This window comes from Seriola dumerili, unplaced genomic scaffold (assembly GCF_002260705.1).
Source record: "Seriola dumerili isolate Sdu_G_001 unplaced genomic scaffold, Sdu_1.0 BDQW01000190.1, whole genome shotgun sequence".
Classification (NCBI taxonomy): domain Eukaryota; kingdom Metazoa; phylum Chordata; class Actinopteri; order Carangiformes; family Carangidae; genus Seriola; species Seriola dumerili.
The window spans coordinates 612,170-671,872 of record NW_019174445.1 but is presented as its reverse complement, the minus strand read 5'-3'; the positions used below and the strand labels follow the sequence as shown (position 1 = coordinate 671,872).

The 59,703-nt window shown below is 42.0% G+C and overlaps 4 protein-coding genes across 7 annotated transcripts; 2 read left to right on the top strand and 2 right to left on the bottom strand.

Moving 5' to 3' along the window:
* The first annotated feature begins 3,375 nt into the window (after positions 1-3,375).
* On the top strand, positions 3,376-8,148 carry pqlc2 (PQ loop repeat containing 2). Of its 3 annotated transcripts, XM_022753178.1 has the most exons (9): positions 3,376-3,468; positions 4,131-4,327; positions 4,424-4,553; positions 4,905-4,992; positions 5,481-5,632; positions 5,738-5,830; positions 6,408-6,593; positions 7,531-7,649; positions 7,808-8,148. In XM_022753178.1, the coding sequence occupies exons 1-8, from the start codon at positions 3,451-3,453 to the stop codon at positions 7,615-7,617; spliced, it is 951 nt and encodes a 316-aa protein (XP_022608899.1). In that variant the 5' UTR covers positions 3,376-3,450; the 3' UTR covers positions 7,618-7,649; positions 7,808-8,148. The 3 variants fall into 3 exon arrangements, with proteins under 3 accessions (XP_022608899.1, XP_022608900.1, XP_022608898.1); XM_022753179.1 differs by having other exon boundaries at positions 4,134-4,327; positions 7,531-8,148; XM_022753177.1 differs by having other exon boundaries at positions 7,531-8,148.
* Positions 8,149-9,584: 1,436 nt separating this feature from the next.
* LOC111227597 (bile acid receptor-like) lies at positions 9,585-22,362 on the top strand. 2 transcript variants are annotated; one of them, XM_022753161.1, is made up of 11 exons: positions 9,585-9,676; positions 13,574-13,713; positions 17,657-18,055; positions 18,149-18,289; positions 18,425-18,549; positions 19,631-19,729; positions 19,825-19,921; positions 20,510-20,626; positions 20,754-20,843; positions 20,956-21,069; positions 21,396-22,362. In XM_022753161.1, exons 2-11 carry the CDS (start codon positions 13,617-13,619, stop codon positions 21,596-21,598), a joined length of 1,482 nt encoding a protein of 493 aa, XP_022608882.1. In that variant the 5' UTR covers positions 9,585-9,676; positions 13,574-13,616; the 3' UTR covers positions 21,599-22,362. The 2 variants fall into 2 exon arrangements, with proteins under 2 accessions (XP_022608882.1, XP_022608883.1); XM_022753162.1 differs by having other exon boundaries at positions 9,626-9,676; positions 13,578-13,713.
* Positions 22,363-22,454: 92 nt separating this feature from the next.
* brpf3 (bromodomain and PHD finger containing 3) lies at positions 22,455-32,082 on the bottom strand. Its single transcript, XM_022753180.1, has 12 exons — positions 30,524-32,082; positions 30,242-30,398; positions 29,945-30,076; positions 29,339-29,467; positions 28,449-28,761; positions 27,634-27,924; positions 26,337-26,939; positions 25,398-25,479; positions 25,222-25,310; positions 24,834-24,928; positions 24,462-24,616; positions 22,455-23,383 (listed from the first exon to the last, which is right to left on the bottom strand). The coding sequence occupies exons 1-12, from the start codon at positions 32,080-32,082 to the stop codon at positions 23,200-23,202; spliced, it is 3,789 nt and encodes a 1,262-aa protein (XP_022608901.1). The 3' UTR covers positions 22,455-23,199.
* A 2,844-nt stretch (positions 32,083-34,926) lies between these two features.
* LOC111227590 (mitogen-activated protein kinase 13-like) lies at positions 34,927-45,839 on the bottom strand. The gene is made up of 12 exons (XM_022753146.1): positions 45,642-45,839; positions 43,372-43,501; positions 43,124-43,182; positions 41,876-41,981; positions 41,420-41,449; positions 39,997-40,044; positions 39,540-39,654; positions 38,810-38,881; positions 38,238-38,317; positions 36,944-37,022; positions 36,311-36,484; positions 34,927-35,951 (listed from the first exon to the last, which is right to left on the bottom strand). The coding sequence occupies exons 1-12, from the start codon at positions 45,752-45,754 to the stop codon at positions 35,866-35,868; spliced, it is 1,092 nt and encodes a 363-aa protein (XP_022608867.1). The 5' UTR covers positions 45,755-45,839; the 3' UTR covers positions 34,927-35,865.
* Positions 45,840-59,703: the final 13,864 nt, after the last annotated feature.

Below are 59,703 nucleotides of genomic sequence, written 5' to 3'. Positions count from 1 at the left end.
GAATCTAAAATATGAAACATGTTTGTGTTTTTTTACTTTTTTTGTTTACTTTATAAATACATACTTTTCATTATAATTAGTTTTAATGCCTTTTTCTCAGCAGGTATTTAATTTGTCCCAGTAGGAAAAAGCACAGGTGGAGAGCCAACATGCTTATTACCAGGACACATCATTAACTTTATTATTTACAGCTGCACTTTTCCTACTGTGACACATCAACTGTCTTTCAGGAAAAAGGTCAGTTGGGGCCCTGTGGTGCCATGAGCACCTATGAAATGAGTCAGTAGTCTCTGCTGTGGTAATCTTTAACATCTATAATCTTCCACACAACAACCACCATACTCTGGCTGTAAAACACAGTAAATAGAAGACAGTGAATAGCACAGTGAAATGTCAAGTTACCTCTTGTAGATCCACATGAACAACTGGAAGATTTAAGCTGCTACAATAATGTCTGATAAGGAGAAGTAGCACGTGACGACAGTGGAAACTTAACCTGAAAATAAAAACCACACGAGCTGACATCAGCGTAGTGAAGTGCTGAGTTGTCAGTCTGACAGACTGTCAGCTGACACATTTTTCATCAGTTCAGAAATTTTGAAAATACCAAGCGGAGTCCTCTCTTCAGTTTTTCATTCAAAGTCTGACGTTGGATTCAATCATCTTTTCCAGGTAGGATGTTTTCTCTTGACATAATGTCTGCAGCTATAGTATATAATGTATATAATATAGTGGAAAAACATGTCACTAGCAACAAAATAAAATGATTTTTAAATTATTTTCGAGACTAAATTTAGGGGGAGACCGGCGATGGTTGTAATATAGGTCACTTCTCATATGCAAATGTAATATATGTAGCCTACATATATTGAATTTCCATACATGACATATATGTACATACACAAAATAAAAGCACATATGTAAAAATTTTATATGAAACCTATTAAAAATTGGGACAATTTAATATATTGACATATTCAAAGTCTCTCTATATATGTTGATATTATATACAGTAGGGTACAAAAGTCAGACCACTTTCCTAGAATGGGATGATAGTATTATTATTAAGTTACAATTAACAAGGAATTAATTAGAAAAAACATAGATAAACATACAGAAATGTTATATGTATGTTGTATATAAATTGAATATTGTTAACATTTATAGTTGCAATATGTTATACTATATAAAAATTAATATAGGCAAGATATTTTAACATATTAATAATATGCTGTATGTTATAAACTTATATCTTCATATATCCAGAGGATGTATAATACAGGTGACATGTGTGGCAACATTACTGTTGATATAGGGGCATATATGTCATATTTTACATTTCTGTACGGGTTGTAACACTTCCAATTTCTCCAATTAGGAACAAGTTACGAATCACCTGGTTTCACTCTACACCTGCTCAATTTAGTCCTTATTGCACGTGAGGAAGTAGCTCAGTGTGTCAGACACAGACTGTTTTAGAAAGAACAAAATAATTTTGAGGTAGGTTTATTTTTTTTTTACTTAATTAATTTTTGTAATAGTACTTTCTGCTTTGCAGTTAAACTCTTCAAACCTGTGTCGTGTTTATTGTTTATCTGCGTAGATATTTTTCATGCTAGTTGTCAGTGCTAATGTTTTAGCTGTTAGCTAAGTGAAGGTAGTTCATGGCTACAAGAGACTGGGTGAGTTGTAACAACAATACACTCACGCGCGCGCGCGCACACGCACACAAAAATGTTCAATTGCTGAAGCTGGTGAACATTTGTACGTTTCGTTCAGTTTTATTATTATGTTAAAAAATGTTTTATCACCACTATGACTGACATTAGCTAACACACTTGGCTCTCTCTCTCTCACACACACACACACACACACACACACCAATTATGTTAAAAAGTAATTTAAGTGTTTTATTATTATTATTATTATCATTATTATTATTATATTATTATTTAAGTGTTAATATTATTATTTTTTAAAGCTTTCATTATCAAGTTTTTTATGATAATCTTTATATCATAATGTCACATCACCCCAGTGTGTGATATAACTAACCTGGACTATGGAGTGAATTCTGATATTACACTCCTTGTGTTTGAGACCAAACCACACATTTTCTGTTTGTGTTGCAGAGATAACACCGACACCATTTAATAGTAGACACATCTAACTAGTTTGTATTAAATTCTGAACACACTCGCTTAAAAGAGCTCCAAGATACAGACAGAAGTGTCAAAAATGTTGCAAACATCCCAGGTCTCTCTGTCTTTAAACACCTAGGATAAGTAGATATGATGAAAAGTCACTCACCTCTGTCCTCTCCAGACTGTCAACAACCTCCCAAAAGTTCACTGAGTGAGAACATTTACATACAAGCCAGTTTCACAGAGTATTAACCTGGATATTAAATTGTTTTTCACAGATGCATACTAAAATGCAGAACTTGTGGAAGAATGCAGGAGGCCTCGGTACTAATGACAGCTCAGGACTAATGACTGAATTACCATGTGCAGCTAAATAATACACTTTAACAAGGCTTGCTGATATGTGATGAGAGTATGTGAAATGTGTGAGCGCTGGAACATCAGATTGGCATCGCTAAATTGTCCTGGTTCAAGAGAAAAGTAACATTAACATGAAAGCATACCATTAGCTTGTTCCACAGCTTTAATAAATCTTTTACAATTGAACAGTGGCCACCAGAGAGTATTTACACTGTTATACTGTAGATCCTGAAGCAGAATGAGGAATTCATTCTCAACTGTAAAAATCATAACAAGAGGGAAAGGAATATGTTTTGTTTCAAAATATAATGTATATTATGTACTGTCATGGCCTCCTTAATCTCTTGTGGGGCTCAAAAATTTGTTCTTCGGCCCCTATTGACCCCCACTATACATGGCAGTTTAATTATTTCCCCAAGCACCCACATTCCCCACAGCTTAAATGATTAGCTGATTAATCAATCAGTTGATTGACAGAAAATTGACCAGCAACAAGTTTGATAACTGATTAATCCCTTAAGTTGTTTTTTAAGCAAAAAGCAATCTTTTTTTGACAGTAAACTCTACATGTTTGGGTTTTGTCAGAAAAAAATTTACAATTAATAATGAAGAAACAGTACCTCCATGATGGAATAATGACGTATTCTATGTCAATTATTATTCGTATGCAAAGCTTTTTTATTATTATTATTATTGCTTTTTTTGCTTCTTAAATGCACATTGTGTTAAAATGTACAGGCAGCTTGTAAGTTAAACTTTTATTTTGAAGGTGAGGGGTTTTGTTTTGGAGCTCTCGGCGGCCGCTAGTCACGTGCTGATTTGAGTGACGTATCACCGTGCCGACCAATCAGCTCACGGGGACGGATTTGTCTTGTTTATTGCGAGCTTCCGTGTTATTTCTCCAGAGTGTCCGAGGGGTTTTTGTTCTGCTGAGGACTTTACCGGCATGTCAGCGGCTGCACAGGCAAGAAAAATATGTAAAAGATGTTTTATCCATTTCCAGTTTGGCAGTTTGTAAAAGTTTGTAAACCGACATAAATACAATCGACAGACGAGCTACAGCTGTCTTTCATTAGGTAGTTGTTGTCGTGGCTAGCTAGCTAAGTGTCCAGCGGGTAATTTGGAACATATGTTCTCTGGTTTCTTCTTCTGGTTGAGTGTATTTTATGTGAAAAATGTTTTTTTTTCTGTACCCTATGTAGAAATGCAGCGACACACGCACAAGCCGTTTTATTTAATCGCCTCTGTCTTGATCTAATCAGAGGAGCAGCAGCAGAATGTGGCTCCAAACAGGCTTTTTTGATGTTGTTTTAAGAGTCCAACAACCTTTGACCCCTTACGACCGTGTTAACTGGACAACTGCTTTATGTTGAGATTTGTGGTTCATGTATGATAAATATATATATATATATTTTCTTTTATAAAGCTGATTTTTTTTAGTGTGAGATGAAGCTCTGAATCTACCTCTTTGCTATATGGTTGAGGTATTTTTCACAGGATGTTTTCTTGGAAGCACCATGTCAACATTGTTTATAGGCTGACAATGTGGCATAAGGATGTTAGCATTATTATTATACTTTTTTTTTTTCTAATAAACTGTGTATTTACATTGGTTTTTCTCTCCAGCAGATAATGTTGACAGACGGAGTCCTCACTCGGGGAGCCTTTGGAGGGACCGTTGAAGGAAACTTCACCTCTTTGTGCCCTAATGGATCCAAATGGGTTTGGGAGGGGCTTGGGGAGTGTGCCCAGGATGCGAGGGATATGGCCAGCATCTACCTGGGCCTCCTGTCCATCCTCTGCTTCATGGTGTCCTCACTTCCGTAAGTGTTTGAGGAAATGCTTTTTTTTTTTTTTTTTTTTTTTAATTGATAAGCAGTGTGTAATTCTGCTTGTTGTTCCTGTCTGTGTTATTGCAGACAGTACTACAGCTCGTGCAGAACAGGGAATATGGACAGTGCTCTCTCTATTTGGTTCCTGCTACTGTGGTTGGGAGGTGACAGCTGCAATCTGGTGGGATCCTTCTTGGCAGATCAGCTTCCACTTCAGGTGAATTGTAGTGATATTTTTGCCAACACAGTGTAGGGCTGCAACAAATAATATTTTTTAGTTCCAAATCATCTATAAATCATTGTTTTTCATCATTTCAAGAACCATTGAGAAATGCTCATTAATTAAAGCCAGAAATTATGTCTTTAGATAGTTTTTTATTTCATTTAAAGAAACAAAAGTGTGTATCTTCTAATATCATGACAAAAAAACAATATTTTATTGTTATAATATCATATTTTTAGGGCTGTTATCATGTAATTATTGTTTTTGTCTTCATCAATGACTAAGATGATTTAATGTTAACTGACTAATTCATTGCTTGACTTCATCTTTATCCCTGTCATGCAGACATACACGGCTGTTTATTACGTTATAGCTGACTTATTGATGCTGGGCATGTACTTATACTACAAGATGAAGAACAAAATGGCTGAAAGTGAGTGTTTTGGTTTGTTAATTTTTGTTTAACTATTCAGTTTTCCAAATGCCAATATAAGAACCAAGTTCTTGCCTTGTGCCGTGTGAGTTTCACTGCCTTATTTGCATCCTAGCTCCTCATTTACATACACATAGGCCTTTGTTAACTTCTGGAATAGACACGACTAACCCCAAACATGTGTTTAATGCTCAACAGTAAAACTACAACCATAGTCTTTAATGATTCAGCTGCTTATTTCTGAAAAGAGTTTTATCTGAAATATCTGCTTAATGAACAGGCATTACATCAATAATCAATACACTTGATCAAAACTGATGAACAGTGATCCAGACAGAGGAAGAGGTAGCCTGTAATGATGTCATCTCATGTCTCATGTTGTTGTGGCGTTTGTGCCCCCGCCTACCTTTGACACAGTAAGCCTCGTCTGGAGGAATGTGCTGAGTTGTCTTTCCCAGTATTGAGTTTTGATGGTGCTGTGTCTCCAGGCAGAAGGGTCTTACACGTGGTGGGTGTAGCCTGCGTCCTGGGCTTCACCGCAAACCTCGCCCACATCCCCGGGTTAGGCACCCAACAGGAAATTCCCTCTGGGTTCAGAGGTCGCTCCTTGCTCTCAACCTCTGACAGTAGCTCTGTCAAGGTGAGTCCTATCCGTTTCTTTAATTAGTTACTTGAGGGAAGTGAACTAGTTGTGTCCGGCTTTTTTTTTTTTTCCAAGTAATGTTGTGCCTCTCTGTTGCTTCAGGCTTTTACCCCTAAAGAGATAATTGGTTTCTCCATCGGCTCAGTGTCGTCGGTGCTCTACCTCTGCTCCAGACTTCCACAGATGTACACTAATGTGAGTATGATAAAAATATACGTGTAAATTCTTCAGCACTATCAGCTGCAAACTCTAGGTGGTAGACATTGACTGATGCTAATGCTAATAACAATAAATAATAGGGATAATTAGAAGAAGTATTGTCATGATAATATTACCTCTGCATCACTGTATATTACAGAGTTTAAAATTATACTATATTATATCGTATTATTATATTATATTATATTATACTACATCCTATACAAGAAGTTATAAACAATAAAATTCAGATAGTCAGATGTCCATAGGTAATCAATGGGTAACAAATAAAAAATGTGCATATTTACAATGGTTAAAGATAAATCAGATGAGGAGGTGACACGTGAAATAATGATAGTTATAATAAAAGCTGTTAATAAATTACAAGTTGTTTTTTGATGTCTGTTCAAATCTGCACAAAAATGAAAAATGTTCATTAAAGCGAAAGAGGCAAAATTCGATGTACCTGCAAACTGAGCAGGTGAAAACACAAGTGAAAATAATCCCTGAAGAATCCCTGAATAAGCAATAAGCTTTCTCACTTCCCCTCCCAACCTCTCATTTCTCCCCACAGTTCAAGAGGAAGTCGACAGAGGGAGTCTCTTACTTCCTGTTTGCGCTGGTCATCCTGGGAAACACCACATACGGCCTGAGTGTCCTACTGAAGAACCCTGACGAGGGCCAAGGCGAGAAAAGCTACCTGATCCATCACCTGCCCTGGCTCATCGGCAGCCTCGGCACCCTCACTTTAGACCTCATCGTATCCTTTAAACAAATTATTAAAAAAAAGAACAATCATGTCTCCTGCTGCTGCCCACTCTCTGGGCTCTCCTTAATCCCATGTATATGCTGCATCATAGGCCACACTGAGCTGTAGCAGAGGGCAGTTCATCAGGTGAGTTCAGGTCTTGTGACTGTGTTTGTGTGCGTGGAAACATGATGCACAGTATCAAAGGTCCAGACACTCGCAGGGAATCTGGCTTGTTGTCAGCAAAGAAGCAAGACTGCACACGCTGCACTAGTGGCCCCTGGAGGCCGTGCGTCTATTTGTACCCTTCAGAAGAGGTGGACTCAAGTGTCATGTTGCTTCCCTCTTTGTTTTGAATGAAGATATAGACGCTGCAGAGGAATGTGACTTACTTTTTCTATGGGCTAATCCTCAAAAGTACCAGGAAAAACCTTTAACTGAATATATGGCATGATCGGTTTGGTCCTCTAGCTGGTTAAATTAAGGGGGCACTGGGGTAAAAATGTGCTTTTGGGTCCCTATTGACCTTTCACCTATTGCTACATAGCTAAAATTAGCATTAGCAGCTATTTTCTTACCAGTCTAGAAGAAACTCTGTGAGTTCAGTATCAAACTTCATTCCTTTACTCACCAACATCTGTCTCCAGAGGTGGAAACAAACACCAATGTTAACTCTTCTCTCTGTCACATCTTTTCCTCTGCTGATGTTAGCATGCTAACCGGTTACCCCCGGCCCGATAACGACTCACTGTGGCCTCCAATCTGTCCTGAAGACGTAGACGTATAATACTCGTTTCAGAACTCTGTGATCAAATGAGTCTTTCAGACGTGAGAAAAGAAAGTATGTTGTGTTGTTCATAGTTGTGTGTTTTTCTAGCTGAACTCTGGTTTTGCATTAAACTGACTCTTTCCCAGGATTTCTCTTGATTTCCTTGACGCTGTGGCTCAGATCTCCATCCAGTTCGTAATTTACCGCAAAGCTCCGGTGGAGGTGGGCAGCGGCTACGATGAGACATCGCCTCTGATTGCGAGCTAAACCAACACACTAAGGCTGTACTGGTCATACTGGTGGGACATGAACAGACACTCACTTCCTGTGAACCCACAAAAATCACATTTCCAAAACAAAATCAACATGAAAAAAACTGTACATTTTAGTTTAATTTTATAGTTTTATTTATTATGCTCTTTTTTTTTATGTTTACAATGTGTTTTTATCCATACAGCACAGTGACAGATGTTGTTCTTCACCTGGGTTCATCTGCAGTGATGTGACTCTCTCTGCTCTTATTATTAGTTTTTAAAGGGACAATTGAAGGTTTCCGGTGTCGGCCCTGAACTCCTGAATTTAGGTCACAGCATCAGTTTGAACTGATAGATGTCAGAAACCTGCTGCTCAGAGGTTTCTCTAAAATTATCTTGGTATTTTTAAGTTGACAAACATTTTGACAGTTGAAATGAAATTAATGAAATGAATGAATTAATTTTACAGTGGTTCATCTTTTACTTTGTGTCTCATTGGAAAAAAAAAAGTTTTCTAACTTTGTTTAAAAAAAAAAAAAAAAAGTGTAAATTGTACTTAGTCGATTTTTAATTGATGTTTATACCAAGTGCCATAATCAAAATGTTTTTGAGCGTTTATGTTTTTTGTGAATTTTAGATGCCTTTTTAATTGTAATCATATGGTTTTATTTTATTTTGTTCAAATACAAACCGGTTTTGTTTGCACTGGTGATAAATGTTGCATGACTTGACACAGATACTTTGTTTAATTTACACATTTTCATTTTCGCCATTTTTGCACATTTTAAGGCAAAAGTTGGTTTTTTACTTGAAATGTTAAATGTGGGTCAGTGTACTGTAAACATTAAACAAAATGAATAACACCTTTTTATCTGCGCCTGTCACTCCGGGTGAAGTCTTGATTGAGTCGTTCAGGATTGGCCCAGTTTCCTTCATAACGCTGTTCCAGTTTGTCTTTCACTCTTTGCTCTGATTTATGAATTTTACAAAACCCGCTCTCCCTCCCCTGACGCTTAACTCTCTGCACCTCCCATTTTCCTGCAGCACAGCAGAGGTCAAGCCCTGCCCTTGGCCTTGATGTTGACCTTTGACCCTTTGCCCCCCCTCACTGACCTCGACCCCCAGCCACTGTGTTTGACCTGCTCCTGGGAGGCCCTGACAGCCATGTTGTTTTTCTTCATTAGCAGATTCACACTGGCCTCTCACTTGCTCTCTCAGGACACCCACGCACACACACACATTTTCTCTCCCTATTAAACATAATGCAACCACATACACTCAAATTAGTAAGGGCCCACCCACCGAGGAAGCGAGGTCAGTGCTGAAAATATCAAGGGTGCAGTAAGTGTGTGTGTGTGTGTGAGTGTGTGTGTGTGTGCGTGCACAGGGAGGTGGAGGGTGTTGGAGTGTGTGGTTGTGAAACAGTGGCAGGGAGATTGTTAAGCGGGTTGGGGAGTCAGCAGGAAGAGCCTGTGATAGGGAGCATGCATCCATCACCAGGGATGAACAAGAGCCTGTTTATAAACACTCCATACTGGGAATTTCTTAATGAGATGATTTCAGTTTCTACCAGCGGGGGAGGGAAGGGGAGGGGAGGGGGTCCTTTGTGACTCAAACGTTGCCAGTTCAAATCCCTAGTGCAACCAAAGGGCCCCATACTGGGAATTTTAATGGTAGATATGTGTTATTTGCAATTTCCCATCATTGACGCACATGGTGACACACATAACCTCCAAGCGGGGTTGTTCCCCCAGCTGTTTTTCATGGTCACCAGCTCATTCAAAAAAAAATAATAAAATGTGTATTGATTATTTCTCCTCCTCACTGACAGGTTCCTCTGACAGATCTTTGATCCGGGGTCCCGGGCGTCCAGCTAAAACACACATGTTGAGCAACTGTCTCATTTGAAAGGTTCTGTTTACTTTGTGTGTGTGTGTGTGTGTGTGTGTGAGAGAGAGAGAGAGAGAGAGAGAGAATGGAGGCTGGGCTGCGGTCAACATTACAAAAAGTGAGAGTTGGATGAAGCGAGAGGACGTCGGGACGCTCGAACACAGCGAGAAGACTCATCAGCGGTGAGTTCACAGCTTCTGTCTCTAACTAACATACGATGCGTTTAGTGGCCTGAGCATCAGCAGGTTCAGGTCCTGCAGCCGGACACAGGAAGTTTTGAACTGGGAGAAATCAATCCAACATAGAGGCTTGTTTTTTTTTGTTTTGTTTTTTTTTTTATTAAAAAAGCATGTTTAACATTACAACTTGTAAATGTTCTGCTGCAGTATTGCCATTCTTTAGATAAACACCTAAAGACGTTAGATGATCGAGGGAAAGGTTTAAAAAGGTTTTTAAAAAAAGCTGCTTTATACATAATAAAAAATGAAAATAAGTAAAAACCTGTGATCCAATATGGATAGTGAGAGTGAAGACACTTGGCGACATGGTTAGCCAGGTGAGAAGAATCCTGTAAAAACATCAGCAGGGGATCGGCCGCTTACAGCCTCTGACTTTCTGTCCAATTCACACCAGTTGATTAATGTTACAGGTGCTATTATGAATGCCACTTATTACAAGCTGCAGTCCAGTAGGGATACTGTGTTTTTATTTATCAGTGTATTTGGTTAAATCCATCATTTAAAACCTCTATAATCAACAAAAAAAAAGTCCAATCCGACAATAGCCTCCACAGAACAGAGGGAATTGTCTCCAACAAATGCTTTAAGTGGACATGACTAACGTTGGACAGTTTACATTCCTTCTTGTGATAGTCAAACACGCCCCCCCCCCCCCCCCCACCCCCCCCCCCCCCCCCACCCCACCCCCCACCAAGCTCACATATGCTCAGACATAAGTTATGGACTTTACTCACAAAATCCTGAGGCCACTTTAATGTGAGCGTCAGTTTCCTGTGAGGATCAGTAAACAGTCCGGGGCCGTTATCGAGCTGCAGCTACCGAGCCAGCGGCCCCCGTGATAAAGAGAGCAGGCGACGTCCTGAAGGGATTTATGACGTGCTGGATTTATCTCCAGGCTTGTGCTGTGAGTGATTCGGGACTAATGAGTTTCAGGGTTCGAACATGTCATTAGTTTGTTTTCTTTGGTCTGAACCACAGAGGAGACGTTGACTTCGTTTTTTTTTTTTTTGGTTTGTTTAAGTTTGTGTAAAGTGGAGATGCCTCTGTTTTTCCTAGTGTTCACCTCATCACACTGCGAGTAGGTGCAAAGAAATAAAAATAATTAAGGGAACGTTCCAGAGTCCATTTGAAGTAACCCTGCTTAAAAGTCTTTTCCCTCCTTCCTCTCCTCCTCCTTTTGTGATGCTCATCTCCCCTGGGGCGAGCCCTCATAACCGGGCCCCCCCTCCCCCCTCCCATGTGTCCAGCAGTGTGACACCTCCAGAAGATCCATGGCGACATTTGCACGCTCTCAGATATCGTCCCCATCGTTTAGCGTCACTCTGCCTGCTCTCTGCTCTCCTTCCATTCCTCAGAGGCCGGAGGCGGTCGGAGAGGAGCGGCTGACGGCTCGTTTTGTCACATATGTGAGGACGGGGTCACGAGACACGCTGCTCTTTAACTGAGGAATAACAGTAGACAACAGTGGGTGCACGCCATCCCCAAAACCATCACTGATCTATCATGGCGGCGTTTGTTTGTGATGCATTTTTACGCAGATGACGCTGCGCTGTTTAGTCAACATAAGAGATTCTTAAAGCTGTTCTACAATATTCATCAAATTTCTAAACTGATTTTGACTTGAACTCAGTTCATTTAGGAACTTTAGTGAGTGTATATAAAATCAGTGGCAGTTCAGTCAGTCCACCATTTTGATCTAGAGTGAAATATCTCAACAACTATCAGACGGATCGGCACAAGTCCAGTGACTTTTGTGACTTTAGTGCCACCAGAAATTTGACATTTGTGGGTTTTAAATAAATTGTTTCAACTACAACAACACATGTTCATGTTCCCCACAGGATGAACTGTGATCATTCTTCTTGTAGTGCCATCATCAGACCAAATACTTCTTGTCTGGTTACAGGGATGTGCTAACATTTAGCTCAAAGCACCACAGTGCAGCTAGCATGGGTGCAGGTTCTTAGTCTTGTTGTTTCATCACGTTTCAACAAGAACAAATTTTTCTTTTCCATTCTAGTCAATTCAATAATTTTCTAGACAGTTTGTGTAAGAGTAAGTCGGCTTTAAATTCTGACCAGGATACACCCTCCATCCTTAGACCATCAAAAGGTAAAACTCTACAACAACAACAACAACAACAACAACAACAACAACAACAACAACAACAACAAAAAGCCTTAAAATAATACTTTTTTTCACCATGTAAAAATTCATCTGTGTTTATGACACTTGGATTTCATGCTCCTTAATAATTAATTCAGTTTTCAATTTGTAGTTTGAAGTTTTCATATGTAATATTTTTTATTGAGTTTTGTTTTCTTTAGTTTGATTTTACCCACTCTGTATTTAAAGTTAAGAAATCTCTTAAAATTTGAGTATTTGAACATGTGGCGTTCTCAACCTTACAAATTTCAGTTGTTTCTATATTAGAACAAAAGTTACAGCAGGTTTTTGACGTGTAGGACACATTTATTTGTCTATTTGTTTTCTTTAAGTTTGTACTTTTCCCTGAACTACAGCTCATCTTGAGGCAGTGTCGTCCTCGTGAACTGTGGCCACACTTGTACCAATTTACCCTTTGGACGCAATCTTCAAAAGAAAGACACCGTGTAGCGTTTGTCATCGTGATCGATCGTGTGATCGCTCCACTGAAGGCTACGGCTTCGGTGACCATGACTGGCTCTTCCCTCGCCCCTCCGCCACCCGCCGCTCAGCCCTGGTTCCCATAATGAGCCAGTGAAAGCGATGATATGTGGGTGGGAGGGCGCAGTTAATCCTCAGTGAGCATGCTGCGTGTCAAACAGCTCAGCTCGGAGATGTACAGGCCAGCGCTGAGGTCACTCCTCTGTCTCCTCCGGGCGGTTCAGGGCCTCCACTCCTTTCGCTCTTTGCCCGGCCTGGTTAACTGTCTGTGGGGGAGGCCGAGGTCCCCGGGCCCCTTAAATCTAACCACTGTCCAATATTAACTGCAGCACAAACAGAACAGCGGTAAACAAAAGACAGAGTAAACACACTCCCGAAGCTTCGAGGACAAACATGGATGTGCACACACACACACACACACACACACACACACACACACACAAACACACACACACACACACACATGCACACGCACGCACACACACACACACACACACACATTAAGTGCAGCATTCAGTCCATGAAATGCTCGTGAAAAAAACAAACTTTTTTTTAACATTTCATTTAATGAGATTTTTTTGGTGCAACATCATCAGATTAAATTGAGAAAATGTTTCATCGCCCAGACCAGCTGTTGCACTCTGGGATACATCCATCCAGTCCAAATCTCAACACACGCACGCACGCACGCACGCACACACACACACACACACACACACACACACACACACACCATGAGTGTGGAGTGTGTCCCTCACTCTGCCCATGAGGGATAAAGTCTCCGTCTTTCCCTCCATCCATCCACCCTCTGTCTTCTGATCTGTGAAGTCCCCGCCAGGTCCAGCTGTTTGGACCAGAGTCCCATCCCTGTCCTTCCTGGGTGTCCCTGCTTTCCCTTTCCCCCCCCCCCCCCCCCCCCCCCCCCCCCCCCCCTCGGGGGACGGTTAAGACCTCCTCCAGCACATCATCCACCACAGACCAAGAGAGCCTCAGCTGCGCTCTTCCTCTCTGCTGCTTTTTTAAAAATAGGCTGGGATATCAGCCTGGACAGCTAAGAGACCTGGACGCATCTTGGGGATTGAGGAATGTCTCCGCACTTCCCAGATCCTTCATATCTGTGTGAATCCTCTGAGTAATTGTCTTTGTGTGTGTGTGTGTGTGTGTGTGTTTATTTCTTTGCGTGTGTGTGTGAAGATAGATCCTGTATTACTAGCTGAGGAGAGGATCTTCTGTCCAGATGAGAGAGTGGACCGAGTTGGAGATGAGCTTTTCAGCAGGGGGGTTTCTCTCCGCCTCGGATGGTTACTGCTCCACCGAGCAGCTCCAGTACTACGGTGAGTCCACACCGACTCTTCTCTCTCCTAAACATTTGAATTCTGACAGTAATAGATAAAACAGTGAGGATGGACTGATGAGAGAGCTGAAGATGCTCTTGGTCACTGGACTGTCGGTGTGCGAGACCAAAACAATTAAACCACTGGTTAAATTTAAGTGCATGAGAGACTGGATATTCAGACGTGAGTGTTCACGTCTTGTGTGATTTGAATATTATTTGCAAAGCACTTTTCAGCGTTAACGGTCAGTGGTGCACGAATTCAAATGATGCAGGTAGATATTTCTTACCTGGTATAAAAAGGAGACCAGGAGCAAAGAGAGCTGGTGTCATTTGGTTTTCTGCTGTTGTAAACAAACCTCGTTTTCTCACTTACGTCATTTAGCTTTGGTTGAATCTGTCCACTTTTTGAAGATATTCACGTATAAGATTCCCAATACAATGAATGAAGTTAATTTAATCTAAAAAAATTAGAATGACATCTATAAAATTCAGAAGCAGTAATGTCTGTCTAGAGTCAGTTTTCCTGTTCATTCTGAATAATCCACAGTTTCTTCAGTAGAAATTAAAACTGTTGACAGTTTTTACCTGAGCAAATAAAAACAGAACCATCAGCACACTGGTTTGAAACCGCCAGGGTTTCTTTTTAAATAAAAAGAGAAAGTCACTGCTGTGACCTCAGTCCGAACTGAATCACTCATATCCATGTTTGACCGTTGTTAGTGTAAACTTCCTGACATGCTGCACTTTCTTCTTCTTCTCCTTTTCAACATGTGTCAGCTGATTTCACTCCTGACAGAAGAGCTGCAGCTTCATGTGCTCTGGTGCGACCAATAGCGTATGGTGGCTAATGTTAGCTTACTTTAGCAAACTTTAGGTAGATATTGCTGTGAAACACACATGACTGAGTCGAGTTTGTGACTCTTTTGTACTGCTCTACGTCTACTGTAACGTTTGTAAATTATTCCATGATTGTTGCTTCAAGCGAGGGGCTCAATTACACATTAAATTGTTACACATCATCTCATTGGCTCTCACAGTTGATGGATAAATGCCGCGCATTTATTCATGAGGATGAGATGGAGGAAGTAGTTGTTGAGGAGCTCCAGCCGCTCGCTGCGTTCACAGCACACAGGGAGGCTGAGCGTGCATCGGAGGATCTATTTATACTGATGTGTATCATCAACAAATTCCCCCTGTTGTCTCCCCTCTAGCCCTAAGGAGAAGAGGGGGGGTGGTGGTGGATGGATGGGCCGCTATGGGGGGTAGTTTGCTGGTGTTGTTTTGCTCCCTAGCGTGCGTGGGATGGAAGGGAGGCTGAGGAGTGTTTAGACAGCGTTCAAATGGTTTACAAACAGCACGAACCACAGCTCTGTCACACGCCGAGAAAGCAAGGACCCCCCACCCCCCCCACCCCAGAACCATCGCCGTCACAGTCTGGTAAAGACAGGAAACATCTGGAGAGAGAATGAAAGAGGAGAGAAGACAAAAGGAGGGATACTAAGTGCCCTTTAAACTGATGGTTCTGTTGACTCACACGCTCGCTTCATCAGAGCAGAGTGTCGATCCACTGAAAATCTAAACTCTCAAAAGTTCTTACACCGTGGGACCAAATCGATCAGTTCTATTTACTGTATCAGTCGTCGGTGTTCAACCAGTAAAGACTGAAGATCGATGGCTGATAAATCGCGACAGTGGCATCGCCTCAGACCTCGTGACTCTATGCAGGACACCTCAGCTCCACGCAGGATTAGAGTTCAGTTTACGCTTTAATTTTCCCACGTTTCTGTCATCATAATAATAAAAAAGAAAAAAAAGAAATGTTGTCAGGATAAAGCGGTGAGAGTTTCCAGGGCTTTCCACATTCTTCTGGCTGCGTCTTGATAAAATGAGAGGGCACCTTAGAAGATGTTGAAGGTGACGAGCAGGAGACGTGGGAAGTGTTTTTTTTTGTTGTTGTTTGTTTGTTTGTTTGATTTGTTTTTTTTTTTTTAGAAATCTGAGACGTGTTGAACGGGAGAGGTTTTAGGATCTGACTGGACCCAGAGCCTTTGGACCTGTGGGGCCCCCGGGCCGTTGCACAGTAGCCCCATTAAGTAATCCATCACTGGTCATCAGGGTTATCTCTGCTCGGGCTTTGTGACTTTTTAACAGAAAGCCTGGATTACACACTACGGGTGAGGGGTGAGGGGTGGGGGGGCATTTATCAGATGGGGGAGGGCCTAACCAAAAACTGAGTCGCATTATGGGAAGACTGGGTTCCAGTGGTTTTTGAATGGGACTAAAAGTCTGTGTGGACATGCATCGCCAGATCACTGACGTTCACCTTTAACAATGTGACAGAGCTACGGGACTCACACATTTTGCACGTAATACTATATAATTATCAGCCCTCATGTTTTACCATTAATACTTCCATCTGCGGCGGTCCCCAGACCCCCGACAGTTGGGTGGGCTCTCCTTTCACGCAGGACATAACAGATCCCACAGCAGTCCCAGTTGTGCCGGTCCAGCTGGTTCTTTACGGAGCGGCCAGTGGTCACATGTTTTCTCAGCAGAGATTTGGACTTGCAAAACACAAGCTGCTCACCCTCACTCAGAGATGTTTTCAAGTGCCGTCGCAACACTGAGCGAACATTACGGACTGACTGAAGCGTCCAGAAAAGAGGATCAAAAAAAAAAAAAATCTTAAATGGCACTGGGAGTTGTCAGCTGCATCCTGTTTCAGCAGTTTGAACAAGTTCACAAGGTCTCACTCCAGTCTTTTATTGTATCCCCCAAGAGCTATAAAAGCAGTGAAGTCACACGAGTCACGTAAGACCCACATTCCTGTGACGCTCTTTGACTTGCAACAGCGTAACTGTGTCCCTTGAAACGTTCATTTACGTGTCTGTCACGTAAAAGCAATCGATCTCCGGCAGCTTTTTAACTCGTGATGCTGATAACTTCACTTTCTTGGGAAGGATAAGCATCCTGTCACATTAAAAGGGTGATTCAGGTTTATTACAGCGTCATATAATCATCAAGTCACTCATACTATCCCTGAATGTGTTGCACGTTCTTTTGAACCAGGATGTCAGGCTCTCGGCCCGAAGTCCATTTGTTTTTATTGATGATGTTAAATCTTAAAAAAAATAGTTTCATTTTTAAAAAAGGCACAGTAAGTTACTGAAACAGTTTGGCACTGTAGTTTTTGGCGAACGTCACTCAAACAGAAGTAAAGAGTGCGTTTACTGAGGAGTGTTTTCAGTGGATTAATACGGTTTTGCTCCAGTGACGGTGTTTATGTGGGATTGACTCAATGAGATATACAGAATGTGCTAATGTTGTTACGATCAATTCATTATTGATTTAGGTTTGTTGACAATAAGAAAAACAGAGAATATTATCAGCCTTATGATTCAGAGTGGTGATGGAAACAAAGGCAGTTTGTTGGAATAGAGGCGAGCAGCGCCACTTGTTCTGCTGTCCAGGAAGTTCAGGTTCCCTTTTCATATATATACTGTATATTTTTTTTATAAACACCAGATCTAAATGTCTGAACATGTTTAGTTTGGTTTTGTGAAGGAACTCAGAATCAGATCACAAACCTGAACACAATGTAGAACTAGAATTTACCACCTCATGGTCGTATCCCTCCGCCAACCAGCCAGGCTGCAGGAAATATGGTCACAGTGTCTCCTCCCTGAGCTACAGTGTTGAATCAATACGTTATGATGTCACAGTGAAGTCGACCTTTGACCTTTGACCATTTGGATATAAAATATCATCACTTCATTTTATCCTTATAGATATTTGAGTGATATTCACTAATTATTGTCATAATTAGTGAATGAATCTGTGAGTTATGGCCAAAAATGTGTTTTGTGAGGTCACAGCGACCTTTGACCTTTGACCTTTGTCCACCAAAATCTAATCAATTCGTTCATTTTTTTCCATTTCAGACATGCTGGCCGACCCCCTGGGGTACCCCCTGCAGGACCCCGATCTCCAGCTGCTCCCTTACAGCCAACAACAGTACAGCCCCAGCAACATGCCCTTCACCCTCTACAGCCCTCCGCCCTCCTCCACCTCCTCACCGTCCTCCTCCTCTTCCTCCTCGCAGCTCTGCCACCCCCAGTACCTGTACAGCTCTCACTGCCTGGAGGCCCCCTGCGATCCCAGCCCCGAGCCCCACTGTGGAGGTCTGGTTCAGGGGCTCGGGGCGGTGGGACTGCCTCTGGGGCGGAGGTCGCGGGTGGGGTCGGGAGGGAAGGGCAGAGGTCAGGACGAGCTGTGCGTGGTGTGTGGAGATAAAGCGTCAGGGTATCACTACAATGCTCTCACCTGCGAGGGATGTAAAGGTATCTGCTGTGTCTCCTTTATTTATTCTTCTTTATTTATTTATTTACCTTTCCTTTCAACCTCACCCGGTTCTTCTCTACCCGTCGCCGTAGGTTTTTTCAGGCGTAGCGTGACTAAAAACGCCGTGTATCACTGTAAGAGCGGAGGGGGCTGTGAGATGGACATGTACATGAGGAGGAAGTGCCAGGACTGCCGGCTGAGGAAGTGCCGCGCCGTGGGAATGCTGGCTGAGTGTAAGAGATATCGAATTAATCTACAGGAAATCAAACGTTTAACTTAATGTAATAAAAACCAGCAGATGAGTGAGAGTCACCAGCACCTCCTGAGACAATATGCATTTGACTGAACATGTATATTTCCCCTCGCAGGTCTTCTGACGGAGGTGCAGTGCCAATCCAAGCGACTGAGGAAAGGCGGGAAAGGCAGAGGACAGGAGGAGGAGGAGAACACAGACAGCAGGAGGGTCAGCTCCACCAGCAGACTACCTGGACAGGTGAGGAGGTGCAGCAGTATTCACATACACAAATGTAATATATATCAAGAATGATGAAATACCCATAGTAACATTTATATTTTAAAATATCTATATGATGAATTTTTATATGGTATAACATGTTGTGACCATATATGTTAATTATATATGTTAAATTCCATTACACAAGTTTATTAAAAAACATAAATTTCTATATGTTTAATGTATGTTTTTTCTATTAATTTTTTAAAAACATCGTCTGTTTCCTGGGGAAGTGGTTCTTCAGACCGCACTAGCCCCACTGTATATGATAAGTAAGTATATAGTGAATATATATATAATATATGATATAATATGTGATCAGCTCATTGAGGATGATGTATATATAGTTGACAGGGCTTTGGGCATGGATATATATTTATGTACACATTTGTATGGGTGGGATATATATTTCAATATATGAAATTATTCCAATTTCTAATAGGTTTCATATATGATTTTTACATATGTGCTTTTATAATACATGTACATATATTTCATTTATGGAAATTCAATATATTGATAGATAGATAGATAGATAGATAGATAGATAGATACTTGATTTATCCCCTAGGGGAAATTCATGTATATACAGTATATAATATCTGTACATATGTGATTATTATTATTTGTCCAATACAAAACTATTTGTGTTAAGTGCTAATTAGCATGTAAAAATGCTAAAAACAGATGGTGAACACTGTAAACATTACTGACTGACTGTATAATATCTTTCACACAGATGGTTAATATTTCATATGACTCTGGATTAACAGGGATGTAAATCTGGAACTAGTCTGAGTGGATACAACCACGAGGTGGTAATTCTAGTTTCTTTTGGATGGGGTCATTTTCTGGCTGGTTAATTGGATGGTTGTATAAGTTACTTGTTGGTTGCTGGTTTGATGATAAAACAAAGACAGGTGTAACACTCCCTCCTCCACAGGTGGTCAGATTCCAACAAGTCGACATTTATCTCAGTCTTTATACCTTGTAGTTTTACCATAGGGGATATTATAATCCTGGTTTAATGCCGCCGTGTGTGAACCTCCGTCTTCACCAGGCTGTGTCGGCCAGTTTAACCCGAGAACAGAAGTACATCGTGGACCGGATGGTGGACGCTCATCGACTGTACCGAGCACAGAACGGCAGCCACGGCAGGGTAGGTCACCGCGTGTCAAACATCACCCGATCTCCCCAGAGACACATTCACACGTTTCATGCCGTCCTCACGATGTCTGGTGTGTTTGTGCTCAGCTGCTTGAGTGGCCGTACGCGGAGGAAGGGGAGGTCCTGTCTGGTCTTGTGTCACCACACCTGCAAAGGCTGCTGCAGTTTGCCAGGACAGTGCCAGGTAAGATGGACAGGAACATGTGACTATGATATACTGGGATCCAAAGACTTGACTTTGACTTGAGACAGATGATTTGAACGGACTTTTGGCTTTTTTTTATTATTATTAAATATTCGCATTTTTCTAGATATTGAGAGGTTACATTTTATTTTGAAACGTGATTGGATGATTTCTAGTAAGATGCACCTCAAACCTGGATTACAGGAGGAAAGAGACATAGACATATTCCACATAGAGATGATTTGCCCCCGGCCCCTCCTCCCCCCATCCCTCCTCCAGGTTTGGTGCAAATCAGTTCAGGACTTTTTTACTGACAAATAAACAGACAGAGGTGGAAACGGAGGTTAATAAAAATAATAAGACTGATCATGATAATAGTAGCAGTGGGCGGCTGCAGACATGACACCTGATAATACCACATTCAAATAGGAAACACTTATGTGATGATTTTTTTATTTGGTTTCTAAACAGACAAAAAAGTAACATTTGCTTGATTATGAGTAAAAAAAAACTAAATAGAGACATAGATAGAGAAATGCTGTATTATTGTTAGTTCAGAAGCAGTGAGCTGTGATGTTCTGGTTGCAGGTTTTGAGCTCCTGGACTTCTCAGACCAAAGCTCTCTGTTGTCCATCTCTTCACTGGAGGTCATGTTTCTGCTCTCAGCTCAGCAGTTCTCCAACAACCCAGCGAGCCCCAGTCCAGGTGAATAAAACAGCAGGGGAGGAGACACACCGACGTCACAGAAAGCACATATCGATTCAGGAAATCTAGATTAATTACTTTTAATTAGGTCAGTCAGAACAAATCTTTTCTGTTTCTCTGTCGTCAGCCCTGCAGCTTTTCACCACGTCAACACACAACTGGCTGAGAAATGTAGAGTCAAAGGAAAACATCCACAGTAGCACGTTGGTCAGTTCAGGTGAGTCCAGACACACACACACACACACACACACACACTCAGATAACAACTGCAGTCTTTGAGATTCACACGAAAACAAATGAGGCGTTTTCCCATTTGCTCGTGTGAACAGGAGGCAGCGAGGATCTCTTCGGGCCGGTGCTCAGCTTCTTCCACAGCATGAAAACGCTGCGGGTGACGGAGGCCGAGTACAGCCTGCTCACCGCCACAGCTCTGCTCTGCTCAGGTCAGACCGGGCGTACTGCATGTTTTCTCTCGTTGTCTGTGGGCGTTTGGTTTGAAATAATCCAATCAGCTGTTCAGCCAAGACATGCGAGTGCTCTATTGAACTGTAAATAATCAGTGTAAACCTATCTGCCACCATGTGAATGATTGACTCAGTATGTCTCAAAGGTCCTGACTGCAGACTCGATCAGGCGCTCTGTAGCAGGGGTTTGACAGCTGTGTTCAACCTCGCTCATATAGTAGCTGTTTGGAAAATTCAATACGTCAATCAGTGTTTGGATATAAACACAAAGATTCATCTGTCACCCCCCACTCCTCCCCTCGCAGACCGGGCGTCCCTGCAGGCAGCCAGCTGTGTTGAGAAAATGCAGGAGCTGATCCTGGACCTGCTGTCCAGGGTGTGTGGGGCCCAGGCCGGAGCTGCACGAGGGGGACCGCAGCGGTTCGGCCGCCTGCTAGGGAGACTGACGGAGCTCCGAACCCTCCGTCACAATTACCTCCTCCTGACGAGACAGCAGCCCGGACCCTGACGGAAGTGAGACGCACCACCACTGCCATCTCTGGGGAGTCGGATGGTTTTGAAGTATGAGCTGAGAAACATTTTGAAAGTGCAAAATTTTCACGATATTGATCTGACAGTGTTGGATCAACAGGCCTGACTTCCTGTTGCTGAAAAACTGACACACAAATCTTCGGTCATATTTAAATTTTAGCTCGTGGACTGCTGTAGTTTGTCTGAGCAAAGAAATGTTTATAGGTCTTTTTTTTTTATAACTGGTTGTTTATAGCCAACATGTACACGTACAGTACTTTTCACTATGCTGAACATTGTTAAAATAAAAAGGAGAATGCAGTCTGTGTGATAACTGGAGCTGATCAGTGGAAGGACAATTTGACGTCACAGTTTCACCAGAGAAATGAACTCAAAATAATAAATAAAAAACACGACACAAAACTGCAGTTAAGTATCCCAAAAGGCTTTTAATAGAGCATTTATATCCCAAAATGAGGAAATACTGGTTCAGACAAAATATTTGGTGAGCAGGTAAAATATGCAGGTAGTACAAGCTTATAAAGGTGTATTTTTCCATTTGATAAAATGGGGCTCTTGACAATAAATAGTCTTCTGGCGGGGGTCAACAGTGAATGATGGTGATTGGTTCTGAGTCAAATCATCAACATCAAACCGAGCGTGAAATTTAATCTGTTAAAATGTTGGCTGCATGTTTGTTTTTTTGTTTTTTTTAAAACCTCACTCCATTTGTTTTAAATAAAATTTCATTCTCAACTTTAACCAATATAGCTTTATTTCTATAGTTCTGTCTTCCATAAATAAATTATTTCTCTCTGTATCAAAAAGAGAATTCAAATATAAAGAACAACGGCTCATTGTGTTGTATGCTCTGAATGTACACACACACACACTCACACACACTCACACACAGCACAATGAAATTACATCAAAGACAACCTTAGTACACTGCAGCAAGTCAGGAATTATTTTATCTCCACAAATATACACAGCCTCGTTTTGCCCCGTGTGGGTTGATTGAAATACGCATTTTAAAACAGCAACATTAAATTAAATTGGGTTTGATAATACACATACATATGTACACAAAGTGTGCCTTTTTAATATACAAGTGTCTTTGTAAAAGAAAATTTAAAAATGTAAAAAGCTATTGTATAAAAGATGGCAGTGATCCATTCATTCGTCTTCTGTGGTTCATAGAAATGTCAAATCTCTTTTCTGACAATTTGTTTCCTTGGCAGTAGCATTAAACAAAATAGAGGGGAATTCTTTTACGTTTGATCCAGACACGCGGCTTCAACACATCCAGGTTGGAGTGAGCAGACACCTCCATACAATCCTCTCCGACCCCAGCTACAACTTCATCCACATCCTCAACGGCACGAAAGGCAGACACACCACAGCTCTGGGTGTCAGACACTAGTGGTTTGGTAACGAAACTACAGTCCAGGACTCTGTGCTGCCATGGCAACCTCTTCAGACCACAGCGCGAATACGAATTCACCCCGCAGCGGGACTCGCCCCCACCTGCTGCTTTAAGACCAAAGAGAAATACTTAAGTGGCCGGCCGTGGGTGCACACAGGGCTCACGCTCGCCCTCTACAGGTAGTTAGACGCCACGAAGCCTTGGCTGTGGCTGACTCGGCTCTGGTGGATCATGGCGCGGTCGTACGCCACCTGGACAGACTTGCGGATGCTGGACTTGCGGCCCTCCATTATGCGCAGCTTGTCCGCTGTGTCGTCTACACCCAGGGGTGTCACCTTCTCACGTGGGAGCCACTGCCTGCAACACCAGAGACACATGTCGACTGTTAATCTGATGCTCACTTCCACTGCTTTACATTGTATCATTTTTCTATGCATTTGTGGCTTTGATATTAACGTACATAACTGCAATAATGATAATAAACTTTATTGATAGAGCACTTTTCATACAAGAGATGTAGCTCAAAGTGCTTTACAAAAAAAAATTAAATAATGGTGGATAGAGGGATGAAAATAGACAAGACAGTAGATGATAAAATATGTAAATAAAAATAAAAACAGTTTCTTTTGCATAAAATTGTGTTGTTTTTCCTTAAAGTCTTAGTTAAGGTTTCCTTGAAATAAAAGTGGTTGCACAAAACACCCTTAAATCTTCTCCTTAAGGTTTCCTGAAAATGTAAAGTATTTAAGGTTTTCTCCTTATCTTAGCCTTATACTCAAAGAATCACTTAAAGTTAATTAAACCATTGCACAAAAAAAAAAGCTTAAGGTGCCTGTGACTGTTTTCACTGCAACATGATGATAACTGAAGAAAATGAAGCGTGGGAGAAACTGATGGACGCCCTCAATGCCGCATTCCTTTAATGTTGCCAGCTTCCCAAAAGTGATAGCAGGTATCACAAGCTAATGCCAGCAAGCAAACGGTCTCCATGGAAACAGAAAGCAAACGGTCTCCATGGAAACAGCCGAGTTTAACCACTGCAGCAATCTCTTTTACGGCTGTAAAGAGATTCTGTGCAACGCCCTCAGCTGAGGAGAAATCAAACCTTAAGTGTTAAATTTAAGTTGTTTTGTGCAACAGTAGAGGATGTAAGAGCTCATGAAGGATTATGAAATTACAGAGAATCTGCAATGTAGCTTTATAAGCATATAATATAAACTATATACGTTTACTTATTCATGAAGAAGTCATGGTTTTTCAAATGAATTGGCACAATAACAACTTTCTTCTTCTTCTTCTTCTTCTTCTTCTTCTTTAGAGCTGCAGGTTGGCCTGGGAGTTATGATCCTCCGGGACCGGACGGTTCGACCAGCCGATCAGCGACGGCGGGTCTGAGGAGCAGTTTGTTTTCCAGTTAGTCACATTTGAAACTCACCACGTTCGCTTGTTGTCAAAGAAAAGCACCAGGTAGAGCCTCTCGTTGGTCTCCTCCTGTCTCTGCTCCCCCAGGCGGAGGACGTCTTTGGGTGGGACGGGGATGGGCACCCCGTTGTGCAGCAGGCCGTCCTCGGGCATCTCTGGGTCGATGATCTGGAACCAACACACAGTGAGTCCAGAGGGGGGACCTCAGGTTTGTTCCTGGCACCGCACCCTCACACAGTTGTAATTAAACACTAAGAAATCACTGAGATTATAAATTCTCAAAATATGGTTTGGTGGAAGCTGCCTATTTATAAAAAGCTACAGCACCTGTTGACAACCCAGGTTAGGTGGAGCTTCAGTAACACTAGATGAAATAAGGGATTACCAGAGCAGGGTAGGAGGGATATCCTCGACATTTGGCCCAAACCAGATCGAGAGACTCCAGCTCCGTCTCATCCTCAGACGTTTGGCTGCCGTTCCCTGAAAGACCAGGAAACCAAACGCAAGTACAGTTTAAAAGCAGTGTTTTGATTGGCTGTGTGCAGAGAGCTTCTTCGTATGTGTGAACGGGTCATGAAGCACATATCGGGGGAACATTCATGAGACCAACAAATATAGAACTTAAATTTCTTCCTTTTGGGAAGTGATTTTTTTTTAAAAACCTTGTGGACATACAACATGACATTTGGAGCAGATTGCTGTTTATGATGTAACACAAAAAAACCATTTGATTTAAAAAAAAAAAAGAAAAAAAAGAAAAAAGAAAAACCTACCGGTGTAATCTGAGTCTCCATTAACTATCTCCATGAAGGGAACTTTGGAAAGAGCCGGTTTCCCGAGGCTCCGTTTGGGTGGCGAGCTGCTGTAAGACAACACAGTGTGATGTCAGCGTATTGTCAATCATGACTAAAACCAAACAAGCGATGACAGCAGACACATCATGTCTTACATCTCTTTGTGGAGGACCGGGCAAGGGCTGTACTCAGCATCAGAGCCGCCATCTTTGTGCTTGTTGAAGCCGTTGGTCAGTCCTGAAAGTAAATGAGAGGGAAACGTCAGAACAGCTGCTGCTGGAACAACAAGAGCAGGAGGAAAAACCAGACAGAAAACAGAAAAGAGGATATATTTAGTCTTTTCTCAGTCACAATGAAAACAACAACACATGCAGGGGAGAGAGAGAGAGAGAGAGAGAGAGAGAGGGCTTGAGTGAATCAAAGCACTGCACACAGCTCTACAGCGAGGAGATAGATATATTTTTTTAGTTGGTTATGAAACTGTGGCGGGACTAATTAGACTGTGTCAGAGGACGTCAGTAGAGTGGGCGGTCCTTCAGTGTGGACCAGGACACATCTGTGTTCACGCTGCTGAAAGGATGTGGTCCAGATGGGATCTCAAATGTGTTCTCAATGCGTTTCATGTGCGTTCACACCTGAACTTAAGAGCTGACCACAGATCACCTGAGACGCTTGTTAATACCAGGTCTAAACAGGGCCATAGATAATAAGGGTGGGGGGTGGTGCTCCAACATGCTCCTACTGCTGTGACTGAGTAGCTCGCTTTGTTTCCTCACATCACAAGAGAAAGAATACATGAAAGCTGATCAAACTAAACCTCGACATGTTTAAAATCATCAGTGTTAGCTTGTTAACCCGAGGAGAAAAACAGATGATGATGAAAACTGATGAAAAGGCAAGTTGAGAAAGATGGGAAACTCAAACATCTGTAACTGCGCTCCAACAACTCGTACTTTCCTCCACTTATTTTTTTTGTGTCACGTTATTTGTACCAAGACTCTTCAGACAATCGACTGGTGGCTAACATCAAATGCGAATTCAACAGATTACAAACTGATGAACTCTAATATCAGTAACCATGTAAAGCCGCTCACCACTTTCCAGTGTGTGGTTTGGTGTCCTCTCTAGCTCCCCGTCTGAGCACGCGTCTCGACTGGGGGTCCACTGTTCGTTGAGGGTGGGGGGTCCTGGGCTTTTCTGTGGCGTCTTGGAAGGAGTGGACAAAGGTGTGGAGGATGGGGTGCTGGCTGTGGAGTTGGGTGCTGTGGGGGGGTTGCCTGCGTTCTCGTCCTGCAGCCCCTTTCCATTCATCAAAGGATTGTCTCTGTCTCTGAACAGCTTTGCTCCATTTTTTGCCTTTTTGAATAACACGGAGGTCCGTCGCCCGACTCCGCCGGTGGTGGGCCGCGGGGGGGTGCTGAGCTCTGGCAGACCGTTGGCCACCGCCTGCCCTTCACTGTGCAAACTGGGAGGCGGCGACGCCGGCCGCTCACGCATTTTAGTGCAATTAATGTTCTCTGTGGCGCCGTCTGAGATGTCGCTGTCCATCTTTAAGCGCTTGCAGGGCCAGCTGGGGGACTGGGGCTCCCCTGTGATTGGCCGCAGGGTGGGAGGCTCCAGAGGTGCGTCTCCCTGTCGCGGAGGAGGAGCCGGCCCTGTAGGTTCCAGTGTTGGCGGTGAAGTGGATTTGAGATCTTCTGGAAGATGAGAGGAGAAAAAATGAAATTCCATTTCACTCAGCACTTATTTGAAATGAATGTCCACTTAGTATGTAGTGTGATGTGGTGGTGTAGTATTCACACTGGAAAATGGTGTCACTTCGTAATGATTAACATTTCATTCTAACAGTCTAACCACAGTCCAAAGGGAGTTGAGGTTTTCTGCAGATATGGAGGACCTTGTCAAGACGAGTGAATAAATAACTTTGCTCTCACAACTGTACACCAGCAACATGGTAACATGGCAGCATTTCATGACGTCACTGACACAAATCACAGGTGCTCTGCCGCCCTCCTCTACGGTGACAAGACTGTTTGACTGGACTAGCCTGTAGTAAGTGGGATGATATGGCATGACTGTACGTGGCCAATGGAGAGTGGTGAGTCCATGACAGTGATGTATAGAAGAGGTGCAGACATAGAGTGCACTGGGAGAGAGGAGTTGTGAGGCAGCCATGGCTAACGAGACTCTGTGGGCCCCTACTTACTAGACTGGAGACAGTGGGGTGGTTGGGGTTGGTGCGTGGGGGGGACCCTGGCTCAATTACCTGAGGACAATGTTCCGTTAGCTCATGTTCACAACTGGTCTCATTGAAAAAAAGTGGCTTTTAAAAAAGGTACATGCATTGGCAATTTCATAACTGTTGAAACGTCAGTGCCTTTCATCACCCACCTTTGTCTGAAGACGAAAGGCCGTTATCCGCCTTGGCGTCTTTGTCCTCGTCTTCCTCGTCGTCCTCGTCCTCGTCCTCGTCCTCTTCCTTCAGGTGATGGAGGCTGTGGCGGGAGTGTTGGCCCTGCCTGTAGCGGATGTTGTTGATCTCGCGACGGAGCAGGCGGATGCGTCGGGTTCGGGCGCCGCTGCATCGCATGGAGGAGACAAAGTCCAGCTTTTCCAGCAGCTCTTTCAGCTGCTCCTCCACGGTCATGTGAAGCCGGTTGTCTGGATCCAGCACACTGTCAACTGCACACAACAGACAGGAGTTAGGCTAACAGAGCAGCTAGCATCCATGTTCCATGAAGTGCGACAAATATGAGTTTAATACTGATTTTTTACTGACAAATTTAAAAGAAAAGAGACTCCCAACATTGACTTCATCTTCAATATATACTGTATATAACCAGAATACTGGACATGGACAAGGTGGTAGCACTTCAAAGTTTTACATAAAGACAAAATGGCACAACTGTCTACAGAGACAGTGCATTGTAGCTACCTTTACATCTCCATCACGAGGATGATTAAGCAGCAACCTATCAACAAATGAATCTAAGACACAAATACTTTGACTCAAAAATCACAGAATTTGTCCAAAACTAAAATCACTTCTCAAAAATTATGATCCAGTAAAAGATGCAAGACCCACTTCTCTCCTGCCAGCTTCCCAAATCTAATATCTAATACACACACACACACACGCACACACACACACTATCTAACATACTAAGGACAAGCGTGTGTCCTCAGGTGCCGCCACAGTGACTCACCATCCTCCCAGGTGCAGCTGTAAAAGTCTCTTTTCTGCGGTGACTCTGGGAGGTGCATGCCAGTGTCCAGGTCCAGGCCGGTGTTGGTGGCTTGTCGTTGTGCGTGGCGCAGTACGGCCCCGCCCAAGTCTCGAAGACGCAGCGCTGCCCGGTGGAAGACGGTGTCCTTGCCGTTATAGAGGAGGCAGTTGGACACCATAAGGTTGAAGTCGGCCTCCAGCTCAGCCACTGAGCGATAGGCGTGACTCTCCAACTTAACGCGTATGGTGGAAAAGTCCATGGGCTGGCTGATGAACTCCAGGTAATCTGGGACCTGAGGACAAGAAATAACTCCTAATGTTAATCACAGGAATGGATGCATATCAGCAAATAAAAGACAAATTTGTTGAAGTGTAAAAAACTGGTGAGCAACGTAACACGAAGCGCCATTAATAATAAGTTGTATCATATAAGAAGGATATGCTCCATGTTTCATAAGATTTGGTTTCAATCTGAAAATTATGACCAACTACTGACATGTGGAAAAAATTTGTTCAGGTTAACCCGTGTTTTGATTTTCTTCCTTGTGACTCACAGACCTCTGACAGCCTCATGTCCACTGTGTTATTTAGAACCGTTCGCCAACATGACAGGCAAGACGAGATTTCTCAGAAACACAGCTAAAATAATTGAGGCTGCTGGTGTGAACATAAACCGTTAGGGTCTTTACATTATCTGAGAGTCCCATGTTTCTCAGTTAACCAAAAATGTGTGTGTGATTTAAAAAATATCTTAAAAAGGCGCAATGAAATATGAGGAATAACATGTTCAGAACCAGCGAGTCCTCCCACTCTGCCACTCTTTATAAACTGCGTGCGAGCATCTGGTGTCAGTGATGTAACATGTCTGACCTCCTTGATGTTGACAGGCTCTGCAAAGATCTGGGCTGTGTCCTTTTCCTGTAGTTGGTCCAGAGTGGAGCGGAGCAGCGCCAACATCGGGGTCAACTGCATCTCCAGGGCTGCCTGGTGAACCTTGACCTGCAGTTGTTAAGACGATATGCACATGACGTCAACATATGTGGACGCTGCATCCACGCTGGAAGCTCAACTGAAGAGAAGCAATGTGAAGTGTTATTTTTCGAGGGGCTGTGTAATGTTAACTAACCATAACAATGTTTTTTTTTTTTTTTTAAATATGGCAACACGATAAGATTGAAAACATGTCCGAGGGACAATCAGAGTATCATCTGAAGTTCAACATCCACAGACAACTGGAGCATCCAACCATCTCAGCACTTCAGAGTACATTCAAGGACACCCTTGAAGTGATTTACATTTTTCTTCCAACCACAAGTAGCTGCTGTTTCCATGTGATTTAAAACTTTTACATTTCAGCCTTGAGATACTGTATTCTGTTTAACGACCTTTATGCTTTTTTTAAAAAAAAAAAAAAAAAAGGGTAAATGGTGAATTGACAAGCCTGAATAGCAAATACATTTAGTCTCCATGCCACACCTGTTCTCGCTTGAGTTTCTCCCTCTTGCGGATGAGCTCCACCAACAGCCTGGCTTTTTCAAGGTCGTGCCGAAGCTTCTGCCAATATCTCAGTGCCTCTCTTGCCGCAGAAACCTTCTCGTCCACCTCAGGCTACAATGTATAAGAAAACATTTTGAGGGTTAAATACTGTACCAGAAGTGTATCTGAAGGCAATCAGTTAACTTTGGTGAGACAGTGGCCTAATAAATAATGCTGAAAACATCACAAAAATGTAATCATTGGAGTGCCAAGGCTGCAGTTGTTTCCTGCCCTGACCTGTTCCGTATTCCTTTGGGATTGGATGTTAGAGTGCAAACGCCGAACCAGCGGCACGCCGTTCCTCGACTGACGCTTCAGTAACCAGAAGTTATGCAGCCTCTGCATGAACTGGTTTTTCCTCTGGAAGATGATTCCTTTGCAGATGATATTCAGCCTGTACAACAGAGGTAGATGCAGGTGGGTTGTATCGTCAACATGACTCATATCTGATGAAAACCATCTTGGTCATATTAAACTTTTGATGAACAACAACATAAAACAAAGAAAAGAAAATCTGACCTGCTCGTGGGGATCTGAGGCACTATCACTTGTGGTGAAGCAGTTTGTTGAGCTGTTGACTCTGTGCCCTTCTTCCCTTTCTTTTTATCCGTTTTGCCATCATCATCAGATTTCCTGCCTTTTTTTGGTGTAGTCGGTCCCTCTGTGTAGGCACTCCGTCCTCTGCTAGCCCTCCCTCTGCTGCCCACCACTCTTCCTTCACTCTCCTCATCTGATACGGTTTCTTGTCCCGGTGGTGAATGGGCCTCGCAGAACGCCGTCTTCTTAACGGAGAACATGGTCCCGTTGACGTTTGTCTCGCGCACTGGATCGATCTTCATAAAGAGGCCAGCGCGCTGAGCACATGTGACGTGAAACGCAGTGTAACAGTTGGCCTTGTGGCACTGAATAGATGCGCCGCGGCCCTTCTGCTTGCACAGGTAGCAGGTCAGTTTCCAGCGTGCTGTGGGAATGTTATTGACCCCTTCTACTGGTTCCAGAAACACTGTGTTGGCAAAGCAGACTTCAGGAATCCAGATGGCACAGACCACATGTGCCCAGCGGCCGTCACTCGTTTGTTTGAAAGCGCCGCCACGGTTTGGACATAGAACACAGTCAACAGGTTTCTGAGGGGACTGGAGGCAGCAGCGGCACAGCCACTGGCCCTCAGGGATATAGGGCACTCCATAACACTCCTGGTGCACAGCCAGGTTGCAGGAGTCACAGAAGAGGATGACGTTGCTGTTGAGGCACTCATCATCCAGGCACACGCAGCAGAAGGCATCATCGTCAACAGTGGTCTGAGAGGGCGCCCGGCTGCGGGCTTCCCGGTACGCTTCCTCCTCCAGTCGGTCCACCAGCAGCTCAAAGGTGTCCGGTGAGACAGCGGAGTAACCGTCTGACGTGCGGCCAGAGTTGACCATCTCCAGCCAGGCGGTGTCCTCTTCGTCCATGTCGTATTCTGCCTCACCTTCCTGCTCCTCAGCTGAACGTTCAATGTAACGGTAATATGCTGTAGGCAGTGGAGGAGCCTCGACTGGCGTGAAGGTTTCTAGCACACGAAACTTAGGCTCAGGGAGGGTCATGTGATGATGGTGTGTTGTGTGTACCTTTTCAGGTGTTTGTAGCTGAGAATTGGGGCAGTGGTTCTTGGAAGGTGGCGGTGCCTTGACAGAGGAACATTTAGAGTCTTTCCTGCGGCCTCGGGGCGTGACTGGTTTGCGGGCTGTTTGGGCGCTGCTGGTGGGAGATGAGGACTGCTCACTGTTCTCCTTGTTGCTGTTACACTCACTAATGTCCTGAGCCATCATCTCATCTTCAGTAATGACCTCCAGGGGATCCAGAATAGAAATGCGGTGAAGCCTACCATCGAGTTCCACCTCCACCACCTTCTGGGCCTGGGCATAGGTCAGGGTTTCTCTGCTTGGAGATGCTTTGAGGCTGTAAGGCGAGGGAGATCGCTGGCGGGCACCCCCACGCCCGGCAGCTGTCCCATTGGACTTTTTGACTTCACCCCCACCCCCACCTCCTCCTCCTCCTCCCCCTCCGGCCGCCTGGCCTTTTCGACGTGGCTTCCTCATAGGCCACTGATCACAATTTCCCTCCTAGTGATTAAAGAGAAAACAAATATAATATGAGAACTCTGTGGTGTCAGACTGGAAATAATAGTTAATATATTTTGTATATTGCACAGCAAAAACCATTTGATGATGATACAGCAAAATTTGAAAATGTTCTGCCATTATTTCACCATTTAAAGTCCCACTGAAATCACATTCAGTTATCCCTTTTTGTAGTCCAAAATGCCAAGTTATTTTTTAAATATATTGTTAATAGTTCTTATAATTTAAAAAGGGAAGAAAATAGACCTTTGGAGAAATATCAGAAATGTTCCTTTCCTCTCAACTGGCTGCAGGGGTGAGAGTATCTGTATTTGATTGACTGCAGCTGGCGGGCTGCCATTGTTGGTGCTATGAGTGGGCAACAGAGACTAAGCAAACAAACTTGACTGTAGCCTACATGTCATGGACAGACAGTGTGTTGTTAGCAGCACTGAAGAGTAAACATCACAGCAGCATCTAACCGGACTGAAGTGACATTTGCAGGTAAGTTTACACGGACTGGTATTCTGTTGTATTCATGCAAAACTAGCGCACGCCATTTTTAAACAAAAAATATATATTAAATTGTCATTTCTATCTATCTACATTTATTCTCTGCCGATTAATTCCCTCTTTTGATCAAGAACTAAAGCAAATTAATGCCATTGTTGTAACAAGGCCAAACAACAACGACGCTAAACTTGCTTTGAACTTCTTGACATATTAAGTCATTCAAAACACATCTGTCATGCGTTGTATGTTACTACACAGTGTTATTAGGCAGGACTGTCACCTGCAGCGTGAACATTCCTTCACACACCTCAACTCACAGCACACTTGCTCACTCAGTGCTGGTAACTAAATGCATAGAGCATCGTATTAACAGCTAACTAACTGTCGCCCTGACGGTTACTCTTCAATGTCTAAACACAGAGAAAAATTGTCTGTAGATTATTCTCGACTTTATCTCATTAACTGTTGGCAACTACTATCACTAGCCACAACACAACGGACACATCCAATCAGCTGTCAGGAAATCATGACTGATCCACTCCGGAGCCAATCAGCTTCAGGAATACAACGGTCTCAACAGATCAGTGCCCTTATTTCGAGAGTAAAATGTCAGCCATATTTACAGTTTTAAAACACTGTTAAAAGCTCTTCTACAGTTTAAATCTTTATAATAATTTTATAATTTTGAAGCGGTGCATCATCTTGTAAATTCGGCATGAAAAATGCACATTATTTTGACAGTATTCCGGTACGCTGACATAAAAGTACAGAGACAAGTAAAAGATATCAGCTAGCTAGCCTGCTAACTTAACAGATTGACAGTACTAACGTTAGCTGGCTTGTTATTTTTTTTTACCCTTGACAAGGCGCAAAACAAGTTGATCACTGCCAGTTAAAACTGTGTTAAAAGTTCTGAACCAGTCAACAACATAGAAGCAGTAGGTAGCAAACATAAGCCATCTTACCTATTATGGCAACTGACTGACACAGGTAGCTCGACAGCCGGCGGTCTGAAGCCGCCTCTACAGTAATGGTTTCCTAGCCAGCCGCCTAACTTGCTGTACTCCCGAAGCTAACAGCTATCGTTAGCCAGCTACAGTTTGCTGGTACAGCCGGTATATTTCGCTATTTTAAAACGCATCCGTTTCTTCACAACACGGCATTTGGGACGCAATCAGTCAATCCCAAAGATTTGCTGAGAACAAGAGTGGTATATCTGCATTAGTAATTTGAGAAACAGCTTATTGTCGACCCAGTTTTGTGAGAAGGAGAAATACTAGCCTCCTTCGGCTAGCTGGCTAGCTATTTGGAGCCTAGAGTAAGTTCTAAATCGATATTAGCCAAAGTAAGAGCATAGGACTTCCGGATTTTCCTTTCAAAATAAAGTCATTAGTGTTGTATACTGCGTACACCTCTAATTCAACTCAAAGAACATACATTTTACGTGATACCGAATTTAATAACATCTTTGTTTATTTTCTTGCCAACATGTCTTTTTCACAGTATTTCAGCGCCATTCTGACATTATGACAAAGGATTATCAATGCACACGGTGAAGTGTGGCAGAAATTGGATGAGCAACATTATTGAGAGTGGTCAAGGTAAACTGCAGAGACAATATTTTCTTACACTCTTCTTATTTTCAGATTTGTGTATTGTTATTGACTTATGCACCTACATTTAATATATTCTTTTTTTTAAATTCTCTTTTTAAATATATTTTTACTGCTCTTAAATTGTATATTTTCCCCCATCTTGTCTGACTATTTCCTATCCAGTTTACATTTTAGTGCATATAGATTTGTTTTCAAGCAATGGGCTTAAATTTAGTTTGTATTCTCTTTCCATGGGATATCCGGGAGAAATTATTTTAAAATAAGGTTTTGCTAAATCTAAGATAAAGCTTAACTTTCAATCTCAATAAATAATAATAAAACGGCCGAGAAAGTGCGTTATGCTATTCTTATTTACATTATTCTATCAACTTTTATTTTGACGGCAAAATGCCTCACTTCCGCTTTTATGTATCGCCTGTGGGCTACCTTGATAACAGCAATTAATACAAGTCTAGCCCGCCCTCTTGACGTCACCAGGCCATGATTTTCGCGCGCAAGCTATTTAACAGGGTCAGTGGCAGATCAGGCTGTATTGATCTTATTAACAGCTTTATGCATTCTAAATATGTAGTTACAACACGGCGCCATTAACTGTATCTGGACCGTTTTCTCTGATGTGGTGCTTTGGAAACCCGACACCTGTCCCTGTCACCCCCATGTACACAAAACATGTGTGCACACATGGGTGCTCATGCTCATGTTTATTCTCTGTTCATATGCACACATGCACAGACATTCACCCACTCAGAGAAAAAAAAAGAAAGAAGTGACAAACCAGCATCACATTTTAAGGTATTACATGGTTATTATCAGTCTCAAGATGTCCTGTGCAGGATCCCCTTTCAAATAGATGATGCAATGAATTAAACAGAATAACCTTAACCCCCAATGACATCTTACACTGACTCTCTATATTACACATCACAAAGTGGCCTCTGAATAACGTACAAGCCCAGCCAAGTACATATTAAAAAGCTGCTAGATACTGAAAACACCCACAAGGGTTGGGCTTAAATTTGTGTGCAAGTGTGAAAATGGTATATACAGCATGGCAGGCATTACAGTAGTGCAGTATGGACCCACAGGTGATAAAAGCAGACATAAATTAAAAGGACTAGTTGCTTTGAGCATCATACACACTGTCATGGTCCCATATCCCAACAGACACCTGTAACATATTGCACATTTACATTGTAACTGCTAATCTTTTGGGCCCCTCACTGGTCAGGGGTTTTCAGGGCATTTGTTGGCAAAAACCCAGATCCAACCAAACCCCTTACCTGAGAGATGCTATTTTCAATGCAAAAAATAACTTTATACATATTTTGTCTTATTGTTTAATTGGAAAACAATTTTACAGTAAATCTTACAGTAAACCCCGTGACATCTGGTCACAATAAATTTGCAAGACAACTCACTGACAGGGAATGTGTGTCACACAAAGCAATTTAAATTTAGGAAATAATTGCACATTACAAAAAAAAAAAAAGTTTTTAAGATGATCACTCTTCTGAACACTGATTCAAAATCTAAACATCTCCAGGCTAGAAGAAACAGACTGAATCCATGGTTAGAGTATACAAGGGCACCATTGGCTGTATTCTATGTTGGTGGGGGCACAACATTCATCAGGTCACTGAGACATAGTCAGGGTGTTTTTCCTCTTGGAGTCCCGCCGTGGGAACGGCACAAAGTCTCTCACCTCTTTGAAACACAACCCTGTGGGCAGAAGGGGGAAACCATTAGTGTTCTGCAGGTGCAGGATGTCTATAATAATTTAAAGAGGACTAATTGCATGGCGTTTTAACATTAATTATTCATCACCACATTAACAGAAGCCATGCAACAAAATTTGGTACAAAACAAAACAAAACATGGTAAAAAGAAAATGTCTATGATTGTAAAACTGTTCCCACTATGAGACACAAGTATGTGACTTCTGTTTATATCTGTCTCATATAACGCCATAGAAAAAACAAAAGCAAAATCCAATCCATATTAACGCCACTCTCATCTGTAACTAATTACATCATGGTAATTTCTTTCTAATCAATGTTTGTGTATTCTTTTGCTCTTACGCTTCCACTCATCCAGGGACAATGTGGCGTTGTCGTGGCTGTCATCATACGTTTCAGGCTCACGAAAGTCGTCCTGGTCCCTCAGACCGTCGAAGTACGGGTGCTCCAGAGCCAGTTCTGCCGTGAGCCTCTCGTCTCCATCGAGAACCAGCATCTTCTCCAGTAGGTCGATACCTGCAAACGGTCAGTGGTACAGAAGAACGCAACAATTTGATCGAACGTAAAAAAAAAAAATCCTCAAATTGTAGACGTCAGTGAATGTGACATTAGCCATGTGGCAGATTTGCTGCAAACTCTCCTGTAGCAATAATTAAATCGGTTCCAAAAAGAGAAGTTTTTCTGCTGCTGCCAGAGACATAAAATGTATCATGTAGAGAATTTCTCCTGATCTGGATCCTCCTCACACTGATTGTTCAGATCAGTGATTTGAAAATCTTTCATGAACACGGTACAGGGGCAGTGTCACATCATTCAAAAGACAGTAAGGAGCAAAGGAACCTGCTGTTACTATGACAACAAACTCCTGACCCTGGACTGCTTTGGTGGGCCACTGTAGTAGAAGACTGTAATTATGCTGAGTCTGTCCATGTGTCAACCTGGACCAGGAGGGCCAGCTGCTGTGGCTGGACTCACCGTGTGCGCTGGCTCTGGTGAACAACGTTGAGAAGTCTTTTCTGGGATAACGTGGAAGGGCCTTCACATAAGTTTTGGCCTGTTTTTAGAGACAAAAAACAAATTGGAAAGCAAACCAGAACAACATCTTACACCGACTCTCTCCAAAAACAGCACCGTAAACCAATTTTGCAGACGTGTTTGGTATCAAATCTCTGTAAAAATATGCACTGGAATAATTTTCCGTGTACTTCAGCGGATCAGAGTGTGGGTTCGTTATCAGCTATATAAAGCTGATGAAAAATTGGATAAAAAACAGGGTTATTAAAATGCCTGAACAGAGAGAACAGGAAGAACATGAACAGGCACTTCTCTTGCAAAGATAAAAATATATATTGGAGCTTTTTATGTGCAGAAATCAACAGAAGCTCACACAAAGCAACGCATGAGCCTCAGATGTAATAGACAGATAGACAGTGATTGATTGTTGAGCTTGGTGCACAGATTTACTGCTAAGATAAGCTCTTACTGGTGATATCTGGTGGATAAAAATCCATATTTCTATCATTATTTTACACGTCTTCACTTACCCTCATTGAACACACCCTCCTGCATGTTTTTGTTGATGCCCTGACTTTTCCTCTAGTGCCACCCTCAGGACAAATTTTATATTTTTACAGTACAACTGGTGAAGCTTAAGAAAGGCAAAATCTTTTGTATTTTGCACTCTTGTTGTTGTTGTTGTATCTAACGTGTACAGTGAGACTGTAGCCTTGTTAATAATAGTGTAATATTGTGGCTGTGGTGTCATTGTTGAGTTCAAACTCAGACTAAGGAGAAAGGGGGGGAAGAAAGTCGGAAACGGACAATCTGGAAATAAGTTTCAGTTTCAGTTTCAGACTGAGTATTAAATAAGCGCACCGCTGATTTCAGGGGAAAACACCTGAGAGGACTCTTGGCGTCTCGGCAGAGAAACACATCAACGTTCAGCTTGTGGTACGGTTTGGATTAAATGAACATTATCAACCAGAAGAATTGATTACTCTCTGAAATCTGATTGTGAATTATGGGGATGTGAGAATATATTATTATTGTCGCTGGTGCAGAGGCATAAAAATGGCAAAAGCCACATTATAGTGGTGCTTGTATTAACCTTAACCTCCATCTTTTTCCATTTCAGACATGCTGGCTGACCCTCTGGGGTGTACCCCCTGCAAGACCCTGATCTCCAGGTGCTCCCTTACAGCCAACAACAGTACAGCCCTGCCAGCATGCCCTCTACAGCCCTCCTCACACATACAGTAGCTTGTCCTACCTCTGGACTGTCCAGCTTCTGTATGAACTCTGGTCCAGGTACTCCAGTCACTTTCATGATCTGAGTCAGCTGGTCCATGTCTGGTGGTTGGTTACGATCAAGGATTTTAAAACCTGAGATGTTCTGGTGCTTTCATAAGCGTGTGTGCACAGAGAAGCAGTGGAAAGTACGGGTTTCCAGGCAGATCCATAAAACACAATAACAGAGGAAAATGAAAGCCATCTGATGAAACAGTGACAGCTTTATTTGCGATGAATCAACTGTGTCAGGTGCAACACAAAAAAGAACATAAAAAGCAAATGTAAAACATGCAGGAAAAAGCATGTAATAGCTGAGTAAAAGAGATATACTGCATGTAATATGCTGTAACTGCCTTTTGTGTTCTGTGTTGCACCGGATTTATGATCAAATAAAACTGTCACTGTTTCTTTAAGGGGCTTTCAATCTCATTTATCATTACATTGATTTGATGACAAAATATTACTTACTTACAGTATATTTCCATTTCTGTACATTAGAACCTGTTTCATTATTTAGAATTACACAGGCTTCAATAGTGGATGAAAGGATACAGTCTTTTCCTTTGAAAAGAGTCTTTCCATTGATCATTTCTGCCATGATACAGCCCACAGACCAGATGTCCACTAGAATAAACAGGAAAAGAGAAAACACATCAGTGAGAATCCGAGCAGAAAACACATCAAGAGTGTTTCAAATTCAGCTCAGTGGAGTAGAAATGAGGAAGGTGGCATTTATATGCCAGAGCAAAGTTCCTATTCGCAACAGGAAGCAGAATCTATTGTGCTGTTTATATTGGGAATACTTGGTGAGTAATACAATCCTGTGAAGGGTATAAACTTGCCAGAGTTGCTTTCTTTGCTACACCCCATCCTCTAGATGCTGTTTACAAATTAAAAAAAAAAAAACCTCCCACAGAAACATGAATCCCGGGAAAGTCAGTGAGATCTGTCATTCAGTCTCAGCACTATCAGGCTGCTGTCAGACCCATCTGTGTCAACGTCTAACAGATTAAAGGAAAAAAAATTTGTCAGAATGACACCCATGCAACTTCAAACAGGGTTTCATGCCGCAGCAACAGGATTATAATAAAAACCGCTGACCCGTAAAGTACCACACAAGCTAAAAGAAAGAAATCCCTGTAAGTGGAGTTGGGATGTTTTCCCACGACAGACGGCAAACGGTTACAGTTACAGCACCGTCAGGCCGACTGAGCAACCGAGACCACAGCGAGGACGCAGGTACAGTTAGTTAGAATATAAAAAACAGCTACGATTGTCTTGCCAGTCTGGGTGTAGTGCATCCAGTTCAGAATGACCTCAGGTGCCCGGTACCAACGGGTCACCACGTAGCCCGTCATCTCGGCGTCAGTACTGCGAGCCAGACCGAAGTCCAGGATCTGCATCAGAGGCACAAAACTGATCACAATCTGGAACATTATATCAACAATATATCATTGATAAAGTGTTTGATTTTTACTGATATATATTGTTTAAGATATATAACATTATTTTACACACACAGGTTTCTACATCAACGTTTCCTGAGCCACATTTAAGTGAGAATCAAAACAGCAGCATCTGTAATTATTAGTAAATCCACACGCTGTTTCCTGTATATTGCTAATTTTATAACATTTTCTGAATCTTATCACATTCTTTTGCTGAATCCTATTATTTGCAGCGTCCCCAACATTTCAGTTTGGTCATGTTTTTCTAGTGTAATCCTTAGAAGTACAAACCTTCAGTTCACAGTCTTGGTTTACTGCCAAGTTTCCTGGCTTAAGATCCTGTAGAAGAAAAAGAGCTGAGTGATGGTTTCTTACAGCACACAGTGATAAACAGAAAACGATGGCGCTCGTACTGAAGCAGCATCAGAAGCGGGAACGGGAGGAGTTTTCGGTGCTTGTAGTTCCTGCGGCCTGACATGGCTCAGCTGTTTGTCTCCATGCATACACAGGGAGTCAATGGCGTGACTCAAGTATAAACTGACTGGAAGTCTTACTGTGTCGTTTCTGCAGAGTCATTCATAAAATACTGTCACACAATGTGTGATCAGTATTTAGTGAGTGCTGATAACACCTTCACTGCTTTAAGAATTACTACAGTAACAACAGGGTAACACTTTAACAGAGGACTGAGTCAGAGTGTGCACAACTGAGTTTCCTGCAGTTTAAACAACAATTACTTATTACACCCCCCACACACTAGCAGCTAAATTAATATCGAGCATAACTGATAAATATGTTGAGGCTAAAAAGGTAGGAAAGCAACATAGCATAACATAGCATAAAATAATATAACAGCATAAGATAGCATAACAACATAAAATAACATAACCTATCATCCACCGGTGGGGGAAGTGCGCACTACTGGGGTGGTGTAAATTTGTTTTGTTATGGTAGGTGTGGAGGTGGGATGTGTTTGGTTTGGTTTGAAATACAGGTCTGTCCCCCACAGTGTTCAGGCTCCAGACCTTTGGAAGGAGGCTTCCCCATCCCCAGTAGGCGCACCCCATCCAAACTGTGCTGTGAGTGGCCGACTTGTCACCCCCCCCCCCCCAAAAAAAAGATAGAGGGATAGAGATAACTAATAACAGATTGGTCAGTGTCAGTTATTTCCTGCCTAAATCACTGTTTTCTTGAATCAACTACAAAGTTTCAGTTTGATTTTCAATACGATTTTCCCGCTCCATGACTCTGTATTAATGGTGCCACTGTGAGGCACTTAGATAACAAACCGGTATCTATCTGATATGTAAGTGATGCATTAATCTAACTCTGCTTTCCCTTGTTCCACACACACACACACACACACACACCCATAGGTCTTGGCAACCGGCGCCCATGGGTGTGGCCTAACGTCTCTAGACACGCCAGTCAGACATCAGAAGTGGAGTGAACTCATCCTACCTGTCGGGGCAGGGTTTAATCTGAGTTGATAACAATGACATTAAATCACCATTTGCAAATCCTTCTGAAGTACAGGAAGAAGTGCACGTCTGCAATCTGAGTCAGAATCAACGTACGGGACAAAGAACTGAACACGTTACAGTTTCTTAATAAAACTCTGAGAAGGTCAATTTATCATAGAACAAAAAAACAGACCCAAGTTAAGGCTGTTTTTTCCCCTAAGCTCTACAACGATAAACTGACTTGTACTTACCCTGTGGATGATTCCGGCCTTGTGAATGTACTGCAGAGAGCGAGAGAGAGAGAGGGAGAGAGAGAGAGACATTTATATTGCATTAATATCTAAAATGTATGGTATGGTTCATTTTTGATACAGCTGGTTTTATCAATGTTTGCCTGTTTGCAGTATGAGCTTTGAGTGAGTTTTGAGTGAAGTTATACTTAAAATACTTTTGACAGTAGCAAACATTTTATTATATTTTAACAAGGTGCATTGATCTGTGCTTCTTTCCTTTCTTTAAATAACTTTTAATTCTTACATGCTATGATTGTACACTACGACTTTGTCTTCAGCTAAAGGTTGAACCCTCAGCTGCACCTCTCATTACATACATGTGTTATATAATTACCACAATGAAAGTAGAGCTTTTAATTTATGACTTTAAACGTTCTGACGCTTCACGGTGAAATTCTAACATCCCTGTCTCACCCTGAGTCCGCAGAGCATCTGGTAGACCAGAAATTGGACTTTGTCTTCTGAGAGATGACCCCGCACCTTCGACAGGTCAGTAAACATGTAAGGCATCACCAGGTAGCTGTGAAAAAGAGAGAGAGAGGTTAGAGAGGGGCCGAGTAAGAAGACAGCGAGAGAGACGGTAAAGTGATTACCTCTGTTCAACAGGCCAGACATGACATAACAAATTAATTCAGTCAAGATCACAACTAAGCACAAAAAGAGGCTTTTATCCCACTTATTTTACACACCCTGTTAATGCTGTAATCCGTGTCTTTTCATACTTTTATTAAGGAGCTTGTGTCTGTTTATGTAACTCTTAATATACAGTATTCTTCTTCTTTATGTGCTGCTGCAACAGCCACAGTTTGCAGTTTGATGTGTTCGTCTTATGAGCAACCTAAACTCTGAGTCACAGCAATGAATAATCATTCAATTCAGTTAAAGAAAATATGATAATAATAATTTTCTATGTTATATTGTATAGTTATTTAATTATACGTGGCAAAATAAAAATAATAATGTGCGTCATGCTGTGGCAGAAGGCCTAAATTAAAATTCACCACCGAACCTAAAGCTGACTGTTCCTTGGTTTTCTGAAACACAGAGTGGAAAGAGACTGATAAGATAAGATCGTGACGGAGAACTGTAACTAATTTTTGAGCGATCCTCGGCGAAAACCTGGCAGGCGTCGTGCTCTGTTCACTGTCACCCTGCTCGCTAACCGCCGAGTTCCATGATGGACGTTTTTTCCATCTTAAGAGTTCCCTCATCGAGACCTTAAATTCTTGACTGAATGGTAGATTTTGGTCTCTGTATACAGTGAATCATCCTTATGTAGTTTGTCACGAGTGTAAACTGTGTGGCCAAAAGTATGCGGACACCTCTGGGGCTGTAACTCAGTGTTTCAGTTTTGGGGCGCTTTAGCTCCAGTTCAGGAACATTTTAATGCTACGGTGATATTTCTAAATGCTATACGGAGTTATTTTAGACAGCAGAGCTGGTAACAGTTTAGATAAGGCCCCTTCCTGTTTAATGACGGTGGTCAGTTCAGTTTTTATCTCATCACTCTGGTGACTCACCTATTGTTTAACCCCCCCCCCCCCCCCCCCAAAACGGCTCTGCAACCAGAACCTGTAGGCATTGCTGCAGGTGAATACTAAACCCGCAGATCACCAGATAGGCGTTGTCTGCCTCTGCCTGAGGGCTTTGCTAAATACTCACAAGTCTTGGAAGTCATTGAGGCTTGAGGCAGGTGTAAACACATCAAGAAGTCCTATCACCTGGTTGGAATGAAGGGGAGATGTGACGAACACAGACACATGGGAGCAGGCGTTAGGAGCTGAAGTATTTACACCATATTATCATATCTATAATGCATAATGATTATTACCATCATGAGGCCAAAACCACACGTAAAAGCTCCAGTCTGTTAAAAGAAGCGGGGAATATGTCGGCTTTGATCTACTCACATTTTCGTGCTTCATGTGTTTGAGCAGTCGCAGCTCTCTGTAGGCCCTCTTAGCAAAGATCTCTGACTGGAAGGGCCTGTGCAGCTTCTTGATGGCCACTTTCTCTGTAGTCTTCTCATTTATTGCCGAGCTGTGGTGCATAATGGAATAACGGGTCAATAGCTGTGCAGTCTGAGTCTACGTGTGTCTTCTAGTTTCATAATGATTCCCCTCTTTTGAAGTGAGAGCAGTGGGAAAACGACTGAGGCCAGTCTATTTCGAGGGGTTTCGCTTTCAGTAAGAGGCTCTGTTTTAAAATCATACGCTACAGCGAAGACGTTCTCTCGTGGAGGGACTCGTTCTCTAACTGATTGGCGGTCTGTGGTTTATTGAATGTCAACATGTAAATGTTTGGCAGCTGGTGACGTGCATGTTTGCAGTGATCTGCAGGGCACCGAATCGTGGGAGGAAAGGCTTGTTAGGCTATTTGGAGCCGCGTCCACCAACACACATCACACACACACATCGTTTGTGCACAGCGCCGTGGACAACACTGATGCACTAATGTAGGATTGTTCAGTAATTTGAACATGAACAGCTTCTCCATGCCAGACAAAGATCTGAAATAAAAAACAGTACATCTCACACCTACAGTACGGTAACAATGAAACTGGTGAATATGTTTCAATTCTGTTGATTATTTCCTTCCTTCTTCTAATGAAAGATGTGCGATCCAGATAATGGTCGCTTGATCTCATTTACTCAGATGGTGCTTCTTTTAATAGGCGGACATCTTAAGCTTCAACAGACCGTCACTCCAAAACTATGAAGCTTAAAACCCTGGTAACTGTAGTCAGTATATCTGATATTTGAAATAATATCTGCAGCTCTGACAACAGGAGTCCACTGTGATAGATGTTTTACCATTTCAAATAAAAGTTTGACCTATCGTGCTTCAGTGGTCAGTCGACTCAGACAAGTGATCTATAAACAAACTCAAAGGGATAAAAAAGCGAGAGTGGGAGTTGCGTAACTCCAAAAACTGGCCATATTACACTATTATTCTGAATAAAACTTGAGCTGATCTCATTCAGTAACTTCACAATGGGATCACAAAATTATCCAAAATTTGTTGCTACAGTATGGATAATGAAAATATAATAAAATTTCTTACACATGCAAAGAATAAATGTAAGTCCAAAAAATATATATTTTAATTAGATTTAGGTTGGTTTAGTGCATGTGGTCTACCACAGTGATGAAATGAGAGCACAGTGTGGGCGATGCAGCAAGGTTATATCCTGTATTTCTATTATTAGATCTATTATTATTTTATCTATTGAATTACACACATATTCTGCTTTTGAGGCTGATTCTCATGTATATAAACTAGTTTTAGCTGATGGCTAATTAGTGATTTCTTGGGTTGGTGGCGTTCTGCTGGGGGAATTTATAGTCTTATTTCTTTTTATTTGTAAGATTATAGATCAAAGTGTGTGATAATTACAGACACATGGAGCAACTGTTACACACAGATTTTATTTATATAGCCGGATGGTTAACAACCGCGGCACCTGTAAATCACTAATATTGGGCGATGTTGGGTGTGACCAATGTTCTGTGTTTCTGTGTTTGCTTTAAATAAACATGTCAATGTCACAACAGCAACATGTTACTGTGGGAGGTAAGTTGCCCCCCCATTATGGCACGCACGCACGCACGCACGCACGCACACACACACCCACACACACACACACACAACTTGTAGATACATGTTTACAAAGAGTGAGTAAAATTTATATTTCTTCAAATCTGTGTGCGTAGGTGTTATTGAATGTGAACATTTCTGTGGCTTGCACCATGTCATATTGTACCTTGCATGTAACTGCATGTAGAGATGAAAGTGCAAAGTGGCCATCTTTAACACTGACACTGACAGAGCCTCGTTTCCTCTGTTACTGCACACATTAAAACATATATGTGCTGTGAGGTGTGCATGGTCTCCGTGGTAACACATGGCACACGCTGTGAGGATGTGCTATAATGTGTGAGGTGTAATAACTAGTTACATAAGTTACTCCTGTGCCACCAGTGTTGACAGTGTGTTGGTGCACAGGAGCACAGGATATAAAACCCGGGCCCACCGTAAGCTGCCGGGAGCCAGGGTAGCTTATCGTTGGTGAGTGCTGGGCTCAGATTGAGTATTTTCCACAAGGTCCAGTCCCAACTACGACACACACACACACACACTTCATGCAGCGTACATGCACAGTAAATGGTAAATCACTCACCACACCGAGCCGTACGCCCCGGTCCCTATCTGTTTGAGCCGTGTGTATTTCTCAGCTACTTCCCACACCGTGCTGTTGATTTCCTCCCGTGAGAAATGTGCCCGAGCCTCCATGATGAAGGGGAGAAGGCGAAGCTGAGAAAAACTTCTCCTCCCTCCTCCTGTAAGCCTGTCACTTCTTCGGCAAGGTAGAGGCAAAAAAAAAAAAAAAAAAAAAAAAACACACACACACTGCTCAAGTACGAGGTGATACCGCAGACCTTACTTCCGTTCGTGGTTTTCAAAATAATGTCCTTTAGTAACGAACTGCGTGGGAGTAATGCAAGTGTAAACGAGAAGCTAGCGAAAACTGAAGCGTATAGCTAGCCGCGATAAGATAAGATCAGATAAGATCAGATAAGATAAGATAAGATCAGATAAGATATTCCTTAAAAAAAAAAAAAACTCCAAAATGACAGTACCAAATATTGATATGTATTAATATATTAATATAATTATAGTACCAAATACTCACCAAAAAAGATAAATAATATAATGATATAATAAGTACAATTTAAATACTCAGATATAACAAAAAACACAAAGTATTTGTTTCCTTGTCGGTTTTTGCCCCCCATTAATGATAATGAGTATTTTTAATAAAATGGAAAAAATCAATAACATCAACAACAACAACCAGCTACATTTATATCTGACTTTTAGTTTTGAGATATTTTTGATTATTTTGTTTTATAAGACTCTATTGAATTTAATTAAAAAAAACAAAAAAAACAAACACTTTTTTATCTTTAATATTCCTGGAAGTAAACTTTATTTTGAAGGAAAAATCACCTAGATTCCGGTATAATCCTCTGGTGGTCTTTACACAGCACCACAGTGTTATACTACTGCCAGTAAACTACAGTCAGTCTATTACAGCATACAACATGTTAAGTCGCCTGGAGGACCATTTAACGGAGCCTCCATTTGCAAAAAAACAAAAACAAAACAACAACAACAACAACAAAAAACAGACATTTCACCATGAAAACCCTCATCGACCGTGTGGAAAATAACTAAATGATGTAAACAGACTATACAGATCCCCAGTGTGAGAAATCAGACAGCCTGCATGCTCAAACATGTCAATATGACTCGATTTGCTCCCACCCACACATAGTAGGTGTTACTTGTCATGAATAATTACTGTACATTGCCAGACGTTTATGAATCACGACAGCCTACAGCAGGACATTCACACTTACAGGGATGGACGTAAGCCTGGAGATTTTTACTTTGTACACAAATATGTATTTATTATCAAATTAATAAATTATCCATATCAGTCCTTTTCTTTTTTTTGTCTTCTGTAGTAATAATCTTTTACATATTTATGCTGTTGTTAGTGTTCTGACATGAAGTAACACTACCTTTTTTATTTTTTAAGGGGTAATGTTATTGCTGTACTATAGTTTTTAAATATTTGCATTAAAGGACCGGTTTCCCTTAAAGCCTGACAAGCCAGAAATACAACACTGAAATCTACAGTGTCATCATAACCTGGTGCTGCTCCCACAACAGCTGATAAAACAATTAAAGTGATCAGCAGAAACCGGCAGGTCAGAAGTGCACTTAACATAAGCTAACCCTTTTCCACTGAATTTCTGTAGAGTGGTAGATAGACCTGTGTGATAACAACAACAACAACAACAACATTAACAATAACAACTCAGTTTCAACTGTTATTTTCCTTGTTAAATCTGTCAAATTCTCCATAAATCCAAATGCATTTGAAGTAAACCACATATGTGTACATGTATGCAGATTGCAAATCTGGGGGATTGCAAATTAGAATTCCTGAGAAATACACATATTTGGTATGATCCATTGATAACAATACAAAACAGAACCTGACAAATCATAAGAAATATGTAGTTAGAACAGTTGGGGACTATGTAAATGTGTGTTTTAGAGCAGGCGGTGTTCAGGTGGTTTTATGAACAGGGTGAAATTGTAAGTTGGACTATGAGAATAAAAGAAAATGTGTATTTTCTGTGTCTTGTGTGAAACTCATGTCAGTTAAATGTTAAACTCTTTTATTCAACTGGAGAAATAAGCAAAGACTCGTGGTGGAAGTCAGAGGGTGGCGTGTATGAAATCTAATGAAATATTTATACTGTATGAAAAATAAATGAGTGAGTTAAATCCTATATTCAAGGTTAGTGATTTTCAATTTGAGCCAGTGCAGCTCCCATATTTTGGTGGCAGCATTTAAAGTAAAAAAAAAAAAAAGAAAAGAAAGAAAGAAAAAAGGATGAGGTCACTGTTTTTAAGGAAGCAGTAAGTTAGATCTTTACTGCTGGATGGCACAGAATGATGATAATAAATCTGTGAGAGTTGAAAGGGTAATGGATCAATACCAATGACTCAGCTGTTGTTTGGCCAGCTACTGAACCTGCTGGCTTTCAAAAATCCCTTTCCATCCTGTCCTCTGTTCTGGAGAGAAAACATCCCACCCACCCACTGGAGTTTCAAGACGTAAACTAAACAAGTCTCTGTTTAGTCAAGTGATTAGCAAAGTAGACCAGCTTTAACAAAGAGGAAACAGTGCCCTCCATGTGACCAGGAAGACTCACCACAAATAACTGGTTTGACAAAATAATCTTAAGTGAGGGTTCGTTTTCTAGATTTTCCCTGAGATGCTGCTGAACGTCCCGGATCACTTTTCACATCCCAAGTCCATTCCAATGGACAGAACTTTTTCTGGGATGGCTAGATGTGTGATGTACTGTCATCTGACTCCACCCAAATGCATCCATAAACTAATCAACATTACCCAAAGTGGACTGCAGTAAAGCCACACCCACTTTTTTCAGCAAGCAAACAAACAAATTTTTAATCGTGAGATGTTATACTACTTATACATGTCAAAATATCATATGAAAGATCTGACATTAGAACACAGAGTTTTAAAATCTTCATTTGAGACCCTTTGAATATTACACCCGCATCAGTTTCCCACTTTGTGTTTATTAATGCGACACACGTGAGAATCTACTGTATAAGCAACGGTTCAAACTGTGTGAAAATGTGAAATGTTTTGTTTGCCTAATCTGACAGGACTGTATTTGATCAGTAACTCGACCTCTCTGCTGCGGTCGAGTTACACTGACTTTGAACCAGTGAGGGAGTGCAAACAGAACGATGAAGCTCCGTCTTGTAAAATTGTCATTTGATAAGTCTGAATCAGAAATGGTCTGTTCATGTAAGCAGGGTTTGGCATTTGCTTTGGTCCCGGGGAGAAGCCTATAGGTGGAAAATTTAGAAGTGCATTAGGGAAGCCATGAAAAATGATCAGGTAATGTGTCATTTTTTTATACTTTAAACTGCTTTAAAAGGTATAAACTGTATAAAAGGTTTGAATGGTTATGCATATCTGTTAAGTGTTCAATCTGAGCACTGGAAAGCATCAGATAAAAGATAATACAAACCATTAAAAACAACCATAGTTTTAACTGTACAGTGGCATGGTAAGTTTCTGTGATCTTGTTTGTGTCCCAGCTCATTGATGCTGACTTCAGCCTCAACGTAGTGCAGACCCTTCAGGATGAGGCTGATGAAAGCAGCAGGGCATTTTAAACACTGGAAAGCAATGGTATCATTTCAACACAACATGATATATGAAAGAAATAAATGTTTTTTTTCCTCCACAAGCATAAAGCCCCCTTTCTCCTTGCACAGCACTTTCCTTTTTTGCATTCTTGAGCGTTTCTCACACTGGTTGAGATTTCTGAGGTTGTAAAAGAACTGAGGTGAATGCTCAATGTCAGACTTCACAGTGTTTTCAAGATCATTTCTGTTGCACCAGTCGCACTGCAGTAAAGTGCTCTGTTACTCGCGGTGCACTTTATGCGATGTGACATTTAAAGCAACATTATGCAAATAAGAGCCTCAAAATCATTTTGATGGTACACTGACTTATAACAAGGAGAATGACACCTCTTTCATTCACACTGAGCCCCCCCCCCCCCCCCAACTTCCTGTTCTTGCACCGTGTAACTTGGGTTGGCTTTCACTACCTTTAACCACTCGGACTCAGAGCTCAACAGAATTTAAAGCTCCAGCGTCCTGTAATTACCACTTATGGCTGCAGAGGCTGCTGTTTGCTGCTGCTCAACAAACGTTACACAGTCTTGCTTTAAAATGTGTTAAAAAAAACAAAACAAATGGCATTAGCAGATCCACATAATGTGTGTACATCCCTTACCAGCGTGTGCGTAATGCTGTCCAGCCTTTCATGATGATTTTAATTAGTAAACAGAAAAATGGCCGGATGGGAATTACAATTTACAACCCACACTGGCTGAGACACAGATTTGTGTTGCAGGAGTAATGGCTCAAAGGTCCTTCCATAATTTCAAATCATGAGTGACTGCTTCCATCTCAAACCAAAACATCAATTAGTTAATTAATAACATTACTGAGAAGCATTCAACGTGATGCTGCCAATTGATATCCACAGTCTGACGGCTGACACTGAGACACTGAGTGTAAAAAGCAGGTCGGCAGGAAAACAAACCACTAATATAAGTGAATCAGCAATATGTTAATTACCATATGACAGTCAGGTAATTCCAGTGGCTGAACATTTTACATAAGAAACGAATGAATGAATGAATATTAGGAGGTAGGAAGTCAGCCGGGAAGTTGACCTCATCACAGCAGGTTTTAATGAAGCTAAAATGAAGACTTTTAAAACCTTCTTTAATTTCAGACTCGATAGACAACTGGCCCCTGCGATGATTGTGGAAACAGCTGTTGTAGTCTAAGGTTGACTAAGTAGGTTAGATTGGAGCACAAACACACGGCTACCCTTGACTTTTTTTCCTCCTTTTTTTCTCACATATCTTAAATCTGTTGCCTCCATTTGCATCTGGTGGTGAAGCTTTTATTTTTTCCCTCCCCTTTCACAGCATTTGCTCAAAGCCAGCGACAAAAGCTGTTCCCCGACTGTATGAGGCTTATTGGCCTTGGCGATTTGAAAAAAACCCATGAATGACGCACGCAGTGTCACGTCTTTGCTGTCGCTTGTCCTTTTAATTAGTTTTGTCTCCCTGATCCCTTGCTGTGACTGAGCATGTCACAACCCAAGAGTTTAAAAGCCACTGGCTGAGCAGCCGCTGCAGTTCGACAGCAGAGGAGGAGGAAAGAGAGGAGAGAGAGAAGGGAAGAGAAGTGAGTTACTGTGGGATGGGACGTTTTTAATTCATGTCCCAATACCTTATATTATGCTTTATGAAAAAATACAACAATCACTGTAAACACTAGTAGGAATATTTTTATACTTTTTTGCAAAGGAAACAAACACCTAATTTCTGTGGCTCTAATTTCTTAGAGACAAAAGTATTTTGTGTAATTATACAAACATGGAATAAGTTTATACTTTCCACCTCTCTCTCTGTGGCTTTTCACAGAAGGTGAGGGCAGCTGTGGGCAATTACTATTTTAATCTTTTATCTCAAGATCAGTTTGTAATTGTCTTGCCATGGCAGGATAATTTTTGTGGTAAAAGATTAATTATCTTGTTTTCTCCAGGAGTAGCTTGTAATATTCTTATTGTAACGCGTTAGTATTTATATGTGGCCTGAAATTGTGTATTAGATGAAAAACATACTGTCAGTTACTATTTACCATGTCCTCCATATTTGTGTTAGCCTCCTAACATTTGCTGACAGGTAATCATCGTCAGAGTCATTGGGGGAACAAGGAAGAGCATAGCTGATCAGACTGAACAATGTTATGGCCACAAGTGTTACATTAAAAAATACTATATTACCATATAAGACAGTGTGTCTATGTTTGGGAAGAGAAGATCTTCATGTGTGGACACTGCAGGTGGAGGTGGTGCAGGGCCTCCATCATTGCTGCAAGAGGTTGTAGGTGTCCCCAAAGATCCAGACCTTGGCTGGATGGAAAAAAACATCATAATAGAGAGAAATCATATCAATATCTTATTGTAGAGTATAGAGAAAATACAAAAGAAACAGCACTCTGATTAAATGATCACAGATATCTGAAAATACATTATTCCCTCAGCTTAGTTGTAATAAACAGTCTGCTGAACCGTTTTACATTAAATAACAATAGAATAGAAACTAATACTAATACTCAGTTTGGTGTCATTGTGCAGGTGCACATGTCACGATGGTTCTCAGCTCTCAGTGATGTTCTTTATTCTGACAGAGACAGAATCATTCCAACAGATGTTTTGACTCCTGTCATCAATAATGAAATGAATTAGAGCTGAAAACTAGCCGACTAACACTGAACCAAACTTAATATGAACAAACACGACACACACGTCCGTTGCTCTGCTCTTTAACAGCACGTCCAGACACGACAGTTCACTGTAATAACGGGATCGTTTAGTGACCGTGACTTACCGACATTGACAACCCGCTGTCTCTGTTAACACTAAGGTCGGTGACGTCACCTTCGCTTTGCAGAACTCGTGAATAACATGTTTTCCCTTAGTCTATGGATTTAATACATTACATTACATATTACAAGGTTTTTCCTCATATATGTGATGTTTACCAAATGTAGAAATGTATGCAATTAGATACTAAGATTATTTTAACACTAAGATATAAAGTTTACCCAAGGGCGTAACCATGGTATAGACATTGGGGGGGGGTCCAAATTTCTCAAAGAGAAAGTTTTTGCCCCACCAGAATTAGCCTAGCTTGTTATTTAGCCCAAATTGTGACAGGCTATCATGACATCGTTGGTACTAGCTTCATATTATACAAGTTTCTTCACTTCAAGCTAGCTTAACTAACAAACTGAGCCCTTTTTAACGAGTTAAATATTTCAAATTAATTCAAAAATTAACACGCTCATTTTGACAACATCACTCCTCTTTAACTATCTAGTTGCTTACTGTCTGAAAAAAAATCGTATGTCCTGCTTTTTCCGCTTTTTGGGCAAAGTCGGACCAATTTCTCCCTCCATCGTTTCTCATTCACAGCTCTATTGTTTCCTCAGTCGTGTGGCGGTCGGAGCCGGCGCTTCAAACGGAGCCGGTGTTAGATGGGCGCAACCAAGTGTACAATCGGGAGGGGGGTGGTCACACACTTTTGTTTTCCTTAAAAAACGGAAATAAATTGAAAATAAATCGGAAATAACAAGAGACGGGTCAGTTGACAGCCAGGGTTCATAAAAGGAGGAAATATTTAACATATTTATACGTAATATTGGGGGGACAGATTGGTATTTTCCCAGTATTGGGGGGACAAGACCCCCCCAAAGGATGCGTGGTTACGCCCATGAGTTTACCTCGAATTATGAATGCTAACTGTGTTAGCAGCGACTTCATACCGCGTATCCAGGAGCCTGGTGCGGTCAGGTAGCCGGTGTAGGCGGCCGTGCATAGCAAAGACTCTCTACAGTTGTTCTTGTTATTACAGCCTGTTGCTGCACAAAACTCGGGCATCTTAACACTAACTGATGGAGTACTTGTACCTGTCGGAGCAGAGAGGAGGAGCCTCCGGTCGGCTTCTCCTATTGGTGCAGCAATGATCCTTTCAGCCCTCTCCACAGCTGCGTCTGTTCAATCATCAGAGGAAGAGAGTTTAAGAGCCCGGCCCGCGCATCATTAGTGGCGGCTGACATGATAGGCAGCTCGCCTTTGTACCGCCTTTGTGAATATTTGTGTGTAATTTGTGATTTGATTTGTGATATGATTTGAGATGCTGGTAGTGATTGTTGGGGACTGAGCTAGGTTTAAAATTCTGATTATGCATCACACCCTTAGAAAAAGACTTTTGGACAAATTAGGAACAGGGGTGCTGCGTCTTGTGTTTTTCGGTTGGTTAGAATCGCATTGTTAAGCTCTTTGTTGGCTCCTGTTCCCACTACTTCAGTTATCCTATTCGTTTACTTATTTACCCTCCTGGTTACGCAATAAATTAAATCGGTAAATCTGATTTACCAATAACACCTGGTTTATGTTGCTTCCCTTTTCCCCTAGCTGGGTCGTAACATAAAGACTGCCAACATAAGGTGACTGGAAAGACAGCTCCATGACCTAATATACGGACGCCAGAAAACAGCATGGCTGTGGTGAACTGAAACCTGGCTCTGTGAGCAGTCTGCGGTCAGTAAGTGAAATACTCGGTGAGTAAAATTTCCCGGGCTTGTATCTTCTTAACTTGCAGAAATCAACTGCCTGGTACTGGATGTGAGTCTCACAGCGTCGGAGGTTTTACTTTCTCAGCAAAGTGGTTCCACAAAGGGTTTATATCTTGATGCTTCATGTCAACATCTACTGCCCTGAATGTAAAATGGGCAAATACAAACGTTTGTAAGTCACAAATTGAATGTAAGTATAAGGGAAAGCATGATTGTATTTTATAATCCCTAAATTGATTTATATACTGTAAAAGCAAATAAAAATGTTTTGTATGTGTCAATATCAGTCAAATTAAGCTCAATGTCTTTGTTTTTAACTAAGTGTCAAAACTGTAAGTTAGTTTGCAATGTGGGCAAAGAACATGTAGCTTTACTTTCAAATGTCAGCTTTGGTGGTTTTGCTGTGAAGGTGCAATATAAGATGTGGCCAGAACTTTAGTTTAAAATGTCCAAAAAATGAATTAACACGATCAAGTTGAATGAGCCACGTTGAAGATGTCATGATCAAGACCTCGATCTGTTTTATTTCAGTCATCTACTGAAATGCGCATGCTCACCAGCCAGCCCCGACCTGTCCTGTGTTGTAATGTCACTTTGTGACACTAGAGGCTGTGTGAGTCAGTGGCGCGTCAAGTCTGCCCTGAGTCCCACGAAGAAGAACTTCCGACAGCGCATGAAGCATCACAGAAACACAGGAATGGCTGAACCTCCTAAAAGGCAATATTCATCTGCATCCCGAAGGACCGCTCCCGACAAGAAACCACGTTCAACAGCAAAGAAAAGAAGCAACACGAGTAAATGTCGATGTGGCTTTCCACCGCTGGAGACAGCTCCTGAGAGTAAAGAGATGCGGTTTGCCTGGTGAGTAACATGTTAGCTCTTTAGCTAAAAGTATAATCAGTGCAACGACTGACAAACCGTACCGACAAACATTTCATTATTGTGTCTGTTGCTCTCGGCTGTTGTACAGCTAGTTACGTCAGTAACTTTAGGCTCATTTTGTAACTGATGACTGTAACTTGAGATTGTATGGACCCAGTATCCCGAGTGAATACACGTCGATCGGGTCACCATGTTGTAACCACTTTACATTACTGTTAGGAGATCAGCCATGATTGAAAGTGAACTAGGTCTTTACATTTCTCAAGAGATTTCAGCATCTCTGTCTTTATCAGGACCTGAGCCAGTACAGATGCAATACCGCCTCCACCTGTCTAACCAATGGCAGAGAGTCCAGACAGTGAGGAGGGTCTAGGTGAGTAACATGCTTCAAGTAACAGCAACATCATTCACTTTGAAAAGTAAGACTTGTCTATACCACTGATTAAATCAGACCCACAATGTATACATGTCCATACTGCTGATTCTTAATAATGAATATACCACTGCCTATATTGGTTATGTATTTTACAGTATATCCATATTTGTATTACTCAATTTGTTGGTTATATAGCGTGTGTACATTGAATTCTTACCATATCTCTAGTTGTTTACCCTTCATTTCAATGCGTTTACATTTCATAATATTCATACCGTGTTTATTTTTGCATATTCATATCTACCCTCACGATTTATTATACTCACACAACAGACCTAACATGTTTGAATATAAAGAACTTGTATGATCTAAAGGAATTGTCCTATCACATGTTTGTCTGTATCACGACCAGAATTCCAGTCTAATCACCAATGATGGACCAGCACCTGCCTTTTCTTCTGCATCTGGCTTCATCAATCAACAACCACATTACATCAACACCTTGAGGTATTATCCCTGCACATGACAGATATTGTCTAAACTGATCTTTTGCACATCTTGCCCAGAAGGAGTTTTGTCATTCTAAAACACTTTTGTACATAGTTGTGTCGTATAGTCTTCGTTTTATTTATTTTTATATATTTATATTTGAGTGTTGCTATATATTTTATTTCCTATGAATACATTAATTGGATACTACACCAAGCCAAATATCTTGTAAGTGAAAACCTACCTGGCAAAAAACCTTATTTTCTGAGCCTGTCTTTGTGGTGATGTCGTCATCCCTTCCTCATGTTGCATCCCCTTGCCTTCATAAATCTGCAAGTGTATGACACTGAGGTTCTCTTCTACAGTTAATTCACATGTATCATTTGTTCAGATTTATTCATTAAGTCTTGTTTTTATTACAGTTTATGCTAAACGAGGTTTAAGTGGATGATTGATACGTCTTTTATGTTCTGAAGTCCTTAGAATGCTTCAAAAGCATTTCATAGTCAAAATAGGAACTGCTTGACATGTCCTTATTTTTCTTTTTATGTTTCCATAGGGATGGCAGAATCCACCTCAGCCCAGAACCACACCTTGCCCAGCAAGAAATGGTAAGTTATGCGCATGACTCCACCCTATACATATAGGCTCAAATTAGGGTCAAAATGAGTCTGAGCTTGTAAAGTGACCTTAACAAATAATTCCAATGTTTGTAGTTGTAAATCAACAAATTGTTAACCTGTAAAATAAATCTGCATAACAAATTCAAGTTTCTGAATGTGTAGAAGAGATTTGTGTTAAAGTCTGAATGTAAACTATGAACAAATGATCAGTGGTGAAGTTAAACATGTAAAAGGAAGAAATGGTTTTGTCAACATCTGTGTCCTGATACAGAGAAGAGAACTGTAAAACGCTGTGCCCAAAAGTTCCCACACACTGATGTTACAAGGGCAGTTGTCGGTGTCGCACACTGGGAGCGTTGCGTGCTGAGTTTTACAGTTTTCTGCTGTGTCTGCACAGACATCAACAAAAGCATTTCTTCTTTCCCTTTCTTTGTTCAACCTCACCACTGAGCATTTGTTTTGATTCATATTCTTCTTGAACAAATACAAATCTTGCACACAATTTTAATTTTTTTTTCCCCCCACATGCACAAACTTGAATTTCTCAGGCACATTCATTTCACAGTACACTACACACTACAAAATAAGTTAAAACAATTGTTAATTTCTGCTAAAAGCAGTTTGTATTTAGTGTAATTGCATTTCCACACAGGTCATAGTCTAACGTTTAAGATGAGTTGAAATTATATTCTATTACATTTAAGTTGTCGTCATATCGAATGCATCAGAAAACGAGGATGTGATTATTAATATTTGGCTTGAAAACAAATAAAAGTTAGTTTGGAAACTTGCTGTGTCTGATTTGTTGTTAAGGAACTTATTGTGTGCAAATAGTAAACTACCAGGTAAATGTAATGTTTAACATAGCCTGCTTTATGCTGAGATGTGTATTAGTTAGCAGATGTTTAAAAACAAAACTGTTGTTGGCTGTAGCTACATGTGTTTACCGGCTGAAATTAGGGTCAAAATGATTTTGAGCTTGTAAAGTGATGTTCACAAATAACTCCAATGTTTGTAGTTGTAAAACAACCTTTGTAAACCTGTAAAATAAATGGGCATGAGAAATTCAAGTTTGTGTATGTGAAACAATTGTGCTTGTGTTCAAGAGATTTGTATTTGTTGAAAGTCTGAATCAGAACTCCACAAATGATCAGTGTTGAGGTTGAACAAAGATACTGTAAAAGAAGAAATGGATTTGTCAACATCTGTCGTGATACAGAGAAGAAAAGTGTAAAACTCTGGTCAAAAGTTCCCACAGTGTGTGACACTGCAGTGACAAGGATCAAACTTTGTACTTGTCAGTGTCACACACTGGGAATGTTGCACACTGAGTTTTACAGTTTTCTGCTCTTTATCTCTGCACACAGATGTCCACAAAAGCATTTCTTCTTTCCCTGTGTCTTTGTTTTGATTCAAACATTTTAACAAATACAAACCTCTTTGCCACAAGCACAATTTTTTCCAAATACAATCTTGAATTTCTCATGCCCATTTATTTTACAGGTTTATAAAGGTTGATTTCGCAACTACAAATATTGTAATTATTTGAACATTACTTTATAAGCTCAAAATCATTTTGAGCCTAATTTGAACCGGGGCTAAGTCGGGGGCTAAGTCGGGGGCTAAGTCGGGGGCTAAGTCGGGGGCTAAGTCGTGGCTAAGTCGGGGCTAAGTGCGGGGGCTAAGAGTCGGGGGCTAAGTCGGGGCTAAGTCGGGGGCTAAGTCGGGGGCTAAGTCGGGGGGCTAAGTCGGGGGCTAAGTCGGGGGCTAAGTCGGGGGCTAAGTCGGGGGCTAAGTCGGGGCGTCCATTCAGCCAATGCCTGTGCTTGGGGGGGGCGCGAGCTAGCCGCCGGGCGGCTAGCTCTGCTTGCTGGGCGCAATGCCTGTGCTGGGGGGGGCGCGAGCTAGCCGCCGGGCGGCTAGCTCTGCTTGCTGGGCGCAATGCCTGTGCTGGGGGGGGCGCGAGCTAGCCGCCGGGCGGCTAGCTCTGCTTGCTGGGCGCAATGCCTGTGCTGGGGGGGGCGCGAGCTAGCCGCCGGGCGGCTAGCTCTGCTTGCTGGGCGCAATGCCTGTGCTGGGGGGGGCGCGAGCTAGCCGCCGGGCGGCTAGCTCTGCTTGCTGGGCGCAATGCCTGTGCTGGGGGGGGCGCGAGCTAGCCGCCGGGCGGCTAGCTCTGCTTGCTGGGCGCAATGCCTGTGCTGGGGGGGGCGCGAGCTAGCCGCCGGGCGGCTAGCTCTGCTTGCTGGGCGCAATGCCTGTGCTGGGGGGGGCGCGAGCTAGCCGCCGGGCGGCTAGCTCTGCTTGCTGGGCGCAATGCCTGTGCTGGGGGGGGCGCGAGCTAGCCGCCGGGCGGCTAGCTCTGCTTGCTGGGCGCAATGCCTGTGCTGGGGGGGGCGCGAGCTAGCCGCCGGGCGGCTAGCTCTGCTTGCTGGGCGCAATGCCTGTGCTGGGGGGGGCGCGAGCTAGCCGCCGGGCGGCTAGCTCTGCTTGCTGGGCGCAATGCCTGTGCTGGGGGGGGCGCGAGCTAGCCGCCGTTTTCGTTAGCATTAGCTTGCTAGCATTAGCATTAGCTTGCTAGCATTAGCATTAGCTTGCTAGCATTAGCATTTTTTTTTTCTTTCTATCGGTGAAATAAACATGGAGAAGCAGAACAGAGGGGCGGGGGTAGCTTTCTAGCATTGGCAGTCCTTAGCGCTAAGCATTCAGCCATATTTTTTTTTTTCTTTCTATCGGTGAAATAAACATGGAGAAGCAGAACAGGGGGCGGGGCTAGCTTGCTAGCATTGGCAGCTAGCGCTAGCATTAGCATATTTTTTTTTTCTTTCTATCGGTGAAATAAACATGGAGAAGCAGAACAGAGGGGCGGGGGGAGCTTGCTAGCATTTGCAGGCAGCGCCAGCTACCAATAGATTGAAAATAAATGGTGGGCTATTGATTACAATTATAATGCTAACAATGATATACATGGTGGCAATGTATGTGTGCGTACAGTATGTAGACCCCCCCCGAGAGAGATGTCCAGCTCATTGATGCTGACTTCAGCTCAACGTAGTGCAGACCCGTTCAGGAGAGGCTGATGAAGAGCTAGGCGGCATCTTTTAACACTGGAAAGCAATGGTATATTTCAAACACAACATTGAATATGAAAAGAAATAAATGTTTTTTTTCCTCCACCACAATAAGCCCCATCTTCTCCTTGCACAGCACTTTCCTTTTTTTGCATTCTTGAGCGTTTCTCACACTGGTTGAGATTTCTGAGGTTGTAAAAGACACTGAGGTGAATAAGCGCGCAAGTCAGACTTCACAAGTGTTTTCAGCCATCATTTCGTTCAGCGCAGTCGCACTGCAGTAAAGTGCTCTGTTACTCGGCGTGCACTTTTATCGCGATGTGACATTTAAAGCAACATTAATGCAAAATAAGAGCACTCAAAATCATTTTTGATGGTACACTGACTTATAACAAGAAGAAGACACCTCTTCAATTCACACTGAGCCCCCCCCCCCAACTTCCTGTCTTGCAC

What these genes read in the sequence shown, in the direction of transcription:
- pqlc2 (XM_022753178.1), top strand. An exon ending in GAAGAACAAAATGGCTGAAA is followed by an intron (nt 4,993 to 5,480) that starts GTGAGTGTTTTG and finishes CTGTGTCTCCAG; the next exon opens with GCAGAAGGGTCTTACACGTG. An exon ending in CCCTCACTTTAGACCTCATC is followed by an intron (nt 6,594 to 7,530) that starts GTATCCTTTAAA and finishes GCTGTGGCTCAG; the next exon opens with ATCTCCATCCAGTTCGTAAT.
- LOC111227597 (XM_022753161.1), top strand. Translation starts at nt 13,617, where the DNA reads ATGAGAGAGTGGACCGAGTTGGAGATGAGCTTTTCAGCAGGGGGGTTT. An exon ending in GTTTGCCAGGACAGTGCCAG is followed by an intron (nt 19,922 to 20,509) that starts GTAAGATGGACA and finishes TTCTGGTTGCAG; the next exon opens with GTTTTGAGCTCCTGGACTTC. An exon ending in CACAGCTCTGCTCTGCTCAG is followed by an intron (nt 21,070 to 21,395) that starts GTCAGACCGGGC and finishes CTCCCCTCGCAG; the next exon opens with ACCGGGCGTCCCTGCAGGCA.
- brpf3 (XM_022753180.1), bottom strand. Translation starts at nt 32,082, where the DNA reads ATGAGGAAGCCACGTCGAAAAGGCCAGGCGGCCGGAGGGGGAGGAGGA. An exon ending in AGAAACTCAAGCGAGAACAG is followed by an intron (nt 29,468 to 29,944) that starts GTGTGGCATGGA and finishes TAACAACTGCAG; the next exon opens with GTCAAGGTTCACCAGGCAGC. An exon ending in ATCCCTCCTACCCTGCTCTG is followed by an intron (nt 24,617 to 24,833) that starts GTAATCCCTTAT and finishes TGTTGGTTCCAG; the next exon opens with ATCATCGACCCAGAGATGCC.
- LOC111227590 (XM_022753146.1), bottom strand. Translation starts at nt 45,754, where the DNA reads ATGGAGGCTCGGGCACATTTCTCACGGGAGGAAATCAACAGCACGGTG. An exon ending in GATGCACTACACCCAGACTG is followed by an intron (nt 38,882 to 39,539) that starts GCAAGACAATCG and finishes TGTTTATTCTAG; the next exon opens with TGGACATCTGGTCTGTGGGC. An exon ending in TCTTTTCAAAGGAAAAGACT is followed by an intron (nt 38,318 to 38,809) that starts GTATCCTTTCAT and finishes ACCAACCACCAG; the next exon opens with ACATGGACCAGCTGACTCAG.